This window comes from Antennarius striatus, chromosome 13, assembly GCF_040054535.1.
Source record: "Antennarius striatus isolate MH-2024 chromosome 13, ASM4005453v1, whole genome shotgun sequence".
Taxonomy (NCBI): Eukaryota; Metazoa; Chordata; class Actinopteri; order Lophiiformes; family Antennariidae; genus Antennarius; species Antennarius striatus.
Genome location: NC_090788.1, coordinates 11,424,694 through 11,481,329, shown reverse-complemented (window position 1 = coordinate 11,481,329; position 56,636 = coordinate 11,424,694). Strand labels below are relative to the sequence as shown.

Sequence of the window (56,636 nt, the reverse complement as noted above, 5' to 3'; positions counted from 1 at the left end):
GTAAGTTACATCAGTTACCAACCTGGAGAGAACCCATACAGACATGGGGAAAACATACAATCTCTGCAGAGTAGGACTCGAACCCAAAACATTGCTGTATCCAGGAGAGGAATGCAGAAGGACAGATGTTGGTTGACTTTGCAAAAAGGGCGGAAACGGCTGTAGTGAATTCTTTCTTTCAGAAGAGGCAGGAACATAGGGTAACCTGTATGAGCGGAGGGAGGAGCACACAGGTGGAATATATCTTTTGTAGACAGTGTAAGATGAAGAGGGCAAAGGCAGAGCAGAGGATGAAATGGTAGAAGCTGAAAAAGGAAGAATGTTGCTTGACTTTTAGGAAGGAGTTAAGACAGGCTCTGGGTGGTCAGGAGGCGTTTCCAGATGACTGGACAACTACAGCTAATATGATCAGGGAGACAGGTAGGAGAGTACTTGGTTGGTCATCTGGAAGGAAAGTAGATAAGGAGACTTGGTGATGGAATGAGGAGGTTCAGGAATGTATACAGAGAAAGAGGTTAGCTAAGAAGAAGTGGGACACAGAGGACTGTGGAGAGTAGAAAGGAGTACAGGGAGGTACAGCGTAAGGTGAAATTAGAAGTCCAAACAAGGGGCTTATGATTTGTATGCTAGTGTAGCCGCTGCTTGCAACAGAGAACTCAGAAAGTTCAGGAACAGTAAATAACCAAATTGTAAGATTTGTTTAAGTTGGTGAACAGGCCACAGATATTTAAAAAAAATTGGACAAGCGACAGTCCAATAATGGGCAGAGACAAAGTTCTTCCCCCAAGACTAAAAACTTAATCAAAAGAGAGTAAAAAGAACAAGAATGCCAAAAGACCTATCAGACCTATCAGGTCTGCATGAGCACTGCAGGACGGCTGGGATGACTAATTAGGGAGCCAATCGAGGCCGGAGCACTCACCCAGCTCCGTGCCCGACACTCACACTCACACAGCAAACAACCAAAAAGACAAGGGGTAAAGTGTAAAACGTGAAGGCTGTGTAAAAACCACTACACATACAAATTAAGGGGAGTGTGGAGCTGAAGTGAGGGACCCCGACCACCGATGGCTCCACCATCCAAAGCAGCTCCCTGTCACCGGCCCCGCAGCACTCATGCAATAGAAAGAACAATTAAAAGCATGTTAAAAGCTAGCAGGACTGCTGCAACAGTACTGTTTGTTGTCTTGGGGGAAAATACAAACCTAGAATAAAATCAAGGAGTATAAAAGGGTATGAAAGTCTAACCAATAAAATCGAGTAAAATAAAACAATTAAAACCAAACAATGAAACCAAACTATAAAAACAAAACAGCAGTGGCAGTCTGTCTAAAATAAAAGAAGCCAGGTTAAATACCTCTGCCAAATAAACCAATTTGTACACTAAAGGAATTGTCCTTTTACCTCCTGTGGAACAATCCTCTCCAGGAATCCACCTGTGTAGGCATGAGGGACGCCACTGAAAAAAACCTAACATATGACAAAAATAAATCTAAAAACACATACAAAGCACATAAACATAAAACAAAACAGAAGACAATTTACGGCAGCATGTGTAGCAGTCAACTCCTAGCCAGAAAGGAAGCATATTAACACCTTATACCAATTTCTGGCTGATTGGTAGGAGGAGCTGACTGCTACCCAACTCTGGTGGCCCAGGAGGGACATTTTCTACCGGTCACACTAGGTTGGACAGTAAGAAGGGAGAGACTGATCTATACAGGTTGGCAAGACAGAGAGACAGAGATAGGAAGGCATGCAGCAGGTTAGAGTGATTAAGCATATGGATGGAATATATTGACAGGTGTCAGTAGTGTGATGGGAAGATGGGAAGAGTACTTTAGAAGCGTTGATGAACGAGGAAACTGAGAGAGAGCAAAGACTAGAAGAGGTAGCTGTTGTGGACCGGGAAGTAGCAAAGATTTGTCAGGATGGAGTGAGGAAGGCATTGAAAAGAATGAAGAGTGGAAAGGCACTAGGTCCTGATGATATACTTGTGGAGGTACGGAAGTGTCTTGGAGAGGTGGCAGTAGAGTTTCTGACTGGGTTGTTTAACAAGATCTTGTATAGTGAGAGGATGCCTGAGGAATGGAGAAAAAGTGTGCTGGTGCCCATTTTTAATAACAAGAGAGATGTGCAGAGTTGTGGCTACAGAGGAATAAAGCTGATGACATGATGAGCCACACAATGAAGTTATGGGAAAGAGTAGTTGAAGCTAGACTAAGGGCAGAAGTGAGCATTTGTGAGCAGCAGTATGTTTTGAGGCGGGGGGGGGGGGGGGGTTGCCAAAAAAGAGTACTACAGATGTAGTATTTGCTTTGACGATGTTGATAGAGAGGTACAGAGAAGGCCAGAAGGAGCTGCATTGGGTTTTTGTTGATCTGGAGAAAGCTTATGACAGGGTGCTCAGAGAGGAACTGTGGTATTGTATGAAGACGTCTGGAGTGGCAGAAAAGTATGTAAGAGCGATGCAGGACATGTATGAGGACTGTAAGACAGTGGTGAGGTGTGCTGTAGGTGTGACAGAGGAGTTCAAGGTGGAGGTGGGACTCCATCAGGGACCAGCTCTGAGCCCTTGTTTGCTATGGTGATGGACAAGCTGACAGATGAGGTTAGACAGGAAACTCCATGGACGATGATGTTTGCAGATGACATTGTGATCTGTAGTGAGAGCAGGGAACAGGTGGAGGTGAAGCTAGAGAACTGGAGTTTTGTCCTGGAAAGGAGAGGAATGAAGGTTAGCCACAATAAGACAGAGTACATGTGTGTAAATGAGAGGGACCCAAGTGGAAGAGTGAGGTTACAGGGAGAAGAGATCAAGAAGGTGGAGGGTTTTAAGTACTTAGTGTCAACAGTCCAGAGCAATTGTGAATGTGGAAAAGAGGTAGAAATGTGTACAGGCAGGATGGAGCGGGTGGAGAATAGTGTCAGGTGTGATGTGTGATAGAGATAAGAGTTTCAGCTAAAATGAAAAGGAAAGGTGTACAAAAACTGTGGTAAGACCAGCAATGTTGTTTGGTCTAGAGCAGGGGTCGGCAACCTTAAATGTTCAAAGAGCCACATCGGACCAAAAAAACTAAAATCAAACTTGTCGGGAGCTGCAAAAAATTACAAGCCATATATGAAGGCAACACAAGCTCTAAGTGTCTATATTAGCCTACTATCAAATTGATTAACTAGTCTACAAATGCATAATGAGATTCGTGATTATTTATTTTTCATGCAGCGCATCCTGGAGAGAATGACGCACCATGTGACTTCTCTGTTGTACCATATCTGGTGCTTTAAGTTTATCTTCCACTACTATATAACTGTATTATCTTTTGTTGTATTGATGAACTTGTTAAATCTGTTCCCAAATGCAGCTCACATATCAACGATCGCTCCTAAATATAGTAGTCCCCGTTCAGTGTGTGATGGTGATGAATGTCTCTGGACTCTTTCAGGGATGGGAAGTGAGAGAGCCTTGCTGTACATCCCTGGTGAATTCAGTCAGCTTGTGAGCTCCAACGACAAAACAGTGTTTCCGCTCCTCTGGACTTTTATTGAGCATGTTTAGGTAACGTGTTCTGAACAAGCAGTGCTATTAATTCAATAATTTCTTCTTGCAGTTCGTCAGAGTTTACATACCTGCACAACAGCACTGACTGTTCAATATCGATCACATCACACGACTCATCATGTTTAATTGATAATGCTGAAGTTGCATTAATGTCCATGATTTGCTCATTGGTGATGTTGAGTGTCCTTTCCTTCACTGTCTTTGCAGAGAGAAGTATATCTTACTTTCTGTATTTCCTGTTTTGTTTTCATTATTTTAATGAATGAGTCCTTTGTGCAATCACCATCTATTGGAGATATCATTGGGGGGACTGTTTGTTTGTGTGTTGGAACCACCTTATCCACAGTGGTAACTCCAGTCAGAGAGTAGGCACAACACAGGGAACAGTTCATTGCTGGCATTTAATCAGTAAGTTGTAGCATTACAGAACATAATTTCGGTTTTATAGTTCACTTCGCTCTCCAGAATCGCCTCCATTCAGTGGATGCGTTCTCCAGGCGCTTCTCCGCTCCTGAACACGGTCCCAATTTCATCCTCTACCAGAAAAACCTGACCTGCAGACAGACCATACATAAAAAATATTACACAAAATAAGGTTGAATAAACCTAATCAGGAACACACTTGTTTGAATTAATGCTAATAACTACTGTATTCACATTGCGATTATTAACAGTGCAATTAGCACCCGGCATGGTTGGAGCGATTCACGTGACCAGTAAACCTAGCATGGCTAACACGACCAACCTCACTAGCACAGTTAGTGCGATTAGCGTGGCTAGCGCAATTAGCGCGGATAGCGTGACTTTCAATTCCCGTCTAATCTGTATGAACATCTGTATTTGCATATACATACAGTGTATATGCACATATATATGTACTGAGAAGCAGCGGACCTTCTCCACTCACCACTGAATGGCCACAATGCTGCTGTCCTTTATTAGATAGAATGTGGAATCTTCGTGGCTCTCTCTCTCTCACAACTTCACACGGTCCGGCAGTGTGCGCTCCAGGACAAAATGGTAGTGCCGCAGCTGACGGCAAGGAGTAGACCCGACCTCAAGTGCCCAGGGATGCCGGGAGTCTCAGACGATTGGTCAGGACTCATGTCATAGCCGTCATTGTCCGCCCACTGTGCTGCTCATAAAATACCACTGCTTTCTAAAGCCAGGGTTACAATCGCCTAGGACCCCACGGCGCATCTGAGCTGTCCGAAAAGGTGCGTGACTAAATTTGTAAACATCACGATAACATTGATAACGTAACAAAATGTAGGAAATTTACAACAATACCTTTTGTTTTTAAAGATTTTTAGCTATGGGTAGAATGTCTATTTTTTTCTTTTAAGTATTATTTTTTTATGTTGTGATTAATCTCCAGGGAGCCGCAAGGGAAGCGCTAAAGAGCCACATGTGGCTTCAGAGCCGCAGGTTGCCGACCCCTGGTCTAGAGACAATGTCACTGAGGAAAAGATGGGAGACAGAGCGGGAGGCAGAAGAGATGATGCTGAGGTTCTCTTTGGGAGTGACCAGGATGGATAGGATCAGGAATGAGTACATCAGAGGGACAGCACATGTTAGAGGTTTTGGAGATAAAGTCTGATAGGCCAGACTGACATGGTTTGGACATGTCCAGAGGAGAGATAGTGAATATATTGGTAGAAGGATGCTGAGTTTGGAACTGCCAAGCAGGAACCCTAGAGGAAGACCAAAGAGGAGGTTTTTGGATGTAGTGAAGGAGGACATGAAGGTAGTTGGTGTGAGAGAAGAGGATGCAGAAGACAGGGATAGATGGAGGCAACTGATTGACTGTGGCGACCCCTAAAGGGGGTCACATTATGGCACCACATCCGGTCACCCATGGGAGATTTAGACACCCTTAACCACAGCTTCACAGCGTTAGTTTTTATCCACACTGGTGAACAGTATGTTGTCTTCTTCTCCTTGGGCATTTTCCTGTTTGGGGTTGTAATGGAGAATAAATGTGTTTTCACTGCTATCATAACTTGTGGGCATGTTAGTTACATTATCTGTGAATCAGTGTTCAACTATTAACTCTGTAAGTGCTTGATTCTCTGTTCTGCTCACCAACGGCTCTGGACCTACAGTATCTTGTTTTTCTATTGCATTCAGCTCTGTCATTATTATTCCAAGCTTTACACCGTGGAATAATAATGATGATCTTCTTGACTCATAAAAACCACACAAAGACGGTTTGACTCTCCCAATCAGTTTACTTATTGCAGATTAATTTCTCATCTGGGAATCAGTACATGTCTTCTCCACTCCTCTGGCGACCTCTCATTTTCCAGGATGGAATTTAAATGTATGGTCAGACACCCTCCTCCACTCTTGCCCAAACATGCCCAGACCAACAGCCTTCCCATTCTTGATCTTCTTAAATGCTTTCCTCACTTCATCCTTACTAATCTGGTCAGCTTCAAGATCTACAACGTCCACATCCTTAGATCTTCTCTCACTCTTTTTTACATCCCGCTTCAAAGTGGTGATGTAAAAGTCAGAGTTTGGGTGTTCGTCCATTCGTTAGTTTGTTCATTTGTATATCCACCAAATATCTTCACAGTCGTTGCAGATAGAAAGATGAAACAAAAAGCAGATTACTCGGGCGGCAAAGGGGATGAAAATGAGATGATGACCCTGACCTTGAGAAAACTAGGTCAATGTCAAATTTAAACTTTTGTACACTAAGGAACCAGAGAAGATAGAAAGACAAAGGAGAAGGCCAGTGTAAATAAGACAATGGATCAAATCAAGCGCTTTGATCTAGCTATACACTAGCTTTGATCAATGGTCAACTCTAGTGCATAGCTTTGACCTACCCTGAGAGATCAAAAGTTATGCACTTGTCAGGTACCACTTTCAGGGTACCCTGACCCACCCTGAAAGTAGGTCAGGGTAAGTCGCGGGATGTTGCAGTCTCTGACTTTGTTGTTTCTTTTTTTCGTCTGTTCCTAGCGGTTCTTCCACCTTCTCAACACCCTCTTCTCACTAGTCATTTCTATCCTCCTCTTCTCCTTTTGGCTTTTCCCTTCAGGGGTCGCCACAGCAAATCAGTTGCCTCCATCTAAGCCTGTCTTCTTCATCCTCTTCTCTCACAGCAACTACCTTCCTGTCCTCTTTCACTACATCTATAAACCTCCTCTTTGGACTTCCTGCCTAACAGATCAAAACTCATAATCCTATCAATATATGCATTATCCCACTCAGCATCCTTCTACCAATATATTCACTATCTCTCACTAGTCATTTCTATTTCAATCCGTAATCACCCTAATCTGCTATACATTTTTCTTAGCCTGGTGCTGTTTGGGTTAACCTGAACAAGTTCTTTTCTCATATTTAATGTCCAGCCTTTCCTATAACTCATCATATGCCTTTACCACCACTCTCTTTGCATTGTAACACTTGCTTACACTCTTACCTGCTTTCTCATCTCTCAACCTACCCCACTTCTTTGCATGCCTAATCTGTGCAACGGTCCCTTCCACAATCTCAATCCACCACTAAGTTTCTGGCATTCCTAAAGAACATTTTGAATACAAATTTGACCCACATTATGGACGGCAATTTTCACCCATTAACAAGTTCTCTTATTCAGTTATCCATTTGAGTGGCTTGGTTGCGCAGTTGGTACTGCTGCCTCACAGCTAGATTCGATTACACTCTGCGTGCATTTTGTATGTTCTCCCTATGTCTGTGTGGGTTCTCTCTAGGTTCTCTGGCCTCCTCCCACCTCCAAAAACATAGTTTAAAAAAAAACCCCCAACATAGTTTAGGTGAATTGGTCACTCCAAATTGTATGCAGGTGCGAATGTGTGTGTAACTGGTTGTTTTTCTTTCATGAGCCCCTGCAATGTGCTGGCTACGCATTTGGGGTTTGCCCCACTTCTAGCTTGTAGTAAGCTAGGACAGACTCCAGCAATACAACCCGCAAGATGGAAAAGTGGCTTAAAAATGGATGGATGATGGATGGATTGATGGATGATCTATTTTGTATTTTTCCAGCAGCATTTCAGCTCTGTACGGTGAGTTCACAGTGTCAACCACGAGGCGCTACTCAGATTCGTGTTGCTTGAAGAACGCAAAACGTTAAAATCAAGCGAAGAAGAAATGAAGCCATCTGATTGGTGATTGCAAGGGGACAGACTACAAAGCTACAAAGCATACGCTACCGCTACATATTTAATTTAGGACATAACAGCGTTTCACGTCATCCTTTTAGAGGCTTAGTGAACCTTCTGCCTTTGCGCGGTGACTCTTCGATGTTTAAACACCCACGCTGGTCTCTGGAAACCGCCGAGAGATCGCCTGCTGGCACTGGAAGAAACGATGTAGGATAGTTCTCCTACTGGGTTGTCAGGTGTGACAGACGAGACTGAGCCTCTGGTGGAGGTAGGTTAGCCACCCTGATGGGCTTCGGTGCTAGCTAGCTTGTTGGCCAGCCTGACAATGCTTTTACAATAGCAGCGGATATCTCGTTAAGCCCCTAAATTGACATGAATCTGCGTGGCGCTGCAACCAATGACCACTCGGCTACGGCTGTCCTCGGACAGGTTATCTGGCAGAGCGTCCGTGGGAGCGTGGCCTTGTGTTCTGGATTGTAGCGAGACACTGACCGTAAGCCACGAAGTAACTGATGATTGAAGCTTTTGACGGGAAAAACCGTATTTTGAAGTTTTAATGTTGTGTCACGAGGGACCGCGCAGGTGCTTTAGCTATTTAAGGCTATGTTTCTAAGAATCTAAAATTTTCTGACGTTACTAATAACCTGGTTTGTGCAGCATCTAAAGATAGATAGATAGATACTTTATTAATCCCGGAGGAAATTGTATATATCCACTGCTCAGGCATTACATAACAAATAATACTGGATAAACACCAGGAGAAAAAGAAACACTGACATCACAGGACATACCACAAGACATACATTACACTAACAGACACATGCAGCACTAACAGGACTTATATACTAAACTATAACTAAAATATAAACAGTATAAAATTAAAATATAAACAGTATAAAATTTAAAAAATATTAGTATTAAAATATAAACAGTATAAAATTAAATTTAAATTAAATTAAATCCATTCAACCCCGTGCTGACCTCGCCACCTCCCCCCCGCTCCTCCTGAGAGAGTTATTGTACCCCCTGATGGCACGGGGCACGAAGGAGGACCTCAGCCTCTCTGTGGAGGCGCTGTGTGACAGCAGTCTGCCGCTGAAGGTGCTTCTCTGCTGGGAGAAGGTGGTGTGTAGGGGGTGCCTGGTCATCATACAATAAGGGAAGAGTAATATTGGTAAATGTAACATACATACTTTTAGAAAGACTGACAGTCAAAGTTATTTGAGACATTTAAAACATGAACATGTATGTGGACCACACTTCAGTGTCTCCACAGGATGAAGCCGGTTAAGATTTAAGGTGGTGTGTAAAAATGTATATTTTTAAAAATATTTTCCACATTGAATACCTGCATGACTGCATGAAATGAATTTGAATATATGACAATGCAGCGAGGGTTCAATGCCTTGCTTCAAGGGCACCTTGACGGTGTGCAGGAAGTGAACTAGCGCTTTAGCTAGCAAGCAGGCTAACATTCAGTATCACTGTTGTGTTGTTTTGGCTCTCTGGTCCTTCACACATTGTTTATAAATGCAGATGAATCGGTGGCTATGAGATGAATTAGAAATCTAAGTTTCCAAATAAACTGTTGCTTTTCATTTTAGACACCTGTTTTTTGTGAAACAAAGAACTCAAACTGGCTGAAATGGATGAACAAAGTGTTGAGGTGAGTATCATACACACTATGTCCAGACAGGCTACCAACAGCTGCTGGGCTGTTGGTAGCTAGGAACAGGGATGTCAAAGGTTACAGACTTTTTTGTGGACAGCTCATCTCATGATTTAAGCCCACTGCGTCCCACCGTAGTCTACCTCTGATTAGCTACTTTCTCTTCATAATGGTTTTCATATAGTCCAGCTTTCATTGAGGCACAAAGCAAGAAATTGTCATCATGCCCAACGAATCTTGTGGTAAGGTATCAAAATCGGTTCCAAACTGTTCTCATGGAATGGAGTCATCATACAATAAGGGAAGAGTAATATTAGTAAATGTAACATACATACTTTTATAAATATGTCTAATATCTAAATATGTGTCATGAATAACAAAATCCACCCATCCATCGAATGGATGGAAGGATTTTGTGTTTTAACACATATTTTTCTTACAAAAACGGATAAAAGTATGTATGTTACATTTACTAATATTATACTCTTCCCTTATTGTATGATGAATCCGTTCCATGAGTCATATTAGAAGAATGTAATATTCTTAAATGTAACATACATACAACACAAAATCAAAATTCTTCCAAGGGGGAGATTTTGAGTTTTAATCCTACTTTGTATCTCTTTGCACTTATAACTTAAAGCCACAAGATTTCATTATTCATAATCCTCCACCAATGGGAGGAACACTGACCCATGTTTACAAACCCGAACTAACAATGTGAAACTGCTATAAGGCTGAATTCCCTCCCTAGGAGGGAATTAATAGTTATATATAAAGTGCATCTGGATGTTCCAAGAAAGCTTCCGATATCTGCATAATCAAACACGGGCTGGATGGTCAAACAAAATATTTCCTGATTTCAAGAGAAATGCTTTAAAATAAAAGTTTATTAAGTTTCTAAAAGCTTTTTAGCAAAAGGAACCGTTTATTTTGAATTGTTTCACACAAGACTTGTTTTTGAGATGGCAGTCTACTTGTCTTTGTGTCCAGTGCTGGAATGTGTCTCATATAACTGCACAGATGACAGGGGTAATCGACTACGTAAATGCAAACAAAATCACAACACATACAAAAAGCATACAATACAAAACAACAATTTAGCATGTCCAAAAACTTCAGAAGCCAATAAACCACGTTTACAAGATGCCCACTGTACGTGCTGTCTAATGTACGTAACTTGGAATATTCCACAACAGTGACAGAATCCACATCCACATTAATGGTTTTTATAGAATCCACATTGGTCTGTCTACGTCCGGGTCTAATGGGCCTGGGGTTGATTTCATACCAGCATAGCACTTGGAACGGAGGACATCCTGTTCCAGTTTGCCTTCCCAGTTTGCCTTTGTCAGTCTGTGTCGACTTGCTGAAGGTAATTTTTCAAGCTGAGTGTCTTGACAGGAGAGTCACTGATGACCTGAACGTCCTAACCAAATGTCCACATACTGTATTTGAGTGGCTCTAGTTTAGAACCGTTCTGTCATTAAAATAATTTTGAAACCCGGTTTCAGCCGTAGTGGAGATTGAGAATTAAAGACAGACAACAATAAAGATGTGGCTTGTTTTTGGAAAGAGTTATATGAATACACAATAGTTGCATATTCTAATCTTGTTTGCACTTATTTTGATCTCTACAACATGTAAAACAGGTAACCAGCTTTGCAATAAACCCACTGATGTCAATGTTTTTTTGCTGTTTGCTGTTATTAGCATTTGGCTGACATGGTTCAGCATAGAGGTGATTTTTGTGATAGCTGTTGATGTCGAACGGATGTGAGCATCTTTATCCTGTCCTGCAGAGCATAGCCGAGGTGTTCCGCTGCTTCATCTGTATGGAGAAACTGAGGGATGCTCGTCTTTGCCCACACTGCTCAAAACTCTGCTGCTTTAGCTGCATAAGAGTAAGTCTATTCCTAGTAGGCATGGACCAGAAAATGATCACGAGCTGCATTATTATGTGTATGCAAAGCCTCTCTGTAATGTTACAGATAGGGTTCAAGATATATAATAAGTGTTCATTGATAGTTATTGTATGGTGTACGGAGGATTAAGATGGACTGTTTTTATACTAGCTGTGTGAACAGAAGCTCAACTTTTTGACAGTAGCAGCATTTTGACACTGATTGTGTTTAGATGAATTTGTCACCTAACTGGAGTGTGTTATTTGACAGCGGTGGTTGACAGAGCAGCGGGCCCAGTGTCCACACTGTCGGTAAATATTTGGCACATTTTTCTTCAGCTGAAGTTTACAAGACTCAAAATTGTTGACTCAAAAACGTTATGTCTGTAGTCTGTACACAGAATATATTGGAGAGTTGATGTAATGTGTCCAGTTTGAGCATTTTATTTAAATTTGTTTGAAAAGCGATGCAGAAGAATTGCAGTAAACGGGGAAAAATTAATTTCTTCCTGTCTTGCTTCAGTGAAATGGTTTTCATTGTGTTTCAGTGTGTGTCATGTCAGATTAGAATGTGTGTGTATTGTCAACTCTCAGAGCGGCACTCCAGCTGAGGGAGTTGGTCAACTGTCGCTGGGCTGAGGAGGTCACCCAGCAGCTGGACACCCTGCAGCTCTGCAGCCTCACCAAGAATGATGACAATGACAAGGACAAGTGAGAACCTCCTGCTCCTCCTCAAACCTCCGTTTGTTCTCTTCCTGGGTTCATTAATGAAGGATTTCTAGAAATCTCTAACTGTTATTTCCTAGTGCTGTCACTCTCACATTTAAGCTGTTGCTAACTGAATTCAGACTCGTGCCTTTACGGTTACTGATTTTATTATTGTAGTCAGCATACCTGCACCAATGACATTTACACAGGAGTGCATTTTCTCTGGTGCACGAGCACTTGATCATTGCAGAATTCCTTGGTTTGACTAGGTTTAAGGCAATAGCTTTAGCGAAAATGTGCTAGAGATTAAACAGACTTCATGCTATCAGTTTCTGACCTGCTTCTCCTCCATCTCCTGTCTTCACTGTGTTCATTACATCCTGCGAAGGGGATGTATTGTAATTGTTAGTGTTTCTGTGTCCATCCGTCCATTCGTCCAACAAATATCTTCACAACCGTTGCAGATAGAAAGATGAAAGAAAAAGCACATTACTTGGGCGGCAAAGGGGATGAAAATGAGATGATGACCTTGACTTTAAAAAAACTAGGTCAAGATCAAATTTCAACTTTTTTAACCTCAGGAACCGGATAAGATTGAAAAACGAGGGAGAAAGCTCATGTAAGACCAAAAATCAAAGCACTAGCTATGATCTATGGAAATGCGCAGAGATATTTTTGCACATACACATGTGGACAAAATTGTTGGTACCCCACTGTTAATGATAGAAAAATCCACAATGGGTATTAAACACTTGATACTTACAAAATTAACAAATGACTGATTTTGATTGTTTAATTTTCAATAACATTTTATTGAAAATTTAACAATCAAATCAGTCATCATTTTTAATTGTTCAACATAATTTAAAAAAAAACCTACTGCAACAGGCTTGGACAAAAATGATGGTACCTCTGTATAAGATTGAAAAAAAATTGACCAGAGGGACAAGAATAACTCGGGTGTGTCCTGTAATTGGCATCACATGTGTGTTGAATTTCATAAGTAGTCAGTCTGCCTATTTAAAGGATGATAAATAGTCACTGTGCTGTTTGGTGACATGGTGTGTACCGCACTGAACATGGACAGCAGAAAGCAAAGGAGAGTTGTCTCAGGAGCTTAGAAAGAAAATTATAGACTAGCATGTAAAAGGTAAAGGCTATAAGACAATCTCTAAGCAGCTTGATGTCCCTGTGACAACAGTGGCACATATTATTCAAAAGTTTAAGACCCACGGGACTCTAGCCAATCTTCCTGGATGTGGCCGCAAGAGGAAAATTGACAATAAATTGAAGACACCGATAGTTGGAAAGGTATCCAAAGAGCCCAGAACAGCCTCCAAAGAAATTAAAGATGAACTCCAAGGCCAAGGTACATCAGTTTCAGATCGCACTATTCATCTTTGTTTGAGCCAAAGTGGACTCCGTGGGAGACAACCAAGGAGGACACCACTGTTGAAAGACAATCATAACAAGCCACAAAGCTTCTGGGAGAGTGTTCTTTTTACAGACGAGACAAAATTGGAGCTTTTTGGTAAGGCACATCAACTATATTCACAGATGAGAAAATCAAGCATATGAAGAACACTGTCCCTACTGGAATCAAGAGGAGGTTTGGTTAAGCTCTGGGGCTGCTTCGCTGCATCTGGCACAGGGTGTCTTGAATTTGTGAAAGGTACAGTGAAATCTCAAGACTAGCAAGGCATTATGGAGAGAAATGTCCTGCCTAGTGTCAGAAAGCTTGGTCTGTCGCAGATCATGGGTCTTCGAACAGGATAACAACCTCCAACACACAGCTAAAAACCCCAAAGAATGGCTTAGAGAAAAGCATTGGACTATTCTGAAGTGGCCGTCTATGAGCCTAGATCTAAATCCTATTGAGCATCTGTGGAAAGAGCTGAAACATGCCATCTGGAGAAGACACCCTTCAAACCTGAGACAGCTGGAGGAGTATGCTCATGAGGAGTGGGTCAAAATACCTGTTGAGAGGTGCAGAGGTCTCCTTGAAAGCTACAGAAATCATTTAATTGCAGTGATTGCCTCAAAAGGTTGTGCAACAAAATATGGAGTTATGGGTACCATCATTTTTGTCCAGGCCTATTTAATTTATTTTTTTTTTTTTACATTTGTTGAACGACAAATTCAAAGTAATGTCTGATTTTGATTGTTTAACTTTCAATAAACTTGTATTTATTGTTACTTTGGTAAGTTTCAAGAGATTTTGGTGACCATTGTGGGTTGTTTTTTTATTAAGAGGGGTACCAACAATTTTGTCCACTTATGTGCCTCAGGAAGTGGATAAGGTAGACAGATGAAACAAAAGGCGTTATATTCAGGGAGGCAAGGGGATAAAAACTAGATCACAACCTTGACCTTGAAAAACTAGGTCACGGTCACATTTTCACTTTTATACCTTTTTTAGGTACACATCTCAACCTCATGACACAGAATGCACCAGTTACATGTTGGATGAAAGTAATTAATTTGGGTTTGACCTGAATTTGAATTCATTGTGGATGAAAGTAGGTCAGGATAAAATTTTGGATTCAGGGGTGTCGTGGGTGCAGTCTGTGAAAGCCATTGTAAAACTGATTAATATACAGTAACTGCGTGGGAATATAAAAAGCCAGCATTTTGAATTACAGTAATCCCTCATGCATTCGGGCATCAACACACGAGATTTCACCTCTTCACGGATTTTTAGTAGGTAGCCACGTGATACTGTACGCGCATTCTATTGGCAGATGGCATCCGGAAGTGTGCCATGTTCCTTGAGTCTCTGAACGCAGCGCACTTCTGTGAGACACAAAAGTGCTTTAAACATCCAAGAGTGTGGGAAAAGGTAATACAGATAGAAGGTGGTTTAATGTCAGTATGGATAGGGTTCATAAACGTTTAAATTACCGTATATAATAAGCTGAATCGTCGCTATATCGCAGAATTCGTTATTCGCGTGTGGTTCCTGGAATGCATAAAGTGAGTAAAGAGGGCGCACTGTATAGCAAGTTTATAGAAGGCTCCAGCCTACAGGTTAGCCTTCGTCTGAAGGACCATGCTCACCTGGGTTTGATCATCACATCTCAGACCGCCTGACAGAAGTCATGTTCTTTAGGGGCCCTACAGGCGTGTGCTTCAGATTTGTTTTCAATTATCTTATTTGTACATTTGTAAACATTTATGTAGTTTAAAAATGTTTCCCTAAACCTAATTACGATAGACTCCATGGTTTCCACCCATTTACAGTTTGAGTTTTCCCGGTGACTGGAATCAAATCTTTGAGAATGTCAAAGATTTAAAAGCTTGTTTTGTTCTGTTGGTGTTCTGTCATCGGATATTCCTTTTTAGATGTGAGAACCATCATGAGAAGCTGAGCGTGTTCTGTTGGACCTGTAAGAAATGCATCTGTCACCAGTGTGCCCTGTGGGGAGGAATGGTAATATTTTGCAAATTTTTGAATTAGTTTGTATGTAAAACAGCCAAAATCATTTTTCAGTGCATTAACTCATTGGCTGCCAGAGCTTTGTAGCAATTGATCCCTTTTAGATAGATATATACTTTATTAATCCCGGAAGAAATTGCACATATCCACTGCTCAGGCGTTACATAATGAATAAATACTGGGAAAACTCCAGGAAAAAATAAACAGTGACATCACAGTACATACCACAAGACATACACTACACTAACAGACACATGAAACAGGACGTATATTAAACTATAAAATATAAACAGGATAAAATTAAATTATAAACGGTGTCACCACAGAGTCTAGGCTCAGCCTGACCACTGAGCCCGCTCTGCAGATGAGTCTGTTAAGATGGTCCATATCTTCCTGGCCCCGCCACCCCAACACACAATGGCATATGACAGCACACTGGAAACTACAGACTGGTAGAACATGAGAAGGAACTTAGGACAGTTGTTGGAGGCCAGCCTCCTCAGGAAGTACATCCTGCTCTGCCCCTTCTTGTACACACAGTCCGAATTGAGTGACCAATCCAGTTTGCTGTCTAGCTTCAGTCCCAGCTACTTAGTTTCCTACCACCTCCACCTCACTGCCCTTGATGATCACTGGCTGTAGAGAGGGAGGTGCCCGCCGGAAATCCAGCACCATCTCCGTCGTTCTGGAGACGTTTAGTTGGAGCTGGTACTGCTGGCACCACTCCACAAAGTCTGCCACCAATGCCCTGTGCTCCCCCTCATCACCCTCCCGGATATGTGCCACAATCGCATTGTCATCACAGTACTTCTTTATGTGGCATGTATCCGAGTTGTGCTTGAAGTCCGGTGTGTAGAGGGTGAAGAGAATGGGGGAGAGCACGGTCCCCTGTGGCACCCCCGTGGTGCTGGTGTCCATAGAAGACAAACGGTCCCCCATACGGACGTACTGGGGTCTGTCCGTTAGGTAGTTCATGATCCAGTTCACAAGGTAGGGGTTCACTGCCATGGAGGTCAGTTTATCCTACAGGAGCCGGGGCTGGATGATGTTGAAGGTGCTCGAAAAGTCAAAGAAGAGCACCCTGACGGCACAGCCTCCGGTGTCCAGGTAGGAGAGCACACGGTGGAGGAGGTACAAGACCGTGTCGTCAACCCCAACCTTGGCCTGATGGGCGAACTGGAGAGGGTCCTTTGCACCCTGCACCCTCTGGACGCATGAGCTCCAGGACCAGTCGCTCTAGGGTCTTCATTATGTGGTAGGTAAGACCGACTGGTCGGTGGTCGTTGAGCTCAGTAGGGCGTCCTTTTTGAAGAAGTATACTTATCCCGCGAGGGGAAATTACATGGTCACTTAGGTTAGTGTTTTTAACAGTATACAGGCCCCCTGAACACAACACACAAGGGCGCCTGTAAGCATGCAGTTAATACATACACATCAAATTACACACATTAGGAGGCAGAGTGACGGGCAGCGGCTTCTGGAACGCGCCCCAATTGAGCAGCTTGTAGGGGGACGGCGCCTTGCTCAAGGGCGCCTCTGCAGTGGCTGGGAGGTGAGCTGACACCTCCCACTGTCAGCTCACACTCCTTGTGACATCATGGCGGGAGTGGCATTCGATCCACTGATGGCTGGGGCGGTCTATCTACGAGACATCTGCTCTACCGCTGCCGCCCCTTTTGGCGGACTTTGTCCGATGCTCCGGACATTTACTGGTGTTTTCTTTCTGTTCTTGACCGATCGCAAGATGCTTCACTCATGGGTACACGCTGACATACGCAAACTTTGTTGCACGTAAGCTGCCGCAATGTCTGTCGATTTGCATTACGCTAAAGTCCATAATTAGAAGCCTGAAATCACTGAAAAGCTCCCCAAAGACTGTCCCCCAGCCCTCCCCAACTGTTGATGTCTGTAGACATTGGCAGCCGGTGAGTTAAAGCATGTTGCAACTGCTCTTATTTTAGTAACTTTTGTATTAACTGACTGTCATGGAAGATCATAAAAAAACTTACTTCCTAATGGCCAAGCTGATGTCTTCATATCTCTTTGAATTTGTAGAGACTAAAATGAATGACTGATTGATGTTGTTGATTCCAGCATGGAGGTCACACCTTCAAGCCTCTGGTGGAGATCTACGAGCAGCATGTGACCAAAGTAAAGGAGGAGGTGGCAAAGCTTCGACGACGCCTAATGGAGCTTATCAGCCTGGTCCAGGAAGTGGTAAGGACTGTTTTGCTTTCATCAAGAATTGCCAAGATCCATTAAAGGGACAGTAAAGTTAATTTTAAGTGACATATATGTTGTTCATTGTTATGAAAAATAGAAAAAAAATAAATTTTATGTGTAGCATCTTCCCTTTGGTCAGAAAAGCTTAAAATCTGCACCGCAGCAGCTTCAGCATTCTGTGGTCACGTGGGCGTCATACGTCACTGACGCCCAATATAGCTTGGCAGCCATAAGAAACAGTGCAATCCACGTCGCGATTAACTCCAAAAATATCATGGTTACCTGCGCAGTGAACGGTTGTGTCAACAGAATATCAAGAAGACACAAAGAGAAGAACCTATCCTTTAGAATACCTTCTGGGAAGCTAGGAAGGAGATGGAGAGCACGGATAAACTGGGTCAATAGGACCAATGATCCGAGGATCTGTCATGAGCAGTTTACCTCGGAGGATTTCCAAAGAGATTTGAAGGTAAGATTGTTTTTGGACAACCCATAGTATTGTGAATGCCCAAGGTTTAGTGGATAATTAATGTCTGGAGCTACTGGAGATATTGTATAAATGTTTTTATGACCGGATTATCGCACGATTATGGCACTCGCGAAATTTAAACAAAAGTAATTGGTCATTTTACTGAGATCTGTGACACTGAAATAAAACATACAAAAACAGCATGTCAGGCCCTGATCCTATTACATTCTTAAATACAAGACATATTTACAGTGGGTACGGAAAGTATTCAGACCCCTTTAAATTTCTCACTTTGTTTCATTGCAGCCATTTGCTAAAATCAAAAAAGTTAATTTTATTTCTCATTAATGTACACTCAGCACCCCATCTTGACAGAAAAAAACAGAAATGTAGAATTTTCGCAAATTTATTAAAGAAAAACTGAAATATTGCATGGTCATAAGTATTCAGACCCTTTGCTGTGACACTCATATTTAACTCACATGCTGTCCATTTCTTCTGGTCCTCCTTGAGATGGTTGTACTCCTTCATTGCAGTCAAGCTGTGTTTAATTAAAATGTTTGGACTTGATTAGGAAAGGCACACACCTGTCTATATAAGACCTTACAGCTCACTATGCATGTCAAAGCAAGTGAGAATCATGAGGTCGTAGGAACTGCCCAAGGAGCTCAGACAGAATTGTGGCAAGGCACAGATCCGGTCAAGGTTACAAAAGAATTGCTGCAGCACTCAAGGTTCCTAATCCTCAAATGGAAGAAGTTTGGGACTACCAGAACTCTTCCTAGACCTGGCCATCCATCCAAACTGAGCAATCTTTGGAGAAGAGCCTTGGTGAGAGAGGTAAAGAAGAACCCAAAGATCACTGTGACTGAGCTCCAGAGATGCAGTAGGGAGATGGGAGAAAGTTCTATAAAGTCAACTATCACTGCAGCCCTCCACCAGTCAGGGCTTTATGGCAGAGTGGCCCGATGAAAGCCTCTCCTCAGTGCAAGACGTATGAAAGCCCACATAGTTTGCCAAAAAACACCTGAAGGATTCCCAGACTATGATAAACAAGATTCTCTGGTCTGATGAGACAAAGATTGAACTTTTTGGCATTAATTCTAAGCGGTATGTGTGGAGAAAACCAGGCACTGCTCATCACCTGCCTTATACAATCCCAACAGTGAAACATGGTGGTGGCAGCACCATGGGGGTGTTTTTCAGCTGCAGGGACAGGATGACTAGTTGCAATTGAAGGAAAGATGAATGAAGCCAATTAGACATATCCTGAAGAAAACCTCTTCCGGAGTGCTCAGGACCTCAGCCAGGGCCGAAGGTTCATCTTCCAACAAGACAATGACCCGAAGCACACCGCTAAGATAACAAAGGAGTGGCTTTGGAACAACTCTGTGACCATTCTTGACTGTGGCCCAGCCAGAACCCTGACCTAAACCCAATTGAGCATCTCTGGAGAGACCTGAAAATGGCTGTCCACCAACATTCACCATCCAACCTGATGGAACTGGAGAGGATCTACTAGGAAGAATGGCAGAGGATCCCCAAATCCAGGTGTGAAAAACTTCATCATTCCCAAGAAGACTCATGGCTGTACTGGATCAAAAGGGTGCTCCTACTCAATACTGAGCAAAGGGTCTGAATACTTATGACCATGTGATATTTCAGTTTTTCTTTTTTAATAAATTTGCGAAAATTTCTACATTTCTGTTTTTTTCTGTCAACATGGGGTGCTGAGTGTACATTAATGAGAAATAAATTGAACTTTTTTGATTGTAGCAAATGGCTGCAATGAAACAAAGAGGGAGAAATTTAATGGGGTCTGAATACTTTCTGTACCCACTGTATGTAAACTAGAGTTGTCATTAATTCAACACAGTCCACCAGTAACGAATGGTGGCTAGCTCAATTCTAACATAATATAGAAAATCCCATTGACAGGCTAGCGCGTTAGCATCAGTAGTGTGATTAACTTTTCCATACACGCAGTAAACCAAAACAGGACATTATAATTAGTTGGATATCTCTGTCAGAATGTGATTCAGATGAAGACACCTGGGATGAGTCGCTAGATGATATTTTTTGAGTTATTCGCATCATGGATTGCATTGTTTCTTACGGCTGCCAAGTAATCTTGGGCGCCAGTGATGTATGACGCCCACGTGACCACTGAATGTGGAAGCTGCTGCGGTACAGATTAGGCTTTTCTGACCAAAGTGATCATGCTACACATCCATCCATCCATCATCAACCGCTTATCTGGGGCCGGGTCGCGGGGGCAACAGTCTCAGCAGGGATGCCCATACTTTCCTCTCCCCAGACACCACCTCCAGCTCCTCCGGGGGGAGCCAGAGGCGTTCCCAGGCCAGCTGAGAGACATAGTTCCTCCAGCGTATCCTACGTCTTCCTCGAGGTCTCCTCCCGGTAGGACATGCCTGTACCACCTCCCCAGGGAGGCGTCCAGGAGGCATCCTGAATGGATGCCCGAGCCATCTCAGCTGGCTCCGCTCGAGGTGGAGGAGCAGCAGCTCTACTCCAAGCTCCTCCCTGGTGACTGAACTCCTCACCCTATCTTTAAGGGTGCGCCCAGTCACTCTATGGAGGAAACTCATTTCAGCCGCTTGTATCCGGGATCTTGTCCTTTCGGTCATGACCCAAAGCTCATGGCCATAGGTGAGAGTAGGAACGTAGATTGACCGGTAAATCCAGAGCGCCGTCTTACAACTCGGCTCCTTCACCACAACGGACCTATACAGCGACTGCATCACAGCAGAAGCTGCACCGATCCGTCTGTCAATCTCACGTTCCATCCTTCCCTTACTCGTGACAAGACCCCAAGGTACTTAAACTCATCGATTTGGGGTAAGGACTCTCCACCAACCTGAAGAGGGCACACCACTCTCCGGTCGAGAACCATGGCCTCGGATTTAGAGGTGCTGATCTTCATCCCACTCGCGTCACACTCGGCTGCAAACCATCCCAGTGCACGCTGAAGGTCCAGGTTTGATGAGGCCAACAGGACAACATCGTCTGCAAAAAGCAGAGATGAAGTCCTTTGGTTTCCAAACCGGACTCCCTCCAGACCCTCGCCTAGAAATTCTGTCCATAAAGATTATGAACAGAACCGTTGATAGAGGGCGGCCCTGCCGAAGTCCAACATGCACCTGGAACAGGTCTGACTTACTGCCGGCAATGTGAACCAAGCTCTGGCTTCGGTCATACAGGGACCAGACAGCCCTCAGCAAAGGGCCCTGGACCCAATACTCCCGAAGCACTCCCCACAAGATACCACAAGGGACACGATCAAATGCCTTCTCCAGGTCCACAAAACACATGTGGACTGGTTGGGCAAACTCTCATGAACCCTCGAGCACTCGATGGAGAGTGTAGAGCTGGTCCAGTGTTCCACGACCGGGACGAAAACCACATTGTTCCTCCTGAGTCCGTGGTTCGACTATTGGTCTAATCCTCCCCTCCAGTACCCTAGAATAGACTTTCCCTGGGAGGCTGAGGTGTGTGATCCCCTATAGTTTGAACACACCCTCCGGTCCCCCTTTATGAAAAGAGGGACCCAGCCCCGGTCTGCCAATCCAGAGGTACTGTCCCTGATTGCAATGCGATGTTAGAGACGTGTCAACCATGACAGTCCCTGCACATCCAGAGACTTGAGGTACTCACGGCAAATCTCATCCACCCCCGGTGCTTTGCCACTAAGGAGTTTGGCAACCACCTGTGTGACTTCAGCTTGGGTGATGGAGGAGTCCACCTGTAAGACCTCAGCCTCTGCGTCCTCTGTGTAAGACATGGCAGCAGGATTGAGGAGATCCTTGAAGTATTCTTTCCACCGACCGACAATATCCTCAGTTGAGGTCAGCAGCTCTCCGCCTCTACTGTTAAGTGTTGGCTGTGCACCACTTTCCCCTCCTGAGGCGCCAAATGGTTTGCCAGAATTTGTTCGAGGCTGACCGATAGTCTTCCTCCATGGCCTCCTCCCAGACCCGAGTTTTTGCCTCCGCGACTACTTCAGCAGCAGTACGCCTGGCCTGCCTGTACCCGTCAGCTGCCTCCGGAGTCCCACAATTCAACAAGACTTGTGATAGGACTCCTTCTTCAGCTTAATGGCATCAGTTTCTTCCAGTGTCCACCACCGGGTTCGGGGGTTACCGCTGCGACAGGCACCAGAGACCTTGCGACCACAGCTCTGAGCAGCCACTTTGACAATGGAGGCGGAGAACATAATGATGAGTGACTTATATGTCACTTAAAAGTAACTTTACTTTCCCTTTAAACGAAACTCGTACTTTTTCAAGGTGTGGTGACACAATGCTAAAGGAAATGTAAAACGGAGAAGAAACCCTAGTGATCTTTATCTCCAAAGCTTCATATTTAAAATTTTCACATATTAAAAAACTCGTAACATACAAATTGGTATTAGATCTAGAGTTAAGCAGTCATTCAACAACCACCTGACCTTCAGCATAGAAATATCAATAATAGACTAATATTGAGGATCTATGCTGGATGGTCAGTCAGTGTGGGTTCTGCTGACATCCACTAGATGGAACCAACTGCTGATATTTCAGTCTATAGCTAAAAATCTGCAGGTGTAGTTTTAAAATGGTGCTTGATGTTAATGTTATGTCACGGTTCAGGAAAGGAACGTGGAGGCTGTTAGGGGAGCGAAGGATGAGCGGGTCAGAGAGATCCGAAACGCTGTGGAAATGATGATCGCTCGTCTGGATAACCAGCTGAAGAACAAACTCATCACCCTCATGGGTAAGACCCCTGTTACAACTGTAGTTGTGCTTCAAAAGACAGTTTGAAAAGTCCAAGAGCACACTTCATGCAGTGACCCGTTAATTTACTCATCAGGTTATGCCACGGATGAATATTTTCATACCGGTGACTGTGGTATTTATATAAATATACTTTACATCCACAATTTTTGAGTCTTGTCATCCTACCCTTGTGCTCTGTTGACAGCACGATTAAAGGGACAGTCAACTCATTTCAAAGTGACATCTATTTTGTTTACCATGATGAAAAATAGAAGAATTTTTTTTGACATGTCTGGCCTCATCTCTGTGGTCAGAAAACCTTAAAATCTGCGCTACAACAGCTTCCGTATCCAGTGGTCACGTGGGGGTCATAAGTCATTGCCGACACATTAGTAAGGGCAGCCATTAGAGCACAGTGTGATCACTGAACCGATAAAGCCATGGTTACCTGTGAGGTGAATGGTTGTTCCAACACCACAAGCATTAGACACAAAGATAGGAACCTATCTTTCTTCAGAATACCTTCTGGAAAGCTTGGAAGGAAATGGAGAGCAAGGATAAAACAGTTAAAATGACCAAAGATCCGAGAATCTGCCATGAGCAACTTGATAATTTCCAAAGAGATTTGAAGGTCAGATCATTTTCGGACAACCCATAGTATTTATTCTGAATTCCCAAGGTTTAGTGGATACTCATGTCTGGAGCTACTGGAGATACTGTATAAATGTTATTCTGACCGTATTATCACGCGATTATGGCACTCGCGAAAAGTAAACAATATCAAGTGATGGACAGGTCATTTTACTGAGAAGATCTGTGACACTGAAATAAAACATACAAAAACAGCATGTCAGGCCCTGATCCTGAAACCTTTGTAAATACAAGACATATCAATATAAACTAGAGTTGTTATTAACTCCACCCAGTCCAACAGTAACGAATGGCGGTTAGCTCAATGCTAACATAATATAGAAAATCCCATTGACACACAGTAAACCAAAACGGGACATCATAACTAGTTCAATATCTGTCAGAATCTGATTCAGATGAAGCCACCTGTTATGAGTCGCTAGATGTCCAAACTGTCATCGTCCGCATGCACGGGGGTTAATTATACAGGATATTTCCACTACAGGTTGGTTCACAGGAACTCGTCCTCAATGTCTGATGATGATGATATGATTTTAGATGATATCTAGGCTGACATTCAGCACAAGCACACTGTCTGATCTGCATTAGAGCACTGTAGGTGACGGCAGCCGCTCCGCAGCAGTCTTTTCTTTTGCTTGTTTTAGTTAATTTCCCTGACGGAACCTCTTTAAGGGATCAATAAAGTTCTATGCTACGCGCTCTACTAAAAATAGAAATGTGTTCTTCCCTATCAGGCCAGAAGACGTCCTTGACCCAGGAGACAGAATTGCTGGAGTCTCTCCTTCAGGAAGTAGAGCATCAGGTTGGTCTGCTCAAATCCTTCATTGATGTAACTGCACTGTTTGTGGCATCAAAGTCACCATTTCCCAGTTCTACAAGTGTGGGCTGTCCCAGTGATACAAAAAAGATGACCCCTCCCTTTTCTCTCGGCTGACAACGAATACTAACCACACCCCAACAGATATATTTTCGAGCTGATACCAGTGTCTTTGATAGGAGGTGACTAGAATATTTTCCTGAAGAAAGCTGAATTATTTGAATACTGATGTGTCCACTGGAGTATTATAAACCACTACACAGTAGAATTTGCATAGATTTGAATAGTTTATTGGTGCAAATCTTCTTCAGTGAATGGGAGCCACATGTATTTTCCTGACCAAAACTGTGTTGGCAGTCACATCATAATATTTGGGTTGTTTGTCTGTTGAGCAGCTTCATTCATGCAGTAAGAGTGAACTGATCTCCAAGAGCCCCGAGATCCTGCTCATGTTCCAGCAGGTCCATCGGAAACCAATGCAGTCCTTTGTAACAACGCCGGTCCCTCCAGACTTTACCAGGTGATCTGCTCAGCTTTATGAAAATGTCAAGTTATCAATCAATCAACCTTTATTTGTATAGCGCTTAATCACATCAGCAAGTTAAATCTGCTTAGGCCTGCATGTCACTGATCATTTATTGATTTTATTGTATAAGCAATTTCTTCATTAGAAAGCCTTAAAATAGACCAAGATAATTAAGAGGAAGAACAAAGAATAAATGTTTGGATTTGAAAAGTTGGGAATTGAATGAGTGAATCAACACATTGATCTCTGATTTGATTGGTCAAACACAGAATTTTTAGCAAAAATCTTTTTCATTAATCTTTGGATTTTGGAGGTAGAAAGTTTCCAGTAGATAAGCAGTGAGCAGCATATTTCCCTCATCTGAGTTGCTGAAAGATGAATATTTATTCCACAAATTCACAAATGTCAATTTTAACAAACCAGAACATAAATTTTCAAGTAATATTCTTCGTGCATCTTTTTACATTTATCCACGGATAATAGAACAGGAACTTCTTTGAGTATTTATGCTGAAGTGTTTGTGTGTTAACTGATTATACAGACAAAGCTGTCTGCAAACTTGTGTCTGATAATCCTTCTTCTGCCATCAGTGAGCTGGTTCCTGCCTACGACTCCAGCACGTTGGTTCTGGTCAACTTCAGGTAAATCCCTTTGGTTACATTTAATCCAAAATGACTTCTGTGTTGTTTACTGTTAAACATGGTTACATTTAACTGATTTTATTTGAAGTGGACACCTTTGTGTAAGTTGTTGGTGACTTTTCATTTGTCTGGCCATTTGACACTGCTGTGGACCCTTTTTGATATGGTCAGACAACATTTGTATTTACCAATGTGGTATAAAGCATACCCCACCAATATAGCCATCAATTTGGTTGGTTTTGGTCTCTCAGTCATTATCAAAAGAGTAACGAGAGGGGCTTGATTAAACTTAAACTGTCATCACCAAAAACACTGTTTAATTGGAGCATTCACGACATTCACTCAGGCCCCGTCCACACGACAACGCAGATATCCGGAACGAAAACGCAACTTTTTAAAAACGCTGGCCTAGGTGGATTTTTAAAAAAACGCTGGGTCTGCGTTGTCGTGTGGACGGTGTATCCGCAACTTTTTAAAAACGCGACGAAAACCTCTGTGACGTCATATTTACAGGCCCGTGTGTTGTGACAAAAAAACACGGATTGGATAAAATTTGACTCAATACTGCCACCACATGGTTTGGCATGCTTATAGCCGTCTTCGAAAAAGCACTGGTGCATTTACGTGTGGACGAGATTTTTTTGAAAACGCTGTCGTGTGGACGGGAATCGTTTTCGATGCGTTTTCAAAAAGTTGCGTTTTCAAAAAAATCCATCATCGTGTGGACGGGGCCTCAGAATGGGCCAGGAAAAGAGCAGCTGACACTCTTGTCTGTTCTTTGTCTTGCTGTTGTCATTGAAATGATGTCTTTAGTTCGTCATACGAGGGAGTCAAAAGCTGCTGCATTTACTTGTGGCTGCCATCACAGCACATACTGTTTGAAAATGAAAACCAATAAAACAAGGTCGCTGTTCCTAGAAGGAATTTAATAATAACAATGTACTCAATGGCCGACCCTTAGGTGTATCAGCACTGAGGTGTTCCTGCTGGTGTGTTCATTAATCCACAGCCTGCAGCACTTTTGGCCTTATTAAGTGTACAAGCAAACCCATTGCCTTCTAGGAAGGGAGGAGAGAAACTCATCTGTATTCCACTAAAATATAGTTTTATTTACTAAAGTGTGTGTACATGCTCTGGAGTGTGCCTCTGGGGTGCGAAACATTGTCCTCTGATATGAGTTTTTTTGTGATAGGTTTTAGTTCAGGCTAATAAGTTCAGATTTTAGTGGGTTTCATTGGTGTTTGACAGAATTAAATCTCAGAAGCAGTTTTACCAACTAAATTTAATGTAGGAATGTTTATTAATTGAATTTAACCTGGTCCAAGCAGTGTCCCAACAGGTAATGTGTCAAAGGAAGAGCATTTAATGTATTTATTGTGACTATCAGTTTGTTGAAAGTGGAAAATTATTAAGAAATAAAAGAAATATCTAGGTATAGCATCCTGGTGTTGTTGCAGTCCCCCAGGTTTGACGTGAGTGTATTTTGAGATGTGTTGTTTTTGTGCGTTCACAGTACCCTAAGGCAGCGGGCTGACCCAGTCTACAGCCCTCCTCTGCAGATACTGGGACTCTGCTGGAGACTCAAAGTTTACCCAGTGAGCAAACTTCTGTTGATGTTCTCCTTTAAAGTCTGACCACATTGTTCACATGAGCTTAGGGCTCCACAGTATGGTGCATCTTATTTATTTTTTACCATCCCAGTGTTGATAGTCTCATGTCTAACAAGGGACTTTGATGTACAAGTTAAAAAATGTCTCTATCAATACATAATGTCTAAACATGTAATCAGTAAGGCCCCATTGCTGACAAGGCAATGAACAGAAGGGTTTTGTTGATGGAGGACGTGTGAAAGGCATGTCAGTGAAAATACAAATGTACCTGCGTGTCCCAAGATGTCAGGTTGGTTGTCAAACATAGAGAAAACAGAGTTAAAGCAACTGTAAATTCAAAAATAAACAAAGAAAAAAATTGTCATCACGAAAAAGGGTGATTAAAAACAGGTATAATTCAACCGAGAGCCTGTGTCCGTTAGAAGCCTGACAAATACAGAACTGGCTGTCTCTTCAGTTAAGGTCAAATAATTACGTGCTGGAGTGACAAAAATAGCATTTTCTGGCAATAGCAGAAATATAGTTAGACTGAGACTTTAGCTTGTTTAGTTAGTCGCGCAGTTAAAGCAAGGGTGGGGCAACACAGAGTTCTAAAATTTGACAGGTGGGCCAGCTGAGACGCAGATGGATCCAGTGTTTATTTGTACTAACGCAAATAAAACCTTCATTGGACTTGTCCTGTTATGGGTTGCCACAGCGTGTCATTCTTTTTTCCACTGAGATGCACACTAATACTTGTTTCCTGTCGCAACATTCTGCTTGGGACCAGCTTACAGTTGACACTGGCTTGTGCCACCGTAGGGCTATAGTTGCCGGTTGCAGCATACAGTACATGCGAGCCATGTATTCTACCTGTCAGCTACACCCCCAGCTATTTGTACTAATGCAGATGATGTGAAAACCATTATATGAAATTAAAAATTAATGATTTGGTATTAGTTACATTTCATTATATAGTTTAAACAAGTTTGGCTGGCCGGATTACAAAGCTTAAACAGGCTGTGCGTGGCCTGCATGCGCGATAGTTTGCTCATGCCTTTTGAATGTACATAAGCACGGATAAATAGAGAAACATAATAAAGACTACACTGCAGTAGATGTAAGCAGTGGTTATCATACTTACTGTTTGTAACAGCCTTAGGGGAGGAGCTGTTGAATTTCCTGGTGATGATAAAATGCTGAAAGACTGTCACTAGGTCTTAAACTTCCGAAACCAGCAGATGTGTGTATTTATCACTCTTGTAATGTTTCCTCAGGATGGTAATGGAGTGGTCCGTGGAAACTACCTGTCTGTCTTCTTGGAGCTGTCTGCTGGACTTCCTGAAACTTCAAAGTACAAATCTCATTTCTCTGCAAACACTATTTTATTTTGTGTCTGAGGTGAATTTAATTTGTCAAGTTTGAATCTTCTACAGGTGGTGTTTACATCCTTTTTCATATCATGCACAGTATGCACACCATAGATGTGCATTAAGTGTTGTAATTCAGGAAAAATCCCAAATTTTCAGACTGTTGCCTATAAATTCTGATGTTGCTTTCTATACTGTAGAAACAATACTTTAAAACAGATTCCATGGCTACTAGAACAGCATTCTGTATTTTAAATTGGTCAATCATGCATACATTCCTGTAACAAATGAACCCCTGATCACCAAATGTAAACTATCCCACGGCTGAACATATTCACCAGCAGTCTCAATATTAGCTCCTGTTGGATTAACATATGCTCAGAATATAGTGGGCAACTATCGACTTGGAGCATTTAAACATAAGGGTAAAATCATGAGTGATTTCAGATAGAAAATGTTTGATATTTTAATGACATTAGTTGAAAATAAAACATCAACCTCAAACCATTGGGAATGAGGCATGTTAACCTCTGTCCAAGGTGATATTTAAAACAAGGTTCCATTTCCATTGAGTCAGAAGAGCAGAGATTGATTAAATATAGTATTTCACAGCATGTGTGATTGTTTCAATTGGAAAACATGACTCTAGAAAAAGCTGAAGCACTGCTGAATATATCTCACATTTCATTTACAGTGCATTTCACCGGGGCTTTATGGTGTCCTTGTTGTGTTAAGGTATGAGTACCGTGTGGAGATGGTCCATCAGGCCTCTAGTGACCCAACCAAGAATATCATCCGAGAGTTTGCCTCTGACTTTGAGGTTGGTGAATGCTGGGGTTACAACCGTTTCTTCAGGCTGGACCTTCTGGCAAGTGAGGGCTACCTCGATATGCAGAGTGACACACTGGTCCTCCGGTAGGCGTGCGTGCGCGCGCACACACACACACACACACACACACACACACACACACACACACACACAAGGTCACACTTAGAGACTAACTTCATATCTGTTGCATTGATCTACAATTTAAACTGTTGCTTTGTGATTTTTGTTTTTTTAAAGAACTGATTGTTATATTTTGAAATTAATTCAATAAACATTAGGAGGTGAAAAAAATCTGCCTCCAACTAAACAAGCAGAAAGGCAGTTCTGCTGTATTTGGGTAGTGGTAATAGAATTTGTGTGTGTATGTGTCGCGCAGCTACCAGGTTCGCTCACCTACATTTTTCCAGAAGTGCAGAGATCAATACTGGTATATCAGCCAGCTAGAGTCAGCCCAGAGTGTCTACATCCAGCAGATCAACAACCTCAAAGAGGTAACCTTTGTGTGCCTGTCTGTTTTTACATCCCGCTTCAAAGCGATGGTGTATTGTAATTGTCAATGTTCGTCTGTTCGTTAGTTTGTCCACCAAATATCTTTGCGCCACAACCTCCATCTAACCCTGTCTTCTGCATCCTCTTCTCTCACACCAATGACCTTCATGTCCTCTTTCACTACGTCCATAAACCTCCTTTTTGGTCTTCCTCGAAGCCTCCTGCCTAGCAGTTCAAAACTCAGCAGATAGAAAGATGAAACAAAAAGTATTACTCTGGCAGCAAAGGGGATGAAAATGAGATAATGACCTTGACATTGAGAAAACTAGTTCAAGACCAAATTTCATCTTTTGTACACTCTGGAACCGGATAAGATAGACAGACGAGGGAGAAGGCCAGTCTGAGTAAGACCATAGATCAAAGCTAGTGCTTTGATCTATGAAAGTCGATCAGAGCACAAGCTTTGATCTTTGACCTATGCAATGTAAAATTTCAGAGTAAAATTTTGAATCCAGGGGTGTCCCGGGATGTTGCAGTCTGTGACATGTTTTGGTTGTAGTTGCATCCTGCTTCAAAGCGGTGATGTATTGTAATTGTTGTTCGTATGTACGTCCATTTGTTCATCCGTTCGTTAGTCCACCAAATATCCTCGCAACCATTGCAGATAGAAAAGATGAAAAACAAAGCACATTACTCGGGCGGCAAAGGGGATGAAAATGAGACGATGTTGACCTTGAGAAAACTAGGTCATGGTCAAGTTTCGATACACTCAGTAACCAGATAAGATGGAAAGATGAGGGAGAAGGCCAGTGTGAGTGAGAGCATAGATCAAAGCTAGTGCTTTGATCTATGAAAGTTGGTCAGAGCACTTGGTTTGATCTTTGACCTATGCAAGTAGGTGAGGGTAAAATTTTGAATTGAGGGGTGTCGCAGGATTTTGTAGTCTGACTGCCTTGGTTCTGGTCTGATATTTTTTCTGTTCTCGTCAAAATCCATTTGATGAAGCAGTGTTTTAATGAAGTCAAATTAACTGAATTGGGACATTTAACTGTTGAGGTCATAATTTTTCCACATCAGCAAAAATTGTGTGCACTGTGTATTTGAAACTATTGTTGTAATTGTTTTTTTGTTTATTTTGCTGCGAGTAATCTAGTATCTAGCTGTGACAACTCTATAAATGATCAGAACTGATTTGTTCTGATTTCAGAGGTTGGCCATTGAACTGTTTCGTCATCAGACATCACGTAGCTCATCGCCTCCTGATATGAGGCTGGCTGCCAGCAACACAGTCTCTGAAAGAGACCCTCACTCGGTGAAGAGTGATGAAGCTATCCAGACCACCCTGAGCTACTGTAAAAAAGGTGAAGAGAGGACCCAGCACGATGATTCGAACGTAAGTCAGGAGTATACGTCATCAGACTGAGGAAGTTTTGAATTATCTTCCAGTGAAGAATGCTTTTAAAATGCACTTCCTCTTCAACCGAGAAGCACTAAAACAGTAGACCTACTGAAGGATGTTATGAACGTAGTTGTGAAAATGGTCAATGTTGAAGCTGAATACAGGGATATACAGTACTTCTCCATTCTAAAATACGTTGGCTAATTTGCAGCTTCGTGCTGAAGCAGCTTTATTCTTTGAAGTCAGAAACCAGTTTTTGAAAGAAGAACTGATGTGTTCATGGTCTAAGTGATCCTCTGGTTGGTAGACATGGCATTTCTTGTCACTCTGAATGATCATCTTAACACACATAGAGCCCGCAAGGGAAAGACCAGTTTGTGTCAAACTTCACTCACACATGAAAGTATTTGGTGACAAAGTTTCTCTTTGAAACACAACTTTTAATTTCTAACTAAACTATAAAAAAGGGAATACTGACAGCCATGTCTGTGATGTCCTTAACATCTCAACTCACTAAAATGACTACAGACCGGCCGTTCTTCAGTCCAAAGTGCAATAGTATTTTTTGCTTTACCTGTAAGTGGTCACAATGTTATGGCTGGCTTGTGTACATTCCCAACACAGTGTGGTTTGTTTCCTTTCCCTGTTGAGGAATGTACATGTTAGTTGGCCTAAAGGAAATTGATGTGTTCAAGTTCAGGTAGTTTCACTAATCCCTTTTGACTTGGAAGATACTGAACCTCTGACCAACCCGACCTGCTCATTTGAAATGATTTCCACTCCCAGACTTTATGTAACCAATCACAAATCCCATGTTGCTGCTGTACTGGTTGAGGAAAGCAGGTCACCATTTGCAGGGCAGACCAGATTATCAGTCTTTGGGAATGTTTGCTGTGTTTTTGTGATCATGGTATCATTGGGGCGGCAGTGGCTCAGCAGTAGAGCAATCGTCTTTAAGACATCGACCAGCCATTGGGGGTTCGAATCCCGCTCCCGCCAGAACATCATTCGGAGTGTGAGCTGACGGTGGGAGGCGTCGGCTCACCTCCGAGCCACTGCCGAGGCGCCCTTGAGCAAAGCGCCCTCCACCCTACAAGATGCTCATTGGGGTGCGATCCTCGTGCGCAACCCGTTACTCCGCCTCCTTTGTACCTCTGTATGTCCTCTCTATACTAATTGCATGCCTACAGGCCCCTAGTGTGTGTACAGGTTACAGGCCTGTAACCTGTAACCCCTGTGTGTGTACCGTATTTTCCGCACTATAAGGCGCACCTTTAAGTCTAAAATTTTCTCATAAACCCGTAGTGCGCCTTATAATCCGGTGCGTCTTATATATGGATTCATATTGATATTGGTTAAAAACATGATCGCTGAAAAAAAGCCAGCAGTCTGGCCGCCAGTCATGCCGCATTCTGCCACCAGAGGAGCCCCCTTACAAGGCACTCGGGCCTACGCCCCCTAACAATGGTAGTCAAGGGGCGTCACCGAAGTCCCGGCTCTGAGCTGCTCTCAGACGGTAGAGCAGACTGTAGGAGCACCGGTGATTACGTAGCAAAACATAAGGAACTTTCAACAATTCTATTAATTGTATTAAAGTTTGACTGACTGACTGATCTCAGTATTTCCTAACTATTTGGTGTCAGAAATAACCCTCTTTAAACTTGATTGGTCTTAAAAATGCCATTGTCCTGTCATCTGGAATCTGGTGACGGTCCATTCTATTAGTCTGTGGAAACACACGGAGAAACTGGCATAAAGGTGAATGAAAGACCCTCAAAGCTGAACTTTTCCAGCCTTTTCTGAAATTTCAAGAGTAGAGTCACTGTTAGACAAAGGTGTCTGCAATTGATTTACAAATGTAGTTGATAGCTCTTGGGGGGATGTCGGAGGGGCGCATTCAGGCTTGTGTATTCTGTCTGCAGCGACGTGCGGTGAGATTCACGGCATTGAGACACCGACGTTAAAGTCAGTTCTAGGAGTAAAACAGCATCATATTTGCCAGTAAATTAGCAACCTGACATTAAAAACTAGTTAAATTTTTTAGGACACACATCAGCAAATAGCTGCACCTCACCTCCGACTGGACTACCGATCGATCGAAACAATAATTAATAAACGAAGACAAACGTCGGAGTTTAAATATATCTGCTTCGAACTTCAGATCAGGAAATAATCGGCTCTGTTCGCACTGACTGCACTCGTAATGAATTTAACAAGCTTTTCATGTCAGGTTTTTTAATATGCGTGTTGACTTTTCTCTAAGATGGCAAAGTGATCAAGTGATCAGGTTTCCTTGATTAGGCTCAGAATGGCTTATTGACATAACAATAGGGGCCATTCAAAGATAGTCAGGAAGTCATGAATGCAATCATGACTGCCTGAGCAGTGCGGCTCTATGTAGTGGACGGATTGCGCAACTACAGCCGCTGCAGTTTATCAAATGTTATTTATTTTTTATTGTGTGCGCCTTATAATCCGGTGCGCCTTATATATGAAATAAATTACAAAACAAACAAATTATTGAGGGTGCGCCTTATAGTCCAGTGAGCCTTATAGTGCGGAAAATACTGTAATTAACACATATATGTACGTGTGAAGTGTAAAAAGAATTTCCCCAAGACGGACAATTAAAGTACTGGTTATTGTATTGACAGGAGCTGTCAGATGGAGACTTGGAGGTGGACTGTCTGACAGAAGAGGAGGTGAACCCTCTGGATGGCAGCAGCACCTCTGGTAGCTCGACGGCCACCAGTAACACCGAGGAGAACGACATCGATGAGGAGACCATGTGAGCAGAATATAATTTTAAAGTACCCTAAATATTGAAAATTGCTAAGTAGAGGCTTCAGTCTCTTGGCTGTTGTTGCTACCTTAATGCTTGTGTCCTTCACAGGTCTGGAGAGAATGATGTAGACTTCATTGGGAACCTGGAGATGGAGGAAGGGGAGGTTCCTGATGACTTTGCTGGAGCCACAGGTATGGTGTATATACCAGTTTAATCCACTACAAACCTTAATTCCACTGATAACTGTTGTCCCTGCTGAGTAGAAGCATGTTTCATTGCTGACATCTTAGGAAGCATGTTTGTGATTTTGCAGTCTTGCATCGCCGTCTGTCAGGGGAAGGTCTTGACAAATGTGTTTATCCATGCTGTAAGGGATGCTTTTCAGTGGGATCCAGTAACACCAGCCACCACTGAATGTCACTAAAAGGGTAGTGACATGGGCCACTATTATGCCAAACCCCACTGCAGAGGTTTGACCCAGTACGGGAGTAAAGGAGAACCCTCGTCTTAGTGTGGAATCACAGCTAGAGAAACAAAATACAGAAATACACTAACATACTGCTACAAGTTGCATCACCTCTATTGTGTATAAAACGGGCTATTTTCTAGCATTGACCAGTAATGAAACAAATCTTTTAAATATAAAAAATTATAGAAATAAAATGCTTGTACTTACCAAAGCAGCTGTTCAAACGGCTTGTTTAAACAGAAAATCCATTCTCCTTTGTCCTTTCCTCAAGAACACTTTGATGACTTGGTTGTACAGCTTATCAGTGCGTTTTAATTCCAGCAACAAATCCTTTTCTATTGACATGGAGGTCAGTGCTGAAAGCGCGTCTGTCCAGTCTCTCTTGTCTCACAAGAGCTAGCTTGTCTTCAAATGAGCATCTTGAAAATGGCGTTGCGAGTATATCGTCAACCAAATCGTTGTTTTTTTCCTCCTTCAGCCATTGTGGCAGCAAAAAGCAAGTAGGTTTTTCAGATTCAAAACACATGTAGATTTCTACTAAAGCTCTACGCTCTATTGGTAACCCGACTCGTTTTCTGTATAGCGCCACCTTCTCAGTGACTATCCAATCACAGGAAAAATACATGTCAGGACAACATGAGGCCAGCTAGCAGGCCTTAAAAGGCCAACTCATGATCTGATTGGCTATCGCATCTGTCTAATAACTATGCTGTATGTGCCCGTTTTCTCACAGTGCAGGGAGGCCTGCATCCTAGGTTCTGAAAACCCTTGACAGATTTCAGTCAACCTGGCAACACAAGCAAGCTGAATTCTGTTTGAAAAAAAATCTCTAACCTAAAAAAAGAAACACCCAGTGTTGGCCTATGTCATATTATATCCTAATGTGTATATGTTTGTACATATAGCTTAATTTTCTTATAAGGAAAATATATTGAAATTTACTTTTATCATAAATTTTATCATAATTTCTGGTTGTTTTGCCAGCAGAGAAGGCTTCAAATAGCCTGGTTGCATGAATATGCACACCCTCAAACTAATACTTTGTTACAGCACCTTTGGCTTTTATTACGGCACTCAGTCTTTTTGGGTAGGAGTCTATCAGCGTTGCACTTCTTGAGGTAGCATTATTTGCCCACTCTTCTTTGCAACACTGCTCCAAATGTTTTCGATTGCAAGGGCATCTCCTTTGCACAGCCCTTCTCAGATCACCCCAGAGATGTTTGACGGGATTCAGGTCTGGACTCTGGTTGAGCCATTCCAAAACTTGTGTCTTATTCCGGTGAAGCCATTCTTTTGTGAATTTGGATGTGTGCTTTGGGTCATTGTCATGCTTTCACATGAAATTCCTCTTCATCGTCAGCTTTCTAACAGGCCCGAAGGTTTTGTGATAACACTGAGTGGTATTTGGAACTGTTCATAATTCCCTTGACTCTAAGGCCCCAGTTTCATCAGAAGAAAAACAGCCCCAAAGCATGATGCTGCCATCACCATGCTTCAATGTAAGTAAGGTGTTATTTTGGTGATTTGCTGTGTTGTTTTTGCGTCAAACATACCTTTTGGAATTATGTCCAAAAAGTTCAACCCTGGTTTCATCAAACCATAACACATTTTCCAACAAGTGTTTGGGAGACTGCAGATGTCTTCTTGCAAAATCCAGCCGGGCTCTGATGTTTTTCTTTGTTAGATAAGGCTTCCGTCTTGCCACCCAAGCCCATAGCCCAGACATATGAAGAGTACGGGAGATTATTGCCACATGCACTATACAGCCAGTACTTGCCAGATATTTCTGCAACTCCTTCAGAGTAGCTGTCGGCCTCTTGGTAGCCTCTCAGACTAGTTTTCTTTTCGTCTTTTCATCAACTTTGGATGGAAGTCCTGTTTGTGGTACTGTCACTGTTGTGCCATACTTTCTCCACTTGATGATGATGGTTTTCACTGTGTTCCATGGTATATTTAATACTTTGGAAATTATTTTGTAGCCTTCCCCTGATTGATGTCTTTGAATAATAAGATCCCTCTGACACTTCGGAAGCTCTATGTGGACCATGGTTTGTGCTGGAAGATGTGGCTACAAATATGTCAGGAAAAGCCTAGTAGAACAGCTTAACTTTATTTAGGGTTGATCACAGGAACCTTCATTGATGACAGGTGAGTGCTGACACCTGTTAAACATGAGTTTGAATGTTACTGTTCCAATCTGAACACAGCCACATCTGCAGTAATGACAGGGTGTGCACTTATGCAACCACATAATCTTAGTTGTTTAGTTTCACTTCACCTCCCTGAAAGATTTTGGTTTGTTTGTCAGTTGTGTTGTACAGGTTACAGGTCACTTAAAAGTTTTTAAAAGTTGTGGAAATATATGTCTTGATGTCATTTTTTACATCATGAAAACCTGGCATTTGAACAGGGGTGTGTAGACTTTTTATATCCACTGTACTTCAAGACTCAAAGGCATCCAGACCAAAAAGAGACAACAGCTCTTTCCATTTGCTGTAATGAAGGCTTCAGCTGCCCAGGCAGAGCGTAGTGATCCAAAGTGGGTCTCAGAGCAGCTCCTCTAGTGTTTTCCACTGTGTTGATTTTAAAAGGCATGAAGAGAGTGAGTCACTGTTGATGCATGAACCCCTTTTAGCATGCGGATGCACACACTCGGTCTATGTATGCTTATGTGTGGGTTGTGTGTCTTCACTCTGTTCCATGCCAGAGCCAAGCTCTGTACACTTTTAGGTCCCACTGTTTTTTTTCTTTTGATGTCTGTATGCTGGTGATGGCTGTAGGCTTCATTTTGCCAGGTTGTCTGCATATCTGCCAGATAATTCTAAATGCCATATCTCAGGAACGCCTCCAGTACACCATTAAGATCAAACCACATATTTTTTGTAACTCTTGAATTCACATGATAGTTTACTGACATTTTTACTGGTATCTTTCACAATTAAGATTTGAACATTGAACATTTTGTAAGATGATCATTTTGTATCTGAAAGGTAATCACCAGTGGGATACTTAAACACTTTAAATAAACACTTACATGACCACAGATTTAACCTAATAAGTCAGCAATAGGAGAGATTGGGCAATCCCTCATTTTGTTTGATAATTACTGTGTAACGATACTGGTTGCTTGTATTGCAAATGTGTAGTACAGATCACCCGTGCCATTAGAATGAAGATAGAAAAGAAGCCACATTGATGAGTTTTTTCTTTTTTTTTGGCCATATTATATTTACCATTGGACATTTAATGAATGATTTTGATTTAATGAATGTCCTATGATGCGAGGATGCTTTATATCATCATTATTCCTGTATTCATGTTTCTCTCTGGAGATGTTGAAATACTGGACTTGTGCATCATCCTCTTCTTGGTTAAGTGAGTTGTGGTGTGAAACTTTATTATAATGCAGCAGGTATTTCTTTATCGGAGATAACAAGGGGTTATCTCTGATCTAATGAATTACTAGCAGTACGTCATTTAGCTGAAATATTGTCATAATTCCTTAATAACATTAAGCCATAAAATAAGTCAAAAGATTTTCTTAAATTCATAAATTGACAAATAAATATTAAGAAATAAATAATAGCTCATATTAATTATTACTCTATTTGGTTCCCTTTGCCAGAATTCGACTCCTTGTTCCATTTATTTTATCATTTACCATATTTTCCGCACTATAAGGCACACCTAAAAATCTAAAATTTTCTCATAAACCCGTGATGTGCCTTATAATCCGGTGCGTCTTATATATGGATTCATATTAATATTGGTTAAAAACATGATCGCTGAAAAAAAGCCGGCAGTCTGGCCGCCAGTCATGTGCCACACTCCGCGACCAGAGGAGCCCCCTCACAAGGCACTCGGGCCTATGCCCCCTAACAACGGTAGTCAAGGGGCTTCACCGAAGTCCCGGCTCTGACTGAGCTCTGACTGTAGAGCGGACTATAGGAGCACCGGTGATTATGTAGCAAAACATAAGGAACTTTCAACAATTCTATTAATAAAGTTTGACTGACTAACTGATCTCAGTATTTCCTATTTGGTGTCGGAAATAACCCACTTTAAACTTAATTGGTCTTAAAAATGCCATTGTCCTGTCATCTGGAATCTAGTGACGGTCCATTCTATTAGTCTGTGGAAACACACCGAGAAACTGGCATAAAGGTGAATGACAGACCCTCAAAGCTGAACTTCCAGCCTTTTCTGAAATTTCAAGAGCAGTCACTGCTAGACAAAGTGTCTGGTGTGCTGCAATTGATTTACAAATGTAGTTGATAGGTATGGGCGGGCGGCAGAGGGGCGCATTCAGGCCCCGTCCACACGATGACGGATTTTTTTTAAGAACTGAACTTTTCAAAAATGCATTGAAAACGATTCGCGTCCACACCACAGCGTTTTTAAAATAATCTCCGTCCACACGTAAACGCATCAGTGCGTTTTCAAAGACGGCTATAAGCGTGCCAAACCATGTGGTGGCAGTATTGAGTCAAATTTTATCCAATAAGAATCCTCCGTGTTTTGTTGGCACAACACACACATAAATATGACGTCACAGCGGTTTTCGTCGCAGGCAACATGTCAGCGTTTTTAAAAAGTCGCGGATACACCGTCCACACGACAACACAGACCCAGCGTTTTTAAATAAATCCACCTCGGCCAGCGTTTTTAAAAAGTTGCGTTTTCGTTCCGGATATCTGCGTTGTCGTGTGGACGGAAGGCGTAAACGCAACAAAAAAGATGCGTTTATAAAATATACGTTATCGTGTGGACGGAGCCTCAGGCTTGTGTATTCTGTCTGCAGCGACGTGCGGTGAGATTCACGGCGGTGAGACACCGACGTTAAAGTCAGTTCTAGGAGTAAAACGGCATCATATTTGCCAGTAAATTAGCAGCCTGACATTAAAAACTAGTTAAAAAATTGTTTAGGACACACATCAGCAAATAGCTGCACCTCACCTCCGACTGGACTACCGATCGATCGAAACAATAATTAATAAACGAAGATTATAAATATCTTAAATATCTGCTTCGAACTTCAGATCAGGAAATAATCCGCTCTGTTCGCACTGACTGCACTCGTAATGTATTTAACCAGTTTTTAATGTCAGGTTTTTAAATATGCGTGTTGACTTCTTTCTAAGATGGCAAAGTGATAAAGTGATCAGGTTTCCTTGATGACATAACAATAGGGGCCATTCAAAGGTAGTCAGGAAGTCATGAATACAATGACTGCCTGAGCAGAAAAGGCTCACTCTAGTGGACGGATTGTGCAACTACAGCCGCTGCAGTTTATCAAATGTTATTTGTTTTTTATTGTGTGCGCCTTATCTGGTGCGGCTTATATATTAAATTATGAAACGATTTATTGAGGGTGCGCCTTATAGTTCAGTGCGCCTTATAGTGCGGAAAATGCTGTGATGAAATCAACAGTGTTTCTGTTCAGATAACGGGTGGAGAAGTCTTAAGGGTGGTTTTTATTTAAGTCGCACCTGGTCAGTAAAGTTTATGTTTAAGAAAATGTTGACTAGACGCAAGGCACCGCAATCTTAAAGAATGCAAGTAAAGTGAAGATACCAACGGTGACGTAACTATGATGTTTGAAAGCATGTGTGAACTTTCAATCAGTTCTGTTCAGTGTGTGAGAAGAGTTTTAACCTTATAGAGTCCTGAATTGTCTGACACACAGGTGGGTTGAGCTCCAGCGTGTGCTCTTTGCATCGCAGCGCTGCTGTTGGTCGCAGTGTCGGTGGGAGCGTCACTGCCGTTGGCGGCGCTGTTGGTCCAGGCAACAACAGCCTCCTGGAGATCGACCCAGTTGTCCTGATCCAGCTGCTTGATCTGAAGGAGCGAAGTAGCGTGGAGTCCCTGTGGGGTCTCCAGCCTCGGCCTAAAGTGTCTCTTCTACACAGCCAAGGTCCGTTCAACAGCTGAGAATAAGGACTATTACTGTGGTCACATTCAGTCACGAAATGATCAGTTTTTTGTTTGTTGTTTTTCAATATACTGTATAACCATATGCTTTGTGAATAGTGAAAAAAGGCCACTGGTCATTAACATGTCAGCATTGAGTTTTTTCACAGCTGTTCCTGTGAATACAAGTGTACTGAGACACCTAGCTGACAGGTTTATCTTTGATTGGGACATGCTGACCTTTAGTTTTTTCACTTTACAACTAACAATTGAGCGAAGTACAAGGTAGATTTCATTTGGTTTGTCTCCAGTGAAAGACATTGAGATTGTTATGTGCTGTTCCTCATGTTAAATATTCATTCATCATCAACTGCTTCATATGCTGTGGCGGGTTGTGGGAGGCTGGAGCCTATCCCATCTGACTGAGGGCGTGAGGCGGGAAAATAATATAAATTCCTAAATCTAAAGCAACCATAGAGTTACAGGACTTCTAAACACCAACCAACAGTTTCAGCGTGAATGAAGCCAAAATCTGAAATCTGAGAAAGAATGAGAAGAAATCAATGTGCACTGCTATTGTTTGACCTCTAGCACAGTAGAGCAGTGTAGTCCCAGTCGTGTTTGTCTTGCACTAGCACGTGGATTAACTATCCAATTAACTTAATGCTTCATACCCACCACTCATCACCAGGTGGCAGTAGAGCAAACAGCAATGCTCCTGCATTAAACAGAAGAAGCAAACATACCCAGTGGTAACAGTTCATGCTAATATTGATGGTAGCATCTTGAGTTTCGTTGAGGAATTGAAGCAGAATGCTGCTTTTTTGCAATTTGAAGGTTGTCTATTATGTCATCCTTTCTTGGTGTATCATGAAACTCCTACAGAGAGATAAACTCAGTGTCTCCCTGTCACAATATGCGCTGAGGGGAACAACTCATTAGGCGGGAGCTAGTAACCTTTTTAAAAACTTTTCATCTTTCAATTTCTTCACTAATAAGTGAATGGATGAACAGTGGTAGTTTCTGAGAAGAATTTGTTTTCTGCAATTCCAGCTCATTGTCACTCTAGAAAAGAGCGAGAGCGACGGCCTCAAGTGGTGCGACGATCCGCTCCGGACTCAGGGGTTCTGATCCGCCTGAAGGCTCAGATGGCAGAGGTCCGCAGCAAGATGTCTGATGTGAAGAGTCAAATGATAGAGCCACGGGTGTCTGGAGAACCCAGGCCCGGCCCGTCAGGTGGCTTCGGTGTGGAGGAGGTACCCTCTCACCACACTGATTCAGAACTGTCAGCTTGTCGAAAGCCTGTTGAGCTGGACCTGCTGGCAAGAGCAGCTGCATCTCAGTCCAGGCCCCGCCACCCCGGTGAGGAGCGCTACACTGCTAATACTAACAGCGCTAAGCTGCTGTCTGAGCACAAAATTTTCCATCAGTTTCACAGAATGAGAACAACCAAGCCAGAGTAGTGGATGCAGTTCTTTTAAGTGGTAATAATTGGTAAGTTGTCAGGGGTTCACCAAAGTGTTCTTCATGGAGCTGAACATGTCACATGACCTGACAGTTCTTTTTCATTCAGTAGAACCTTATTTATAAAGTCAGAAGCTTCAGGTATTTGTCAGAACTGATCCATGTGTCAGTTCCTCTAACAAAATTTAACGAAACTTTTGTTGAAATAAGGTAATAAGCTCTTTACATAAACAGTGGTACCTCTACTTATGAACGTCTCTTCATACGAAATTTTCAAGTTACAAAACATGTCAACAGGAACATATTGACTCTTGTTACGAAAGAAAATTCAGAATACGAAAGGTAAAAACGGTCTGGACTGCTACTCGCAGCTCCCAAAGTTTCCTGAACGCAACATTCTTACAGCTGCTCCGCCATTGGCTATTACCTAGCATTTTCCTGGCATCCCATTGGCTGAGAGGGACCTCTATGTGTAGCTAGATAGGTGTCTCTGCAGCGTCCTCGCATTCGGCCGTTGACTCATGCGGTGTTCTGATAGTTTTACGTATATATATTAACTTTTAGAGTATTCACTTTGGACCCCAGGAAAGTAATGGAGAAAAAGTTTTTCTGTCCATACAAACAAAGCAAGAGATAATAGAAAAGCATGAAAAACTGATGCATTTGGTTGATCTCGCCAAAGAATATGGCCATAATGCATCTACAATCACCACGCTATTAAAACAAAAGGAATCCATAAAACACCGGTAGTTTAAGGCACCGTGTCGGTGGTTTCAGAAGTTTAAAAGAACAACTGGAATACACTCTGTTGTTCAGCATGGTGAGGCAAGTAGTACATGAATCAAAGAGGACAAAAAACAATGAGGACAGCAGTTAAAAGGTAAATGACCATCATTTTTATTCATTATTTTTTACATTATGCACAACTGTCATTTATTGTGTAATAACCTAATTGTAATACGTACTTGTTACATGTTTTAATGCATTTTTAGGCTTTATAAAACACGTCTGAATTTTGGGGGGGCTTGGAATGGATTAGGGCATTTGCATGGATAACGCGTCTATTTACAAAATTTTCCACTTACGAAATTAATTGGTTCTGGAAGAAATTTCTTAAGTAGAGGTACCACTGTAATTGCTTTATTTCTTTTGTTATGAAGGCAAAACCATTGGGTCCAACCAACCTAAAATGATTTTCATTAATTATTTCTAATAGAAGAAAGCACTTAGTTTAGTTTTTTCATATAATTGATCATTATCCAAAGATTATTTTATCAGAATGTGATAAAATTTGCCTTTGACTTTGGAGACTGACTTGAATCACCCTGTCTGTTTGGTACTTAGATTTATAATTATACTGGATATTACTATTGTCATGACTTTACCCAAAATTATCTCTGGGCTCTAACAATTGGCTTTCGACGGGAATAGAGATGAGAAGGTTCATATGACTCAGGCAGTTTATTTTGCAGAGCAGCTGGTGTTAACACATAATTCTACGGTTTCTGCAATAGTGTAATTAAGACAACACAATAAGATGACAGAATTACTCATTTGTGTTTTGTTCTCTCTTTGTGTGTATGTGCAGCCAGGAAATCGTTGTCTCCTGTCCTGGACAGTAGCAGCTCTCTGGTTGTAAACATCAGGAGTCCAGACAAGATGGACAAGGACTCGAGAGGAGCAGACACGGACAGCCTTCATCTTAAAGAGAGCCTGGGAGGTGCAGAGGGTTTGCAGCTTTACGTTATTTCCTTTTATGTCATTATCTAAATAGCACTTTATTTGACTTCTTTATTGACGCAGCAAAGACAGGTTGTGAATACATTATAAAGATAATTTCTACCATCTCAGTTTTTTGATGACATTGCACCAGGTGGCACAGTTGCCTATTTTATCTTCATCTTCCACCGCTTATCCCTAGTCAGGTCGCGGGGGCAGCAGCTTCAAAAGGGAGCCCCAAATTTCCCTTTCCCTGGCCACATCCCACCAGCTCTGACTGGGGGATCCCAAGGTGTTCACAGGCCAGTGTTTAGATATAATCCCTCCACCTGGTCCTGGGTCTGCCCCGAGGTCTCCTCCCAGCTGGATGTGCCAGGAACACCTCCCTAGGGAGGCGCCCCAAAGGCATCCGCACCAGATGCCCAAACCACCTCAACTGACTCCTTTCCACGCGAAGGAGCAACAACTCTACTCTGAGTCCCTCGTGAATAGCAGTGTTTCTCACCCTATCTCTAAGGGAGACACCAGCTATCTGCCTGAGAAAGCCCATTTCCGCTGCTTGTATCCCCAATCTCGTTCTTTCGGTCATGACCTATCGCTCATGACCATAGTTGAGGGCAGGAACAAAGACTTAACGGCAAATGGAGAGCTTTGCCCTGGGCTTAGCTCCCCCTTTGTGGCAACAGTGCGGTGACAACAATACTGCTACTGCTGTCCTAATTCTCCGTCCAAGATCCATTGTTCCCTCACTCGTGAATAGGACCCCAAGATACTTAAACTCCTTCACTTGTGGAAGGACCTCATTCCCCACTTGAAGAAGGCAGTCTACTGGCTTCCTGCTAAGGACCATGGCCTAACATTTAGAGGTGCTGATCCTCGTCCCAGCTGTGAAGCAGCGGGGATGAGGATGTGATGCAAACCGGATCAGTGAGTGCTGCAGGTCACAGGCCTATGTCACAAACAGGACCACATCATCTGCAAAAAGCAGCGATGTAATTCTCAGCCCACCAAACGGTAAGCCCTCCTCACCACGACTACGCCTCGATATCCTGTCCATGAAAATCACAAACAGAAATGGTGAAAAAGTGCAGTCCTGGCAAAGGCCAACAGCCACTCAGAACAAGTCAGACTTACTGCTGAGAACCAGAATGCAGCTCTCACTTTGGACGTACAGGGATTGGATGGCCCTCAGGAGAAGCCCCCTCGACCCATAATCCCGCAGTCCCTCCCACAGTGTATCTCTGAAGGCCCAATCGTATACCTTCTCCAAGTCCACAATACACATGTAGACTGGATGAGCATACTCCCAAGCCGCCTCTAGGATCCCTGCGAGAGTGAAGAGCTGGTCCGTTGGTCTACGACCATGATGGAACCCACATTGTTCCTCCTCAATCTGGGGTCGACAATCGGCCAGACAAGGGTTATTCAATTGAAAGTCACGGAGGTCCGGTTGTTTGGTAAAAGGTCCAAACCAAAGTCCAGTTTGTGTCTTACAGCTGGTCTCTATGTCAACATTATCATTTATTATAAATTTTAATGCAGTATATGTTTAACTGAGTGCACAGCTAGCTCTTTTACCTCACCATAAGTGAAAATAGACCAAGGCAAATAAATTTCAAGCCTTTGTTAGATTGAAGAACACACACACCTCAGAATTAAAAATAAAGTCCAAAAAGAGCTGAATAAGCCTTTGTCTCATAAATTAAAGACATCCCAGTCTCATGAACTGAAGACCTAAACTTCAAGTAAAAAAAAACATTAACATGTTCAGAAAGCATTACTAAATATGGGCTCTTTCAGGGGAAAAATGCAAACAGAACTTCATGAGAGAAGGGGGCATGTGGCCTGCCAGTAATTTACTCGTACACAAGTAACCTTGTGCACACCTTGTGGTGGTGGTCACCTTGTGGTGGTCTGTCATGTGTGGTGAAAGAGACCACTGGACTTTGTCAGCATCTTTTATTGCTGCATGTATGTCCTCTCCTCTTGTGTGTGTTTCATGGTGGTGTTACACTCAGCAAAGAGCTCCTTATCTTTGTGAAGGAACCTGACACACACAAGCTACAACTCATCAATGGCCACAGATATACATGGTGCTCTCTGAATAGCTGCATCAAGATGTTGATATTTCTGATTTTCTGGTTTAGTGAACATTCGTTTGCATTTTTCTCAGTCATTTTGCCCTCAGCTCGGACTTCAGGAGATAATTCTGCGCAAAAGCTCTGTGCTTTGTTTCGTAGTGGTGCTTCACGTTATTAATTAATTAGTGCTATGCGGTCAGACTATATGAGGTAAAATGGTTTTGAACTGCCTGACTGAAGAATAAACATAAATTTTGTCCACACATTGTTGACCAGCGGTCTTCCTCATTAACCTCCCTTCGTTCAGAGCTATGCTATCCTCACTGTCTCCTTCCTCTGTGCTCCTGTTGCAGTAAACTCACAGTGGTCACTTCCAGGTGCACTGACAGAGCAGGTAAACTATTTGATTGGCTGAACTGAGTGGAGCTATTACCGTATTAACTGGAGGAGCAGCGCCTGCCGTCTGTAGCCGCAACCGTCAGTAAAAATGCGCCAAGAAAATCTACTTGTGAATTTATCATATAGTGGTCACGGGTCCAGACAGAACCATGGTCCGGATCAGGATCTGCCATTTGGTGACCCTTGGGCCAGACCCTCCTTTCCAGGACCTTGGAGTAAACTTTCCCAGGGAGGCTGAGGAGTGTGATGCCCCTGTTGTTGGCACACACTCTCTGGTCCCCCTTTTTAAAAAAAGGAACCATCACCCCAGTCTGCCACGCTTTCGGCACTGTCCCAGACTTCCATGCAGTGTTGCAGAGGCGTGTCATCTATGACAGCCCCTCAACACCCAGAGCCGGTCGAATCTCATCAACACCCGGGGCTTTGCCACCGTGAAGTTGTTTAACTACCTCGGTGAGTTCGGCCAGAGAGATTGATTCGAATCCCCTATCATCCTCCAACTCTGCCTCTGCAACAGAGGACAGGTCAGTTGGGGTAGTTGGATTCAGGAGTTCCTCAAAGTGTTCCTTCCACCAACCGACAACCTCCTCAGTCGAGGTCAACAGTGTCCCATCCTTGCCGTACACAGCTTGGATGGTCCTCTGTTTTCCCCTGCCGAGGTGTCGGACAGTCCTCCAGAACAACTTTGGTGCCGTCCGAAAGTCCTTCTCCATGGCCTCTCCGAACTCCTCCCACACCCTCTGTTTTGCCTCCATCACAGCCGAAGCTGCAGTCCTTTTGGCCTGTCGGTACCCTGCAACTGCTTCAGGAGTCCCCAGGGACAACATGCCTCTGAAAGCCTCTTCCTTCAGTGGGACGGCTTTCCTGACCACCGGAGTCCACCTCCAGTGTTCGAGGGTTACCGGCCCTTGAGGCACCCAAGACCTTGAGACCACAGCTTTCAGCTGAAGCTTCAGCAATGGAAGCTTGAACATCGACCATTCAGGTTCGATGTCCCCAGCCTCCACAGGGATGCACAAGAAGCTATTCAGAAGTGTGAATTGAAGGCCTCGCGGACAGAGTCCTCTTCCAGACGTTCCTAGTTCACCCGCACTACTCGTTTGGGCTTATCAGGTCTATCCAAAGATTTCCCTCGTCAACAGACCCAACCCACCACCAGGTAGTGATCAGTTGACAGCTCTGCCGCTCTCTTCACCCGAGTGTCCATAACACAACGTCGAAGGTCAAATAATACGTTCACAAGATCGATCATTGACCTCCGACCCAGGGTGCTCTGGTACCAGGTACACTTATCAGCATCCTTGTGCTCAAACGTGGCGTAAGTTATGAACAATCCATGACAGAAGTCCAACAACATAACACCGTTTCAGCTTAGATCAGGGAGGCCATTCCTTCCAATCACGTCCTTCCAGGTGTCTCCATCATTGCCGACGTGTGCATTGAAGTCACACAGGAGAACAATGGAGTCCCCTACAGGGATCCCATGAAGGACCCCATTTAGGGACCCCAAGAAGGCCGAATACACTTAGCTGCTATTTGGTGCATACGCATAAATAATAGTCAGACTTTTCCCTCCCACAGCCTCAGGGCGTTGAGAGGCGACCCTGGGGTAAACTCCAACACAGTGGTGCTGAGCTGGGATCTTGTGAGTATCCTCACACCCGCCCTGCGCCTCATGCCTGACGCAACTCCAGAGTAAAACAAGGTCCATCCCCTATCCTGGAGATTGGTTCCAAAATCGAGGCTGTGCGTGGAGGTAAGGCCAACCAGATCCACCTGGTAACGCTCCACCTTCAACACAGCTCCGGCTCCTTCCCCACCAGTGAGGTGACATTCCACGTCCCCAAATCCAGCTTCTGCCGCCCGAGTGGTCCATCGTGACACCCTGTTGTCACTGTCATCCACATGGCAGCGCACCCGACCCCATCGATCTGCCCTGAGTGTGGTGGGTCCACAGGGGTGGGGAAAAACCACGTTGCCATTTCGGGCAGACCCGGCCACCAGACGCTCGCTCATGGGCCCTCAATCCAGGCCTGGCTCTAGACGTGGGCCCGGCCTTCCCCTGGGCAGGGTCACTTGTTTCCCTTTTTGTTCTTCATGAGGTCTTCTGAACCATTCTTTGTCTGGCCCTTCACCTGAGACCTGTTTGCTTTGGGTGACCCTACCAGGACTCCTGACAACATAGCTCCCAGGATCCTTAGGGCACACAAACCTCTCCACCATGATCAGGTTATGGTTCCTTGGAGAGGAACTATTTTTGCATATTTTAATCATCCAAAATAGAGACCGCACTAACAGTTGGTTTTGTTCATGTTGGTACCTATCCAGTAAACTCCTACAATATCAGACTTTTTAGCTGCTAATTGCTTCACTCTTTACATGTTCAACTTATTGTGTCTGCATGGTGCTTCTTACTGGGTAATTGGTGTACAGTTGTTGTACAAGCTTGGTAGTGAGGCAGAGCATCTGACTGCTCACACCTAGTTAAGAGTAAATGAAGCTTCTTGATGTATCTGGACATCACATCCCGAGCTCTTGGAAGCAGCCGCTCTGAGGACCACGGAAAGCTTTTCTCTGACTGTGAGCATGTTTTAGGTGATCTTTTTGAGCTCTCCATCTCCGTACATTACACTATGTTACACCATATTTCACAGCCGCTTTGCAATTGTTTGAAGACTCTGCCTCATTTATCACCATCATTTTGAAGTTTGCATCATAACTTCTCCTCAGCTGCCGGTTAACCTGGGCTATCTTCGACCCACTTTTCTCCAGATTGTTGCTACGTTTCTCCATTTTCGGTTATCTCTTCTCTTTTTTTTCTTACCCCTATTTTTTATTCTTCGTGCTACCGCTATTTTTATTTTTCTTCTTCGTGACAGGGGTTTCTTCTTCGTGACTCCCCAGGCCAAGCCTGGGGAGTTAGTTCAGCATTCGCTTTAAAGATATCTGGCGCCATCTAGCGTTGTGAATGGGTATAATGTCTAGACCCCGAATGTAAGATGACCCCCACTTCTTCAGTCTAATTTCAATGCAAAAAACACAGTCTTTGGTCCAATACGGTATTTGGTGCTACCATTTCCTTAGATGTAAAGATGTCTTAAACCTTGGATAAATTCTGTCTGGACATTATTATACACAGAAAATTACTTGTCATGGCTTGGAGGCCCTCTTTCCCTTTTTTGTCTAGTCCTGGCATCTTCTTATCAGTTAACAATGGTCTAATTTATTGAAATATACTATGAAACATTTAACCTATTGTATGTTCAATGTCTCCAGTGGATGAACCCTGTCTGTTTGGGGTCAAAATGCTGTGCAAAATATTCACAAAAAATTTGGCAATTTTTTCCCCCCACCATGTTTAATGAAGCTCCATGTGCGTGGATGTTCCAGATGTTTGTATGAGATTCATCAGTCCATTGAGCTTCAAGACCCCCAGGTTTGGTTTTCCTGTTTCTGACTTTGCCCTTGTCTCTTGTTGTTTGTCTCTGCTCCAGGACTGAAGTCTGAAGGAACCCAGAGCACCCTTGTGTCTCTCAGCAGCAGCTCATCAGAACAGGTCTCAACCTCCAAGCAGCAGTTGTCTGGAGCGTCAGGATGCAAAGATGATATCTTTACCTTTGGAGGCCCCAACTACATAAATGCGAGCAAGAAGTGTGGCAGCAGAACTGTAAGGTCTGTACTGAAGGCTGATCATGTAGCTAATAGCTGTAGCCGATGTGGTATTCAAAATCAGCAGCTCACCTTTTTTGTTCTTCCTGTCTCTCACAATATCTCTGCCTTTCTTTCTTCCGCAGTGTGACCATGTTGGAGTGTCAATCTGAGGCCTCAGGAAACTCCCATCAGCCATTTCAGGAGGGATTCTCTGCACAGCTGCAGTCAAATGAAGGTTTGTTCCACTGCTGCCACTTCTGGGAGCTGATGTCTGTTTTAATGTTTGCTTAGGTAATAATGAAGCAATGACGAGCAAAATCAGTCACTTAGCTTAGCATAAGCACCGGTAATGAGGACAAAAGCTAAGTCAACTTAAAGGTTTCACGCAACATAAACCTAAGTTAACACAAGTCTATTCCCCATATTGAAGCACAGTGACATTTTCAGCACAAAATCTGTCCTCCATAAAGACCTGTTCTGTCGTTACTTAGTTTTTCCTCCAGATTAAGCCTTAGAAGTGCTGGTAGACATGGTTACCTTTACACAGCGCCTGCCAGCTGTCTCCCCCAGTGTCTTGTCTTCATGCCAAGCTAAAGCTAATAAACCATCTGCTGTAGTCGTATTCCTAATGGGCAGACATGGGAGTGGTACTGATCTTTAAGTCCGACTAAAAGCGTCTCTATGCACACCTCATAGCCTTTCAACAGGAAATGTTGTTAATTTCACATTGCTTCATATGCTGTATTTTTAAAAATGCCTGAAGTCTTTTCACATGTGGAATTTTGCAATATTTAACTGAGGGTGGTGCACTGTAAAGAAGGCTGACAGAATTTAGTTTTTAAATCTGTCCTTTCCTTTTATCCTCCAACCTCAAATACTGGATAAGGGTCAGTGAACAAGGGTCTGATCAAGTTCTGTCTTGTGGTTTGTGTAGCTCAGTCGCCCTCTGTCCTGGTGGCAGCAGCAAGCAGCGACAGTGACACCGAGGACGAGGCCCTGCAGAGCAGCAACTCTCGCTATGACAACCAGACTCCTCCCTGCGCAGGTGGCAACACACAGAATGTTCACGGTAATGCAGAACAATCCTTCATATGCGGCTTGATTTAGAGCATTGGTGTGAACTCTAAGAAAGAGAATCCCATGTTGTTACTGCTATGTCTCGTAATGTGGTGAGAAAGCACTAGGTGTCATCATTCTCTTTAAAACCACCGGACTCTTTGTGGAAAGCACCAAGTGTAATTGTGTGATTCACAAAATGCAGTTTTCTGATAGTCCCACCTGAAGGAGGTGTGTGTCTAGTTTGTAGCTCAGGAATCTAATAGAGGAGTTACTTCTGTTCTTCTTCCAGGGGAGCAGCTTCTGTCTGATGACATGAGTCTGCCTGCTGACAGATGATTCCCTTTGTGACCTGGAAGACCAACTGTTTTAGCCTCCACCGAACACATCAATGCAACAAAGCCTGGAAACGACAGACAGTAACACAGATCTTTTGAGGAGAAACGACCTGTGATGCGTGAAGATGAAATGAAGACTGACACTCACCTGCTGATCTGGAAAAGGAAGGATTTCTCATGATGTCCTAAATATAAATGGACAATGACAGTAATTCCAATAATGATGTCCACTTCTTCGGGTGGTGATGATCATTTTAAGGAAATACTAGCACAATATTAATGACACTGTAATTTCCGTCTGATCTTTACAGCTTGATCTTTTCTGTTGTTTCACTTGCAGCAGTGAACACTATTACACCTTGAAATTGACACATCAGAGGAAAACATGGCCACCACAGCTGTTGCTTTAATGACTTGTAGCTCACATTTAGTTCACTGTGTAAATGCTTCTACAAGTTTGCATGAGTCTGATGAGAAACTTTCATCCACTGTAGCCTGTCTATAAGAGTTTAGTGTTTCATAACAGCCATTTTTGTGTGACTCAACCTGCGTGGGTTTTGGTATCCACATACTCAACTCGCCTGACCCAATCTCTCCAATGCCAGCGTTGGTGCTAAAAACTTTATTTACTTCTCAAATATTTCTTTTTAGTAATAATGCAACTTGTTGCATAACATCTGTCCTTTATTTCAGGTGAACTTGTATTGTTCACATAGATTTCTGCTGAATTGTGTAAATATCCTGTCTGGACAGCAGCGATCACATGTGGTATTTGAAAAGGCTTAAAGATCATTAAATTACAACAATTAAATGTCTCCTGCTCTAAATCTGACGTCTGGGGACTGAAACGTTGCCACTGGTGAAACATGCCCAGGGGCTTTCACCCACAGAGAAATTTTCAATTAAAATCCAACCTATTATTGTTCTTTCAAAGGAGCAGTCGCTTGAGATTTTGGGCAATGTATTTGCTTTCTACGGGCATCAGCGTTGATGCCACTCGCATCTGTATGGTAAATAGAAAGATCATCCTATAGCTGCTTAACATAAAGATCTTTAGCTGTCTGTGACGGGGTGACCTTTTAAAAGTTTGCTTCACCATATTATAACAATATTTCCCATTGTAGAATTTTGTCTACACTAGTACAGTGGAGATGAATTAATGTAGAAATATTTTTTAAGGATTGGTTCATTTTAATCAGCTAAGAAAGCCAAATGTTTCCCAGGACTTGTGCTGATAAGTCAATCAAGCTTGTTGAGGTCTAAGAATTCCATTTGACAATTCAGCTGTGGAACAAAGAACAACAGCCACGTAGAAACAACATTCCTACATGAGAGACTTTTCACTCAGTCCTGTGAAGTACTGGTGACATCATCTCTGGGAGGAAGTGAAAGCCACAAATGTAATTTTTTGGTGGAATTTTTCAAACATCTGTCTACTGAGTAACACACCAGTAGATGGAATGGAACCGTGCTGCATGTTGTAACGTTGCTCACTGCTTGACTCACTTTTGTCCTCCAAACATTTTCAAGGCTGCTGCACGACGCTGAAATTCATCACATAGATTCTGGTCCAAGCTGCTGACAATGAGAAATGTCCCAGCATTTCCTTGTCTTTTCACTGCCACCTGATCTTTGTTGTACAGTCTGAATGTCATTGGTTTACATGGTAAATATACTGTATGTTGTGTACGTGTCCTGTAGTGCATGGCTGGGCTTGTCTGTGATGGAGGCTGTTCCTCCTACTTGTGCTTGTTGTGTCAGCAGCTTTTACTGTAATTTCCCAAAATGCACTGTGAGCTGCATCAAGTACATTTCTTTCTGTAATAAATTGTTTTACAAATCTTAGAATGACTACAATCTCATGTCTGATGTTTCCCACCTTATGAATGTAATTAAGATCAAAGGATATAGTAAGCATGCATTACATACAGCATCACTTCACTTAATGACTACAGCCTGGTCAGGGTTCATAAAGGATATACTGTATATGTATAAAGTAATCAGAAGTGGGGCATTTATGATGTTGCCCATCTCCCATGTTCCTTTGCTCGTCCTCTGCTTTCCTTGGGTCTATTATAATGTATATCTAGGTGGAATTCTGGTCATAAAGAGGAGCAGACACTTCAGAGTACTTCATATAATCTTTATATACATGATAATTAGTCACCAGTTACAATACACATTTATATACTACCACAACGCAGATAATTCGGGTACAATGTGTGTTTACAGTTCTTTTTTGAACCTAACCTGCATATTGAAGAGCCAAATCAGAGGGTTTGTCTTCCCAGCTGTGGACAAGGACAGTGCTGTTGATTAGGAATAATCACAGCCCTCAGTGAACTCCCCCTCACCCACATGAGCCTACATTTAAACGGGGCCCATGTGGAGCTCAGTCCTTTCAAATCTAGACAAACTGCTGAAGGATGCCGCTGCAACTGAAATGTCCTGCCTCCTTTATCTAAAAACCCCTTTAAAAAAAGAATTCTTCACATTGACTTTTCCACCAAGGACCATCCAGTCGAGCTTCAGCATCTGAACTGAGGAAGGTTACAGGAAGAAAACCACACCAAAGGCTCAGATGTGGCTTTTCCATAGGAAAAACGAATGGAAACATGTATGCTCTGTGACCCTTCAAGTATGGCTGACAGAACTGCTATTTGGTTATATCCTTCAGCAGAAGATAAACCCTCAGAGAGGCTTTCAATCTAACAGTATTATTGCTTACAGAGAAAAAAGAAGCTTTGTGTGTACATAGACACCGTGCAGATTCATGAAGGGCCCTATAGTTAGTGATTACGGGAGCAGAGCTGAACTTAAACTACTTTCATCAGGGAAGCAAAACATCCCACTCAAAGGGAACCTTTAGTGCAAAAAGTGAGGGAGGCAGTGAGAGTTTACACAATAATTAATAAAGAAACATCTTTATTGCTCATACTTTGAGAACTTCTAGCAAATTGAAACATGAATAACACTAAGTCATAAGGTTTTGGTGAAGGTGTTTCAGAGAAAACCGTGTGAACGCTAATGGCTGTCCTCTCCATCCAGAGCGGCTGCTCACGACGCTAAAGACCTGCTGTGAAACGACTTCAGTGATTTGAACAGATCAACAGTGAATCACGGGGGAAGAAAACTACTACTGTACTGCACAGCTGCTCCAGTCTGCAGAGCAGAGCTGCCACATTTACAAAAATACAACAAAAAAATAGATACAGTTAAAACAAAAAAGCATTTCAGTATCAGAAGAAGTCTTGTTATAATGACGTTTTGTTCAGAGCAATTGAAGCAGCAGCGCATTAGCATGTAGCTGAAGAAAATATGAAAATATGTATTCATTCTGATGTTAACAATAGCTTTGATGCATATCACTAACATCATCATCAGGATTAGGCACCCATTAATGACCTAAGATCTGACATTTAAATTTTTCAATTAGCCTCAACTGTACCTTGTCTTTTGGCTTCATTTAAATAGTTGACCACAGTGGGTACTGTGTGGCAAGCTACTTTTGTAACAGAGGGTATGCTGATGTCACCGTGGTAACACCTACTGAGCTGGCATTATCACTGTCCAGCCCAAATGCCATGAAAACTCAGAATACAGCTGTGTATTTTACATCATACACTGGATCTTTTTAAGATATGGAGGTGTGATCAACAAATCCTCCAAGACCAGATGACATTGATCAAGGGGTTCACATCAACATCCTCAGAGTCATGAACATGTTAAAATGGTGTAGGATATAAATAATAAGCTGGAGCTTTGTAACCTAAGGAACTGTGATGTAACCCTGGCAAGGTCTAGTGTGATGTCAAACATCAGTCAAACAAATTATAATCTTTCTCTGCTGACCTCGTCCTCTAATATGATTAAGAGAAACCCTCAAACGTGTTGTGTCTTCAGTTTGAGGGTATTACTGGTCGAGTTCTTTGAGTTAGCTGCTAACTGGATGCATTTGATGCACATGATGCATCAAATGCATTTTATGTATCAAACAGAGGACTTCCTTTTGCTGCTGAATATTCTTGATAGATCTCACACACCTCAATGCCCATGAACATGACTTTTCAGTTTGGTATTGTAGTACATCGTATGGATCACTGTTGAGCCCAACTACCTATAATTTAATGAAATGATGAGTTTCTCTCTGGGTTTCATAGTGCCTCCTAAGTACCTATGTGACAGGATGTTTCCACTCAGGAAGAATGACACTGGCATCAACGCGTGCCCTCTATACAGTGTTTTTATTCCAATCACTACTTCTAGAGCAACAGATTCCATATAAATGCATGAAACCACTTACTGATATTACTGTAATAAAAACAAAAAACTGTCATTATAACAAGACTAAAAAAACACCTCACTGAAAATGATTCACTTGTGTTTGCTGTCCTGTTTGACTTGCATAACAGATCTCATCTAAATACTGCTTTTTTCCCCAAACACAGCCGATGACTCTTGTGTTCCTCGGCTCTCATCACACCATGATAATCATCCAATGCCAGCAAAGTCAGACAACCTACAAACTACTGAGAGTCTGATTGGCAAAACATTTTTAAGGCAGGTCCAGATAAAACATATTAAATTGAAGCTGAAAATGATGTGTTTTATGCTGACAACTAAGATTGTTATATATATTATATTTTCCCCAGGTTTATAGTCACGTCACGGTAAAACAGCAGCTATAGGCCACAACAGACACTAAAACTCCCCAGTGAAACTAGATGGTTCGTTTACCCTTCCATACTTTAGCAGCTCCTGAAAGGCAGAGACAGGGTTCATAGCTCTCCAGGGCTTTCATAACATCACATACTGACTTCCACCTTCTTCTGATCAATTCACATCCAAACATTTGACTCTTTATAATAAATACGTGACCCAACAGTCTGGCTTTGTCTAGCATGGACTGAAACGTAAGTTACGTATATAACTATGGTTCTATGAATTCTGGATGACTGCCAGAGGCAGTGCCTTAACACTGGATGACTTAGTATTAACATAGTAATGAGGAATCCTACCTTGCCACGACGGCCTAGGAAACTTCCAAGACAGTAGTTGCACTGGCTGCAGCTACATTAACCCTGTAGAACCGGCCAAAAGTACATGGTGCAGCCCACATGGCCTCAGCACAAATGTCACTGAGAGGGACACTTCGCAGTGCCGCCCAGGAAGTGGAAACACTCCTGATTGAGTGACATCTGATACTGGGAGAGAGTGGCAGGTCTTTAAACCTGTATGCCTCCTCAATAGTCATGACGACTCATTTACACCCTTCCTATGCCCACTGTAACAGACAAACAGACTATAAGAGCGAAGCAACCCAGCGGCTGCTTGTAAATAGTGCTTCGAGGCCCTTAATGTGTGATACCCCTGTGCCATCAGAGTTCCAGTGCATACACGCGTCACTCATAGATGGGGCATGAAGCTCACTTACGTGTCTTGCTTATTCCATTGCTAGGAGAAAGGCCAGTTTAGCCAAAGCCCACTTCAGATCCGATTGCTCCAGAGGTTCAAAGAGGGGAGACCAAAGAGCGTCCAGGACCAGACTTAAATCACACGAGGGGAT

At 42.7% G+C, this 56,636-nt stretch overlaps 1 protein-coding gene across 6 annotated transcripts; it reads left to right on the top strand.

The window, feature by feature from the left end:
- The first annotated feature begins 7,725 nt into the window (after positions 1-7,725).
- trim37 (tripartite motif containing 37) lies at positions 7,726-52,912 on the top strand. Of its 6 annotated transcripts, none has more exons than XM_068331310.1 (25): positions 7,726-7,972; positions 9,309-9,370; positions 11,176-11,277; positions 11,548-11,588; positions 11,871-11,987; positions 15,327-15,414; positions 17,515-17,637; positions 22,762-22,885; positions 24,273-24,340; positions 24,751-24,875; positions 25,472-25,522; positions 27,036-27,117; positions 28,389-28,465; positions 29,217-29,396; positions 29,687-29,801; positions 31,007-31,192; positions 33,853-33,986; positions 34,092-34,174; positions 40,139-40,366; positions 41,416-41,724; positions 43,415-43,546; positions 49,520-49,697; positions 49,820-49,911; positions 50,611-50,745; positions 51,025-52,912. In XM_068331310.1, the coding sequence occupies exons 2-25, from the start codon at positions 9,350-9,352 to the stop codon at positions 51,069-51,071; spliced, it is 2,838 nt and encodes a 945-aa protein (XP_068187411.1). In that variant the 5' UTR covers positions 7,726-7,972; positions 9,309-9,349; the 3' UTR covers positions 51,072-52,912. The 6 variants fall into 6 exon arrangements, with proteins under 6 accessions (XP_068187411.1, XP_068187409.1, XP_068187412.1 ...); XM_068331308.1 differs by having other exon boundaries at positions 43,415-43,555; XM_068331311.1 differs by lacking the exon at positions 40,139-40,366 and having other exon boundaries at positions 43,415-43,555.
- The last annotated feature ends 3,724 nt before the right edge of the window (positions 52,913-56,636 follow it).

Bases quoted from the DNA above. Each gene is read 5' to 3' on its own strand.
- trim37 (XM_068331308.1), top strand. From the start codon at position 9,350: ATGGATGAACAAAGTGTTGAG. The intron at 11,988-15,326 runs GTGAGAACCTCC...ATTCCTTTTTAG, and splicing joins GATGACAATGACAAGGACAA to ATGTGAGAACCATCATGAGA. The intron at 31,193-33,852 runs GTAAGTCAGGAG...TTGTATTGACAG, and splicing joins CCCAGCACGATGATTCGAAC to GAGCTGTCAGATGGAGACTT.